The sequence below is a fragment of the Humulus lupulus genome, chromosome 1 (assembly GCF_963169125.1).
Source record: "Humulus lupulus chromosome 1, drHumLupu1.1, whole genome shotgun sequence".
Lineage (NCBI taxonomy): Eukaryota > Viridiplantae > Streptophyta > Magnoliopsida > Rosales > Cannabaceae > Humulus > Humulus lupulus.
The window spans coordinates 97,454,528-97,526,616 of NC_084793.1; the positions used below are offsets into that span (position 1 = coordinate 97,454,528).

General features: G+C 39.7%; 1 long non-coding RNA gene across 1 annotated transcript; it reads right to left on the reverse strand.

Moving 5' to 3' along the window:
• Positions 1–38,518: 38,518 nt before the first annotated feature.
• Positions 38,519–55,610, reverse strand: LOC133814776 (uncharacterized). Its single transcript, XR_009884804.1, has 3 exons — positions 55,461–55,610; positions 55,268–55,307; positions 38,519–38,921 (listed from the first exon to the last, which is right to left on the reverse strand). It is a non-coding gene; the product is annotated as an uncharacterized LOC133814776 (long non-coding RNA).
• Between the last annotated feature and the right edge of the window lie 16,479 nt (positions 55,611–72,089).

Here is a 72,089-nt window from a genome sequence, read left to right on the forward strand (position 1 = left end):
GCTTCTAGAAACTTTTATTTTTGAATTATCCACTTAAAATGTTTAAATCCTCAAATAAACAAGATTGTGACAAATGTCATGCTCTTAATGTTCTTGGAAGATTCTAGAGCTTTCTTGTACTTTCTTTTATTTAAACTATAATAAAATCCTTAAATAAACATGCACACGACAAGTGTCATGATCTTAGTAATTCTATCTAAACCTTATAGTATAATAAATGATATCTTTATAATCAGCTATATTGATCTAACCTTATGTTATAATTAATATTCTTAAACTATGGGTTAAACTTATAAAATCCATAAGTGTTGCTATGAGTGTTCAACTAAGTTCTGGCTTGAACCAAAATCCACAGTAACTATCATACTATAACTACTACTAGCTACTGCTACTACTACTAGCTACTGCTACTACTACTACTACTAATACTACTACTACTACTACTACTACTACTATCTAACTAGCTAAGTAAAATTCTGTGACTCTACAAGTGCTTTATTGATGAAAAGAAAAAATTAAATACAAGTTGGGTTAAAATGAAAAATCATCATCCCTATATTACTGATAATAAGGTCATAGATGTTCACCATTCCAAGCTCTCAGGACCAAACCTCCATTCAACCTCGCTAATTTATATACTCCAGGTTGAATGATGGACTCGATCTGGTAGGGTCCCTCCCAATTACGCCCAAGCACCCCAGCATATGGGTCTCATGTGGCCTGAAACACTCGTCTGAGCTCCAACTCTCCCAATCCAAATTTCCTATCTCGGACCCTTTTGTTGAAATATCTTGTAGCCCTCTGCTGATATACGGAATTTCTTAGCTAGGCTTCATCTCGTCTTTCTTCTATTGGCAACATGGCCTCACATCCATAAGCCAAGGAGAAAAGGGTATGCCCTGTAGAAGTCCGTGTTGTCGTTCTGTATGCCCATAGGACTTGGGGTAGTTCCTCTGGCCATCTTCCTTTAGCTTCTTCTAGCCTTTTCTTGATAGAACTTTTTAAAGTTGTATTTACAGCTTCGACCAAGCCATTTTCCTGTGGATGAGCCACTGAGGAAAAGCTTTTAACTATTCCATTCTTTTTGCAAAACTGTGTGAACAAGTCACTGTCGAAATGGGTCCCGTTATCTGATATGATCTTCTTGGGCATCCCGCACCTGCAGATTATATTCTTCACCATGAAATCTAGAAATTTTTTTGAGGTGATTGTGGCTAGAGGTTCAGCTTCGATCCACGTTGTGAAATAATCAACAATTACTACTGCATATTTTACTCCTTCCTTCCCGATTGGCAAGGAGCCTATGAGGTCGATTCCCCATACCGTGAACGGCCATGGAGAGCTCATCACACCGCTTAACATATTCAAACGAGTTTGCTTTAACTGTAGGCTAGAAGTATCCTTGCCTAATCACTTTTTTCGACAGACTATGCCTACCGGTGTGGTCTCCACAAAATCCCTCATGGATTTCTTTTAAGATCTTCTTTGCCTCGGGGGGAGTTACACACCTAAGTAATGGCATGGAATACACCATTCTGTACAATCTTCCCTCCAAGATGGTGTATCTTAGTATTTTGTACATAAGTTTCCTAGCCTTATTTCGGTCTATTGGGAGACTTTCCGTTTTGAGGTAATCAATTATGAGGGTCATCCAAGTGGGTTACGAGTCAATCATGTTGACATCTTCTTCCTCGGGCTCGGTTATACTCAAGATCGATAAGTACTAGACCAGCACCACGTTGAGTGTGTCAGCCTATTTGGTCATGGCGAGCCTAGCCAATGCATCCACATTTGAATTTTGCTCTCGTGGAACTTATTCTATGCCATATAACTCAAATTCCCCAAATGGCGCCATAGCCTTCTCCAAATAGGCTGCCATTTTGATGCCACAAGCTTGATACTCACCTACGACCTGATTAATGACCAATTGGGAGTCACTATAGCAGTGGCTGTCCTTCGCCTTGAGCTCAGTGGCTATCCGGAGCTCTCCTAATAGTGCTTCGTACTAAGCCTCATTATTTGACACTTCGAAGCCAAATCGTAAGGCTGAGTGAAAACAATTTCTCGTCGGAGTGATAAAAATGATTCCTTCCCCTGACCTATTCTTATTGGGGGACCCGTCGACGTAAACTCTCCACAACTCGCGGGCTGGGGTTATGACTTCCTCGTTGGAGATTCCCGTACATTCAACAAAGAAATCTGCTAAGGCCTGCCCTCTGATCGTCATTCTTGGATGATAGGTGATCACAAACTGTCCAAATTCAATGACCCATTTTAACAATCTCCCAGAGGCTTCAGGCTTGCATAATACTTGCCTTGACAGCTGATCAGTTAATACATGTATATGATGTGCTTGGAAATAGGGTTGAAGCTTTCGAGAAGCATGTATTAGGCACAAAGCCAGCTTTTCCATTAATGGGGTATCTCGATTCTGCCCCCAGTAACCTTTTCCTAACATAGTAAATGGGTTTTTGCACTTTCTTATCCTCTCGAAAAAGTACTACTGTAACGCCCTACTTTTTTAGAGTCATTCCCATGAGATTTATAAATGTACCATTAGCTCGCTAATCGAGATTTTAGGTTAAAAAGCATGATTAAATTGAATTAAAGACTCGTTTAACGAATATTAAGAAAAAGGAGTTGGTCATATATTAAAATTTATAAAATTGTTACATTGGGATCCCAAAATACCGTTTTAAAATACATTTACAATCCAAAGATATGGTACAATCGACCTAAGCAACAAAAGCGAAAATTTACCATGTGTTCTTTTAAACAACCCCAGTCGTGGCGGCCAAGTAGGCCAAACAAGTACACACCACTCCATGCCCTCCAACTCATGGTTGTTCGACCCATTTTCCTTGCTCTTACCTACACTAGAGAGCACCCATGAGTTGAAGCCCAGCAAGAGAACTTCAAGAACAATGTTGATGGTGAGAACTTGTCAACTAAGTTGAGTTGGAACAAATTATCAAGTGAAGATAGTCAATAAAAAAGCTGTAGAAATTTAAGTAATAACTCAAGAATAATGACAGAACAACAATGGAGAAATCTATCTTACATTCACTCTCAAGCACTTGCTACAGTAAATTTTCCACCCCGCCCCCCCCCCCCCCCATGTGGGAGAGGGGTCCTTCTTATAGTAGGCTCTGATGGCCTGGGATACATGGTGGTCCAGGAGACCAAGTGGTACACAAGTACTCTGTCAGGAGAGTGGTGTCGGCTCTAGTACACCGTTAGGGTCCATGGGAGCATCTCAACTTTTGTACCCGGACCTGACTCCACTACTTGTCTCGTACGAGTGTTAGAGATGTGGTGGTGGTGTAGCCACTCCTTGTACTATTCCCAACCGCCACTACTTGTCGGGTACCGGTGTCAAGCCTGTCCCATGATCCTTGCACGCATGTACGTACCCCTTTAGAGGTACCTCGTTCGTACTCTTTTTGTCTCTTGTCGACCACCTTGAACACTGGCATCATGCACGAGTGGCCCTTGGGATGAGGCCCTTGGGCGATGCCCTTGGGGGCGAGGCCACACTATGCATGCGTGACCCTTGGGCGAGGCCCCTTGAGGGCGAGGCCACACTATGCATGCGTGACCCCTGGGTGAGGCCCCTTGGGGGCGAGGCCACACTATGCATGCGTGACCCTTGGGTAAGGTCCCTTGGGGGCGAGGCCACACTATGCATGCGTGACCCTTGGGTGAGGTCCCTTGGGGGCGAGGCCATTAGACATGTGTGGCCCTTGGGGGCGAGGCCACTAAGCACACGTGACCCTTGGGCGAGGCCACACTATGCATGCGTGACCCTTGGGTGATGTCCCTTGGGGGCGAGGCCACTAGGCACGCGTGGCCCTTGGGCGAGGCGCTTGGGGGCAAGGCCACACTATGCAGGTGTGACCCTTGGGTGAGGTCCCTTGGGGGTGAGGCCACTAAGCACGCGTGGCCCTTGGGACGAGGCCATCCTATGCTTGCATGTTACTTGGGTATGGCCCTTGAGGGCGAGGTCACCCCACGCGTGGATCCTGGTGGCGTCGTGCGGTGCGCGCGCGCGGATCCTAGTGGCATCACCCGGTGTGCGCACGCGGATCTTGGTGGCGTCGCGCAGTGCGCGCGCGCGGATCCTGGTGGCGTCGCGCGGTGCGCGCGCCCGGAGCAAGGGCGTCGCGAGGTGCTCGCGCGCGGAGCAGGGGCGTCGCGTGGTGCGTGCGCGCGGAGCAGGGGTGTCGCGCGGTCAGCGCACGCGGGTCCTTGGCTGCACGTGAGGGACTTTTGGCACTTGTTTTGGGTCTCCTACAAGTACCCAATTTTTAGCACTCACACTTCCCCCCCATTCTAGGAGAGTACCTTTAGGTGCTCTTGTAGACTATTCTCATCAATTCTTGTAAATAGGCCCTCATGCAAGGCTCATTATGTACACCTCACTTCCTTAGCTTAGTGGTATCTAGACCCATACTCCCTTCTAGAGGTAAGGGGTTCAATCCCCCATCACCTCACTTTTTCCATAGTTTTTTTTTTTTTTTTTAAGTATGGGCTAATTTCTTGGGGTATCTATTTGGAGACTAACACATCCTTTTGGTCTATTTTTGCAGGCCTATATTGTGGCTCTACGGTTTGCCGACTCGTCTAGCAACCTCTCCGCGTCTACTGCTAAGAGGGACTGCCTTATAGCCCGGGTCCAGGAGCTCGAGAAAGAGCTTGAGAAAACCCAGTCTGAGCTAAAGAAGGTTCGAACCGAACTTGCCTCCTCGTTGAGGAGGAAGCTAAAGGTGGTTGCCAAGGCCAAGGAACTGAAGGACCAAGTTGCCAGCCTGAAGAGCGAACTCCAGGCGACCAAGGATATCGTGACGGTGTCGGAGGAGAGGGTTACTTATTTAGAGGCCGAAGTCGAGTCTATCAGGGTCGAACTCCAGACTGCAAGGGCCGAAGTCGAGGTTATCAGGACCCTTTGTAGGAAAGAAATGATTCCTTGGAGGCGGAGAAGACTGTCATTGAGTACAGGTCCATAGACCGCGCCTTTTACAACGTATGGAGGCAGGATCCCAATTTTGATTTCTCTTCTTTTGGTGAGCATGCTGTCGCTCGGGCCTTTGTAATATGACTGTCACTACTATTTTCCTCTGGTAACTCTTGTACTATCTCCAAGACCTTCTTTTTCAATGTATATATTCGTGTATTGCTATTTGTCTCTTATTCTACTGCATTCGAGGCCCTTTTGAGCCTGTATGATGGGGTTTGGTTGGTTCCCCTCTTTTATTTACCAGGCTGGAGGTCCTTGGGAGCCCATGCGAAAGGGTTCACTGGGACCTCTTTTGGTGCCTCTTAATTACTCTTATAAGGATATTTTGACCCCTTGGGTCCTAGCTATCCTTTTATATATTCTTGTGCGCGCTTATTATTTTTTGCGAGAAGCGTCCCTCTCGTCATTATGCATAGTACTATTTTTGCAAGGGTCTCTTTTAGGACCCTTTTTGGCTAAGACGGCTTGGTGGCCGCTCTAGACTTATTAGTGTTGTCACTATATATTTTTCTTTCGTAAGACCTTTTGGCCTCCTTGATGTTCACAAGGGTAGCTATTCCTTGTAAACCCAAGGGATGCCTTGCAAGGTCCTCTCCCTGCTTTTTGTATTTAAGGACTTCGCCTAAGGCCCCGATATAAGGGGTCCTTCTAGGACCTCCCATTAAAGTAGGGCCATGGTCCCTTTTGGGTCCTCCTGATGGAGGGCCCTTTTTAGGATCCTTTTTAGGATCCTGGTGCAAGGGGTCCTTCTTTGGATTCTCCTGCTTGTTGCTTGCTTTGTCTTCACGGGCCACTTCCTTCTGATGGAGGGCCCTTTTTAGGATCCTCCTGATAGGGGGTCGTTTTTAGGTTCTTCCTAATTTAGGGCCCTTTTTAAGATCCCCTGTTAGAGGGTCCTTTTTAGGAGCCTCTTTTTTAGGAGTCTTCTTTTTAGGAGGGGGAGGGGTCCTTTTTAGAATCCTCTGTTAGAGGGCCCTTTTTAGGTTCCCCTCGCTAGCTGCATTTTATTGCCTCCTGTCCTGCCCCCCAAGTGTTTGGTGAAATTTATTTCGGCAGACACTTTGGCTGATGCCCGCGTAGCGAAGAAAAATAACACATGAAGTTGCAAACAGTTTCATTCATAACACGCGGTTTACAGCCGACTTTGTAAATAAAAAGGGGGTTACATCTAACTAGGAGGTTACCTTGGTAGCCTCTTTGATTCTTACTTGCTTAAGCTAAAACAACGAAGAACAAACTAAACATAGGTTCTTTTGGCCCTTAGAGCTGAAGCCTTGCTGGTAGTACTTCTTGAGAGGCTCCGTAACCCGTGGGTCCAATCTTGTGCGGATCTAACTTGTGTGGGTCGCTCCTTCATACACAGCCATTTTCATTGGTATAGATGGTTTGGTGGCTGCGCGGGGGGACATGTTATGGCATTCCCTCGCTTCCTTCTGCTCCTCTTTCACGCATGCTACTCCCCCAGGGGTTGGGAATTTCATAGCTAGGTGATACACAGAAGTTATTGCCTTCAATTCTCTCAGAGAGGGTCTCCCTAATACTACATTGAAGGCGGAGGTGCACTCAACCACGACAAAGTTAGCCATTACGGTGGTTTGCTTGGGTTGCTCCCCCATGGTGAGGGCTAATTCAATTGTCCCTAGGGGTTGCATCAAATCTCTCGTAAACCCATACAAAGTCGTAGTGCAAGGTTTTAGGTGACGGAGGCTTAACCCCATCTTATCCAGTGCTGGTCGATACAAAATGTCCAGAGAGCTCCTGTTATCCACCATGACCCGACGTACCCTCATGTTAGCAAGCTGGGCGGTTAGCACCAGGGGGTCATTATGAGGGAAATGCACCCCTTGTGCATCTTCTTCAGTGAAAGTTATTGAGTCATTCTCGCCTTTGAAGCTCTTCAGGGGGCGCTGCTCCAAACTTAAAACGCAAGGTGGTGGACTTCGTCTGGCCTCCTTGGCGTACTTGTCTCGCCCCTTCCTTGAATTGCCTCCGACTCCTGGTCCTCCAAAGATGGTCCTGACCTCTCCCTGCACTTCTGGGGCCACCCCTCGTGCCCGCAGAGGGGACTCTCCTTATTCTGGCCTCTGGTTCTCCTTGCGCACATATCTGCCCAAATGTCCCAGGTGGATGAGCTCCTCGATTTCCACCTTCAAATGGCTGCACTCTGCGGTGGTGTGGCCAATATCCTTGTGATATTGGCAATACTTGCCCGGGTCTCTTTTAGACCGATCCTTTTTTATTGGCAGGGGCCTTTTAAAAGGGACCCGGTTTTCGTTCGTAACGAAAATATCCTCTCTCGCATGGGTGAGGTCTATGTAAAAGGTGTAGGGGCTCTGTATGCGCTCGCCAGAGCGTTGGTGCTTCTGGGGACGATCGTCCCTTGTTCCCTCATATAGACCCTTCTTCTTGGCACTGCTTTGGTTTTCCTGGGCAGAAGGTTTCGAGGGCGATGGGCCTTTTCCAGCTTTAAGGTTTTCATGACCATCCTCCACGCGAATGTACTTTTGTGCCCGCTCGTAGAAATCATCCAAGTCTGTGACCTCTCTCTTGAGCATGTTATCCCATAACTTGCTCCCTGGGCGTACTCCAGCGGTGATGGCCATTTTCAGCTCTCGGCGGGTCAGGCTCCCTACCTTAGCCGCCTCCATATTGAACCGGTGGATATAGCTCTTCAAACTCTCATTTTCTCCTTGTTTCACATTGGCGAGGCTGGTGCCTGGCATTGTGTAATCTCGCACGGCGTGGTGTTGCTGGAGGAATTCATCATAAAGTTTCTGCCAAGATCGGATGGACCCCGGTCTAAGCCTCCTGAACTATTTGTAGGCAGGTCCTCTTAAGGTGACAGCGAAGCAATGACATCGCGCCCCGCAGCCAATTCCCCTCAGCTTCATGAGGTCATTAAATGTGTCTAGATGATATTTTGGATCCGTGTTTCCTTCGTAGGGGGTCATGTGGGGCTCTTTAAAGTTGGCAGGGAGCCTGATGGCCTAGATCTCCCTGATGAAGGGTGACTCATGGTCGAATTCTTCCTCAAATACCTGGCCACCTGATGCGGTGACGATCTTGCTTCGCAGGCTCCTCATCTCTGTGTCCAGGTCCTGCCTCCTCTTGCTTAGAGTGTCCCTCAAAGCGGACGAGCTAAGATCCGCCTTTCCCTTGCCCTCCCGAGGCGCCATAGGGGGCGTGGTCCCTTTACCCGCCCTCTTTTTATTAAGCTCCTCCCGTAAATCCGAAGGTGCTCTTTTAGAGGTGACCTCGTCCTCATTGCGAGGGGCAGCGTTAGTCCTTTGCGCTGGTTTCTGTGCCTGCTTAGGTGGTTCAGGGTGCCCGTGTTGCTTCGCTCGGGGGGTGTTACTTGTAGAGTGTCGGGTTCTCCCATCATCTACTGGTACGGTGGTCTCCACCCCATCCTGGCCTTTCTCCTTCCTCTTAGGCAAGGTCACGCTCGATTTACCCTACAACAGGCCATTCAGGACCTCTTGCATGTTCTCCAAGGTGGTTTCCAACCTTTGGTTCTTACGGTGGAGCTCACGTATTTCCTCTTCATAAAACCGAGATTTCGAACTCGAGCTCACGGAATGGACCCAGGGATGCTTATCATGCCTACGGGTAGAGGGGCCCGGGTCCTACCGGCCGGAGTTCGGTACCTGCGGTGGTTTTGGGAGAGGGAACTCATTAGCATTTCCCAGTGGTGCTCTCGGAGGACTTTCTCCAGGTGGAGCGGCTAGTGACGAGGCCACTCTATCACCTCCGTGAACCTCAGGGTCCTTTGGGGGCTCCACGTGTCTGGGTGGAGGTGCGTCCTTCATGGAGGCCTTCAGCTGTACTCCGTTCAGGTGAACCTCTACCTCTCGTGGCTCCCTGAGTCACTTTGAACATCTTGGCATTTCTTCTTGCCGGAAACAACGGTGGAACAGTAGCTTGAAACTAACGTTCCCACAGACGGCGCCAAACTGTTGACGGTGAGAACTCTTCAACTAAGTTGAGTTGGAACAAATTAACAAGTGAAGATAGTCAATAAAAAAGTTGTAGAAATTTAAGTAATAACTCAAGAATAATGACAGAACAACAATGGATAAATCTATCTTTCATTCACTCTCAAGCACTTGCTACAGTAAATTTTCCACCCCCCCCCCCCCCCATGTGGGAGAGGGGTCCTTCTTATAGTAGGCTCTGATGGCCTGGGATACATGGTGGTCCAGGAGACCAAGTGGTACACAAGTACTCTGTCATGAGAGTGGTATCAGGCGTAGTGGTGTCGACTCTAGTACACCGTTAGGGTCCATGGGAGCACCTCAGCTTTTGTACCCGGACCTGACTTCACTACTTGTCTCGTATGGGTGTCAGAGATGTGGTGGTGGTGTAGCCACTCCTTGTACTATTCCCAACCGCCACTACTTGTCGGGTACCGGTGTCAGGCCTGTCCCATGATCCTTGCAGGCATGTACGTACCCCTTTAGAGGTACCTCGTTCGTACTCTTTTTGTCTCTTGTGGGCCACCTTGAACACTGGCATCATGCACGCGTGGCCCTTGGGATGAGGCCCTTGGGCGAGGCCCTTAGACGTGCGTGGTCCTTGGGGGCGAGGCCACACTATGCATGCGTGACCCTTGGGGGCGAGGCCACACGAACCAACCTCTCAAAAATCCACACAAATCAGAGCCTAGACCCAGAATTCACTCCATAATTCATACCAAAACAACATAACTAGTAAAGATACGCCACAAACTCATCAAAATGTAGAAATCATATCCTAAAGTTCAACCATATAGAACCTCTAAACCACAACAGCTACTCAGTGAAATTAGCAATAATTACCAGAAGAAACATAGAAACAACCTTACCTCAACTGATGACCCAGCCCTGAGCTAAACCTCAACTACCTCTAGCTTTAATCCCCCTTTGAATTCCTAGCCTTCTCTCTTGAATTTTTGCAACAAAACTTCCTTAGCCCTTTGAGAGAGAGAGAACCGTGAGGGAGAGAGACAATTGAGAGGTTGTGGTGTCTTTCCCCTATTTTTTGGTCAGTTCTAGAGTATAGGTTAGCTTAAGTTTATCCCCAGCTGTAAAATACCCAAAATGCCCCTATGTCTATCTCTAATCCTTCAGTACCACCAAGGGCAATCCTGTCATTTGCCACCTCCCACTAATTCCTCATGTATTCCTATAAATTACCATTTAATCCCAACATATCCAAATAATTATTACGTAATTACTCGTTACCCGGTAAACCCCAGGCACATGCCAAGTTCTCAAAATACCCCTAGGCTCTCACCCCGAGTTGGGTATCTAACCCCGTTGTGACTATTTCGCTAATCTACTCCCTAGGATTGTCTCAGACCACACATCTCAAATATATCCCTATAACACCGTGGTCTCACTCAAAACACATGCATATTTACATTTATGCTCTCAGCAGGCCAAAATTACCAGCATGCCCCTATTCACAAAAATGGGCCTGCATGCACATTCAATACACATAAACAGACATGTCTAATTCAAACTACGACATAATTCATTTATAACACCTCGTCACGCATAAAATCCATTATTCACTCAATAATCCCAATTAGGCCCTCCAGGCATTGTAGTCAAGGCACTCAGCCTTAATATCAAATTCGGGACGTTGCAACTGCACTGATGGCATGCTTGGTTGTGGCGAGGTATAGGTAAAAAACTTCTCTTGTGATTGGTTTGGAAAAGATTGGTGGCTCAACGAGGTGTTTCTGATGGTTTTGAAATGCGAGTTCAAACTCGTCTGATCACTCAAATTTCTTGCCCCCTCTTAAAAGATTAGAAAATGGAAGGCACTAATCTGTAGACTTCGAGATGAACCTACATAATGCTGCCATTCATCCAGTTAGGCTCTGGAGATCTTTATGTTTTTGAGGTGAGGACATGTCAATTAATGCCTTGATCTTGTCAAGATTAGCCTCTATACCTCGAGCATTCATTATGAATCCGAGAAACCTTCCGGAGGACACTCCGAATGAGCATTTCTGTGGGTTAAGTCTCGTATTGTATTTTTGGAGCACAGCGAAGCACTCAATGAGATCATCCATATGGTTACAATTATGCTTGGATTTGACTAGCATATCATCCACATAAGCTTCCATGTTATTCCCTATCTGCTGAGCAAACATTCTATTCACCAGTCTTTGGTATGTGGCTTCTACGTTCTTGAGCCCAAAAGGCATTACATTGTAGCAATAAAAACCTATATCGGTCATGAAGCTCATATGTTCTGGTTTAGGCGCATGCATGGATATCTGTTATATCCAGAGTAAGCATCCATGAATGACATGATGTTGTGTCCTGCAGTGGCATCTATGATCTGATCGATCTGACATGATGTTGTGTCATGCAGTGGCATGCCTTGTTAAGGTCTGAATAATCAATGCAAGTTCACCACTTGCCATTGGGCTTCGGAACTAGTAAAGGATTGGCTATCCAGTCTGGGTAGAAAGCATCTCGGATAAACCAATTTTCCTTCAGTCTTTCGACCACTTCTTTTAGGGCTTTCTTCCTATCATCGTCTAGGAGCATTATTTTTTGTTGCTTCGGAGGGAAGATTTTATCTATGTTGAGTGCATGGCTTATAATCTTTGGGCTGATCCCAACCATATCCGAGTGTGACCGTTCAAACACATATTGATGTTCTCTCTGGAAGCAAAATAATTGCTATTCCGCATCCTTGGAGAGCTCCTCTATTGGTCCAAGATCGGCCCTATCTTCTTTTACTCTAAGGTCAATTTCTTTTTCGATTTCGAAGACAGATCCACTCATTTCATGGATAACAACAAGTGTCTATGCACTTTTTTGGTTCTTCCCTCTCATGGAAATGCTATAGCATTCCTGTGCGGCGAGCTGGTCTCCCTTCAGCGTCCCGATGCCACTAGACATTGGGAACTCGATGGCCAAATGCCTAACGGACGACACTGCCCCCAGCCCAATCAGAGCTAGTCTCCTGAGCAATACGTTGTAGGTAGATGATGTGTCCACCACTATGAACTCTATCATCTTGGTCACCGACACTGGATAGTTTGCCAAGATTACCAGGAGCTTAATGGATCCTATGCTGGCTATCCCTTATCCTGAAAATCCATACAACATCATTGCACAGGCTTTCAAATCTTGAAGATTGAGTCTCATATTTTCTAGAGTGGCCTTATAAAGGATGTTAACTGAGCTCTCATTGTCTATCAGGACTCTGCGCACCCTTCTGTTGGCAAGCTTGAGTGTGATGACTAGAGGGTCGTTGTGGGGAAACTGAACGTGTGATGGATCCTCTTCTGTAAAAGTAATGAGTTGGGCTTTGGAGCTCACGGTTCAGGTTCGTAGGGAAATCATTCTCCTGTCTTGAGCTCATTCACATATCTTTTCTGGGCATTTCTACCCAATCCAGCAAGGTGTGGTCCTCCTGAAATGGTTACCACATCCTCCCCATCTAATGGGGGAGGTCGATCATCCTCCCTTGCTCGCGAGGTGGTATTCTGCTGGGCGACCTGCATAGGAGCTGCCCTCTGTCCAGCCGACGCTTGAGTCAGATTTTGGTTTTTTATATATTGTCCAAAATACCCTCTCGATATCAGACTTTCGATCTCATCATTTAGTTGTCGGCATTCATCGGTGGTATGCCTGATGTCCCTGTGGAATCTGCAGTTCTTATTGCTGTCTCTTTTTTATTTTTTATTCCTTATTAGGTCAGGTCGCCTAAATGGGAACTGATTTTCATTTGCAACAAAAATGTACTCCCGAGTTTCAGTAAGCTCGGTGTAAACCGTGTAAATGGAGAAATACTTTTCTCCTTTCATCTTTTTCCCCCCGTTCGCCTCTGAGTTATTCCCTTCATTTTTCTTTCTCTTTGAAGGGTTGTCTCCTGAGGGTGAAGACGTTTAGGGGGTAACCAAGGTTGAGCTGAGTTAACATTCATCATTGTAGTTATAACATGCTGAGGGGTCAGTTTTAATGCTGACCTCGCCTCCTCTACATTAATGAATCTCTGAGCCCTTTTGTTGAACTCAGTTATTGTTCTTATCAGTTTCCTTTGCATATCATCCCAAAGGGGACTTCCTGGGAAATTTCCAGCTGGTACTTCCATAAGGTGACCACTGTCATCGACATTACGGGCTCGTACCACCTCAATGTTAAACCTCGCCAGGTAACTCTTTAACGATTCTTTCGCTAATTGTTCCCAAGACGAGATCAAATGCCTTTAGAACTTGTCGAACCAATTTTTTGCTGGTCCTATCAGAGTTGTTGGAAATAACATGCATCTGAGCTCATAACCAACGTTGCTAGCACGTATGATTGTGTTAAATGTGCTCAGACGATTGTACGCATCTGAGTTCCCATCAAAATGAGCTACATGAGGTATCTTGAACCCATAAGGGAATGGTGTATTTCATATTTGTGGAGCAAAAGGCTCGAGCTTCTCATCAAAGTCGTCAACCTTGTCCTTATTCCTTTAATCTTGAAGGAGTCTGAATGCTCTTTCGAGCTGGTTAATTCTTTCCTAGACTACGTCCACCGAAGGTTGAGCTTGCGCTTGGGGTGGCTGGTTATTGTTATTGAAAACTCCAGCTCCCTGCCCCAGTACAAGGTTATATTGTTTCCCATATACTGGCTACATGGGCTCTTTTCAGTTGTTCAGATGTGCCAACAAATCAGGGATCGAGGGGTTAGCCTACCCCTGATTTTGATTTAGGTGATGTCGAAGAACAAGATCATTCTCATAATTCCCAGTATTCCTGAGTTCGGTATTATATACGCTCACCGATCTAGTAAGGTCCAAACATGTGCCCATGAAACTAACATTTCTTTCTGGTTGAGAGGCTCGATGGTTGCAAGGTGGATCTTTCATTGGCCCCCTCGCTCCGGTTGGTTGTGACCTTGACATGTGACTTCCTGCTAATTGGGATACCCTATGTCCTCGGGTTGCCTCTTGCTTGGCCCCATGTCCAAGTCGAGCTTTGCGGTTCCTGTCTCGGCTACCACTCCGAGAAGGTCTTTGTGGTGCACGCCTCCCTGTCTGGTTCCTTTTAGGAGCCGGCTAGGGTGCCTCTCGAACTGAAGATGGGTGCCTTATTGGAGATGGAGGATGCCTTATAGGCAACGATGGGGGCCTTCCATTGTTAGGCTAGAATGGTCCAGAATTGGCCCGGCCTAGCTCCAGATTATTCCTAACACGCTCGAGGTTAGTGTTCTAAGCTACAGAGGGAGCTCGGTTATTCCCCGTTTTTGTATCTACACTCACCGTCAAATTACCAACAGTAGTAGTTTGATTATTCCTCTATGGGAAATCATTGCCAGTGTTTGCCTTGGGCCATGGTTGGGTCTGCTGGGCCCTTTGTTTGGCCATTCTTACAGTCGTACTCCCGCGGGGATGCCCTTTGGTCCTCTGAGGAGGTGCCTGGGCCTCCACGGCCTGCCAGGCCAATTCTTCATTACGACGTGTGTCTTCGGCCAATTGTGGCGCATCTGGCGATTCTCTAATTCCACAATGGGCACATACCGCTCAGGATTTTAATAGAGGTCCTCTTCGGGCCTGGGGGTTGGAGTAGGTGGCCCCCTAGATTCAGACAATGCACTCCCCTCGTCTGGACCGTGGTCCATCATGGGCTGCATCCCAAGCCTTCACGAATAGTTCTCAATTTGAGGAGTTTGTTCCTCAGGAATTTGGGGAAATGGTCGTCCACCAGTTCCTGGATTGTTCCTGGTGGCCTTTGGTGCTATATAAGAGGTTTTGATTAAACAATGCGAGGATTTCCTTAATGCTCTCAATGAAAGCACAAAACTGTTGACGCCATTTTTCATCAACTTAATTACGAAGAGCAGTAAACAATATTTCAGAAAATATAGAAGAACACTAGTGCTTTTTACATGGTTCAGCAGTTAAAATCTGCCTAGTCCATGAATCAATGTTATTGATCTTAATACTCTCTCAAAGTTTTCTCAGAAAATAATATGGCAGAGTATTCTCAGTACAAATTTGTGCCTGAATACAAATGAAAAATCCCAGGCTATTTATAGACCTGGTTATGAGAATATCTTCTACTGATTCAGGGAAGTTACAATCAATTATTCAAATTTGAAATAAATGTAAATAAATACATTAATTATAAACTATCCCATGATAACTGGGATTTAATATCGGGCAACTACAAATTCCTAAGGAATAGGGATTTCCTAACAGTTGTTATGTGCAAAATGTGTTGCTGATCTTGAATGCAAGGTTAACGCGTTTTTGAGACTGATCCAAACTTTGATCTCATCATTCCAATTAACCTCCTCCTCACCTAGCGGTTTTGTCGAACTCCTTCTTTGGAAACCAATGCCTTCGAGCTTGCAACCAAGGCTCAAACAATACACTCATGCTTCGGAGAAGATTCTTGCTTTCGAGCCTGCAACATTTGCTCAATCGCCTATAACAACAGATCAAGAATTATGCCAATTTATACAAGTGTTTAGACAATACTTGTTATTTATGAGCTTATGCCTTGCTAGCCTACATTTTGAGGCTCATTTATTCATTCTCAAAATTTAAGTGTAACTCATGGATGCAAGGAACAAACCAATAATTACTCTCCTAGATAAAATAAAATATTGGTTTATGTGTAGATTCACCAAGAGAAGAGAGAGTGTGGGCAAGTGGAAGCATCCTCTGTACGCCAATATTGTAAAGATAATTGAGAAGCAAAATCAGATTGGTCGTTATTGCATAGTGACACGTGCAAATGCTACAAAATTCCAAGTTAAAACCAACACTTGATCTAGTTATTTCACTATTGATTTGGAAAAATATAGCTGCACATGTAGGAGATTTTAACTAACAGGGATTTTATGTGGACATGGTTTGACTACCATTTGGCTTTGCAACCATGATATATAGGAGTATATTCATAAGTGGTATCACAAAGCAGCATTCCAAGCCACTTATGAAGGAACAGTGGAGCCTATGTCGAGCCCAGAAAATTGGCCAAAAACATGTCTTAATCCAGTCCTTCCTCCTGGTGAGAACAATCTACCAAGTCGGCCAAGGAAGAAACAAAAAGAAAGATGCTGATGAGCCACCCCCTCCAACAACAACTAAGACAAAAAGAAAAATAGGTCAAGTTGTCCATTGTAGAAATTGCAAGCAACCACGACACTTCAGAACAACATGCAAAAATGCAGCAGCCCCTGAGGTATTGCATTAGTAAATTTAGTGCCAAAATTAATTGACAACACTTGTTGGCTGCAATTGACACTTAACATAATTCATTTTTCTTTTTTAGGTGTAGATGAAAAAAGAAGGTCACCCACCAAGCAAGAAGCCTACTCAAGAAACATTAAAGAAGAGGAAAAGAAAAGAGAAACAACAAGCAAGGGAAGGTGCAAATGCACCAAGTGCTGCAGAGCCTAGTGTTTAGGATTACTGTAATCTTTTGATGTGATTATTTATAGATGTGAATGCTTAGACATTTTTTTTTGGGAAAAAAAGGGTTCAGTGGTATATGTTGGATATGTATTATAGTTTGATGTAAAGGCTAAGACTTTTTTTTTAGAACAAAGGGCAATGATATCACCCAACAATTCACCTTGCAGTCGCAGTAGTAAGTGGGATATGTCGTATCCATAGAGAGGTCAAACACAACTAAAGATTAGATTAGTAAAGTTAAAGATAAAAATAAAAATAGAAAAATAAATGATTTGAAGATATGATATTTTGTGAAATTAAATTGATATATTGAAGAAATTTATCAGATAAAGAGCATGGCAAGGTATAGATGCAGTGATGTAAATCCTACTCTAACATTTATATTAATTCAAAACACAGTTGCAATTCTACACCATTAATTACAATTGGAAGATATATATGTTAAAAGCAACAATTAATTGACCTAGATTAAATTGAATCTTACTTCTAATTCCATAGCATATCATATTGAATATCAAAGAGCGAAAAATTACCTACAATGGTAGAATGTTGTAAAAGACATACAATATAACTAATATACTAAAATAAATTAACAATCTAAGTTACATAAGAAAAGCATGACTGAACCTATGTAAAAAATGCTAAATAATTTTAGAAAATAAATTAGAAGATGAGAAACGAAATAATTGATGAGATATGGAGATGAAGCATAAGAAGAATCAATATCAATATTAGAAATGAGAAGTACAAAATCTACACTCTAACCTCGCCAATATTTCTAAAATAGTTCACTCATTTTTGTCACATAAAACATGTAAAACTAAACTAGAAATAAGAAAAACAACAAAATAATAAAGTGTATTGTTCTCTCCAAAAATCTGATGTCTTTACACTGGATTTGGTTATCTATTTATAGAAAAAAATTTGCTCCAAAGTTGGTATTTCCGTGCATTAGGAAGTGGAGAAAGTGGTACAAAATCTGATGCAAAATGGGACAAGTGGGACATGTGGCATGCGTTAATTGGCTCTAGAAAAATAGTTGTTAGTGGAGTGGGTGATGAGGAGGCCACGTGTCAGCCTGTGAAAGGAGCTCGGCAAGTGGCTGGCAGGTGCTGCAGACGTGAGACCCATGTGCGTCAGGCGTGGCAGGCGCATCAGGTGGTTGCAGGGAATGTGGGCCCCGCGTGGTAGGCGGCAGGTGCGGCTTGGCTTGATGAGAAGTGTGGCATCTGGCTTGCGCTCAATTTTTGGCTTCTTTTGGGCTCTTCAATTGGGCTTTTTCATCTTTTTAGTAATACCATTTCTCAAATCTAAAAAATAACACAAAACCAAAATAAATCAAATATTTTTAACTAAACTTATCTTATCGTTAAAACTATATAAATAATTAATTTAAATTAATTTTATGTACACAATTGAGGCCTTAAAATGTATAAATCTGACCACTAATCACAACCCCCAACCAGCTTATTGCTAGTCTCTAGCAATTCAAGCGAAATAATAAATGTCAACATGATATATTTTAGGTCAAAAATTATTAAAGAACCTAAGTATTAACACAAAATACTAGTAAAAATTCAATAAGAGTTATCAAAATTACTTTAAATAAATCTAGAGTTCTGAGTGTGTGCACCAAACTTGTATCTTCTTACCGCAAACCATATTACATAAAGCATTTGAAAATTATGCCAAGTAAAAGTCAACTCCATCAACCTCTCATGTAATTGAAAATTTTTAAGGCCAAGGGTTTCACTCAGGGAGTTGGAAATAAAGAAGTGAGCATTCATCAAATGGATATATTTTTTAGGACAAACTTTTAAATAGTCATCGAAATAAAGATAGGAAATAAACTATTTAGACAACCACCATAAAGAGTACAGCAAAACCATTTTTCTGGGATTTCTAAGTTAAATAGATAATCTTTACATTTATTCTAAGAGCCATAAACAAATAAAACATGTAATTAATACACACATTTATTTTCTTGAACACAAGAGATATAATGATAGAACTATTTCTCTTGTGCTCTTCCTTTTATATTATTTTTTTGTCTTTTTATTTTATTTTTGTGAAGAATATAATAAGGCTCTCTAATAAGATTTTTCTAATAGAAAATATCATCCCTAAAACATTTTCAATTCATACAACAATACCTTGTCCAAATAATTATAACAATTTCTAAGAATCAATGAAAATTCAAAAGTTATTTTCTCGAGTCTCACCTCCCACATAAAAGAATGAAATACTTAAACATGGTAAATTTCTAAGAAAATATGTACTAAAAACCATCTTGCCACAACATTTAGCATGTGCATTATATAACTCTAAAGAAACTCTTAGTAATAAAGATAACAAAAATTGATGTAAAAGTAACATTTTGCAAGAATAAATAATTAATTTTAAAAAAAATTGACCATGAAAATATTAATTTGACAAAAATCAACATGAAGATGTATAAATATGATCACCACCCCCAACCAAAATCATACAATGTCCTCATTATTTAAAAACATATACATGAGAAGCATGAAATGAGAACACCTAGAGAGTAAGCTAATGCAAAATGATATGTGTTTACCGAGTTTTTCGGCAACTAGAATTACAAAAGATAAGAGAGCTTAAAAAGAAAGGATTTAGAGAATGCAAGCAAGATTTTTACGTGGTTGGGGCGTTAATGAGCCTTAGTCCACGAGTCAGTTGTATTAGAGCTTAGAGAGCTTTTGACAATGAAGTTTTCTACAAGTTTTAGCAGAGTAATTGCTTACAAGAGAAAATTTTTATCCCCTTCCCAGTGCACCATTGTTCATATTTATAGGCAAATGAGTGCACTGGGCTTGGGCCAAATAAATCCGGGTCCAATAAGGGTATAAATAGTATTTTCTCTCTAATGGAGGCTTAGTATAAAAGATTATAATATATAAAGTACATTAACAAAGGCCCATTGGGCCAGCCCAAGCGTATCCACACTTTAAGACTCCCGACAGAATGTTGCTCCAGTCTGGGTGTCGTGGGCCTCGAGGGAGATTCGGGGGATAGGATCTGTCAGAGCAGAGGCAGCACTGTTTCCTAGGAACGGTGTATGTTCCATGCGTAACTTATTGTTCATAGTTGAGGAGACCAACTTCTGTGTTTCTCGGGGACCAGTCAGCTTCAGGGAAGACCAAACTTTCCCTATCTGGACATCTGGTCTGGGTTCATTTACCAATTTCTCAGTTCATTCTCGACAAGGTCTATTCCCAGACTAGTGAGCTTGCCACCTCTATTGGCATCCTAGAGGATATGGGTAGATCTAGACAGGGATGTCTGGTTGGAGTTCATTTACTAATTTCCCGGTTCGTTGATGATTGGGCCATCAGGACTTTCTTCTTCCATGTTCATTGGGCTCAGAATGGACCTGGATCTCTTTGAGGAAGCCCATGTACCCATCGGGTCATGCCACGTGTCCCGGGGAAAAATAGGGATAACAATATGATATTGACTCTTAGAAAAAGAAAACTAAATGACAAGACAAACTATCATAATAAAATAACAAAATTGAAAAACAAAACAAATAACAAAAATAAAACATACCAGAAATAAAGAAAGCAAGGAACGATAGAACCTGATTAGTCTTGGCAAACTAGAGAAAAGCTCCTTAGGTTGGTTCACCTACTCAATATTCTTGACTATCCAGTATCAAAAATGAATTTTCTTTTATCATGTGTTTCAAAAATGGAAGCATTAGTAACATTATTAGGATAAAGAAAATGTTCATTTTCAGTATCGTAGAGGAAATAGTGCAGTTGATTCTTTGAGAAAAGTTTGCAAATTTCCTCCACAATAAGGTTTATCACATCAGTATGATAACACTTGTTTTCATTCAGAGTTGTTGAAAGAATTTCAACATGAGAAATATTTTTACTTTGAATAGTAATGGCACATCCTCATCAAATTTGTATGAAATAGGATTAGAGGTTGGTGCCATTGTTTCCTCATCTGATTGGAATTGGCTGAAATAATGTGAATTAACTTTGTCAGTCAATTATGAAAATTGAGTGTGAATTTCTCTAAGTTCCTCCATAATGTGTTCAGTAATGTTTCTTATGTGTTCATTAAAGTTTCTTTGTTCCTCCATGAATGTGCATAAAGTTTCCTCTAAGGGATCCGTATTAGTCCAGACATTATGTGGAGGTTCATGGTAAGAGTTAGAAAAATTGTGCTCAACATTCCTACTAGATGGTGCCAATTCCCAACCAATTGGTGCACTGTTGTTGTACTTAGACTTCCAACTTGAAGCAACGAGGTTTCTCTAGCTAAGATTACTGTTCTTGTAGTAAGAATAGTATTGAAGGGCTTCCTCCCTTTCTCTAAGAGTTGAGTAATCTTGAGCAAAAAGGTCGACTCTTTCACAGTCAACATATGGTTCATCATACTCTACCCTTATAACCTCGTTACTTTCTTGATCATACCTAGCTTTCAAGTCTTCCAATTCTCTAGTCAAGAATTCTACTTCAGATTTAAGGTACTCTATGTCCCTAAGTTGGTGGGCACCTCTAAAATTGCTAGTACTCTCAGTAGCACTAGATTTTGGTTTGTTTTGAAGTGAAGAGAGATATATTGGATAATAGTACTCAAAACGACGATAATCTTCTTCATTCATTCGTTATTTTTTATTTTATTTATTTATTTATTTTTAATTTTTTGTAAGTATTATAAGCGCAAGTGTTTAATAGTGTAACGAGTATACACCAAAAATGTTCTCAGGCCAGTTGAGAAGACTGCCAAGGTACCACTTTAGGCCTAAGAGCTTTTCTAGAACTCCCAGAGGTTCTTAGAAAATGTTGGAGGGTAACGATAACACATACCCTATTTTAACAACCATTTTTTCTAAGACAGAACAAGTTTGGTTTTTACTGATTTCCAAAATTACACAAATGATCTCAATAATTTATTTTTAAAACTTTATGCTTTAAAATTTTTTGATTAAAAGTTTTATGCTTTTTCGAAAAAAATACCTAAATCTAGAAAATAAAATTCTAAACCTAAAAGCGAGAGAAAAAAAAATAACAAAAATAAATAAATGAATAGATTAAAGAAAACCCACAAAATAAAAAAAAAATTAAGGCAATTAATAAAAAGTTATAGAGAAACGTAATTTTTTTTAGCTTTTTCTTTTTTGTAAGGATATTAATATATGTAAATAAGAGAAAAAAATGAAAAGAATCCTACAGTTTTGTTTGTTTTTTTATGAAGGTTTATATAAAAATAAATTTAAAAGATAGAAATATGGGAAAAAATGAAGACTAAATAAATAAATAAATAAAAATTTAACCACTTAATTCTTGTAGTGTAATGTCTCTCTGGCATCGACGTCAAAAATTGATATCGCCCAATAATTCACCTTGCAGTCGCAGTAGTAAATGGGTTATATCGTATTTACAGAGAAACAAAACACAACTAAAGAGTATATTAGTAAAGTTAAAGATAAAAATAGAAAATTGATAGAAATGAAGAGATGAATTTTTGTGAAATTAAATTGATAGATTGAAGAAATTGATCAGATAAAGAGCATGACAAGGTAAAAATACTATGTTGTAAATCATATCATAACATTAATTGCAACTCGATGATATATATATATATATGTTAAAATCACAAATCAATTGATCTAGATTAAATTGAATCTTACTTCTAATTCCATAGCATATTATTTATATATCAAATAGCGACAAAATACCTACAGTGGCAGAATGCAGTAAAAGACATACAATATAATAAATATACTAAAATAAATTAACAATCTAAGTTACATAAGAAAAGCATGAGTGAACTTATGTAAAAGATGCTAAATAATTTTAGAAAATAAATTAGAAGATGAGAAACAAAATAATTAATGAGATATGGAGATGACCCAGTAGCAATCCAGTAGCATCAACACAAAAAGGATATACATGATTCATCAAATTTCACCATATCAATTTTACAACAGCATTTCATATTTCATATCACAAGGTATATCATCATATATAGCATTTATCTTCATGTAAACCAATCATACCATTCATAGCATAAATAAACAATAAGTATATCTAACTTCCTTACCTCAAGTCCGAGCAAAGAAAATATTGACAAAATTCACAACGAGCCTATAACCATAATCAAATATCATTTTATAGCATCACATAAGACTTTCTTGTGCTCAACTCATATACCCACTACTACAAAAAAGGCATTTTAGGACTCGTGGGGCGCGAGTCCTCTATTTGAGAGCCTTAAAAACTGGGGTTTTTTAGGACTCACATTGCGAGTTCTGAAAAGTTTTATTTTTTATTTTTAAAAAAATAATTGGTGGGTTTTGAATACGGCAGTGGGGCTCAGGCGACAGCAGCGACGCCACCATTCAAAGGTGGTGGTTCGGAAAACAAACTAATGGGTTGTAAATCCCAAGAAGCAAGGAGTATGGTGGTGGTGGTGGTTCAGCTTGTGGTGGCTCGAGGTAGCCAGAATATGCTCGGAAAGTTTGGGAGAAACCCATGAACGACCAAACTTTGAGTGCCCCATGTAAGGCCTTAGGCCGAGCATGAGGTGTCCATCTTCAGGGGTCAGGGGTTTCGAGGGACGGTGCTTCCGATGGTGTGGCGCGTAGTGGTGGCCAGAGATGGGACGACAGTCGTTCGGCCCTGGCAGTGACAACATAAGGAGAGAGAGGAAGAGAGAGAAGGAAATTCTGGAGAGAGAGAGAGGGAACCGAGGAGAGAGAGAAAAAAAGGGGCTGAGTGATTTTTTTTATAATAAATAATAATAAAACTTTTGTTAAAAAAAATCAAACTTTTAGGACACAGTTTTTAGGACTCGCTCCAGTCCTAAAAAGTCCAGGAGCTGTTTTTAGGACTCACATTTAGGTGAGTGTCCTAAAATGGTGTTTTTGTAGTAGTGACCCCATGTGCACACAAGGTGAAATCTACACATATTTTCCAAACATGCTCATTTTACATATAAAATCATCAAAAGAATAATGTAACTTTTACCTATTATACATGCATGGTTTTCAAGTAAAAATCATAGGTTTCAATATTAAACATATTTTTTAACGTAAAAGTGCATTTGCATACGACATTCGTACGTGGGAACGTTGTTAAAAAGTGATGTTAAAAACAATAATTTTGTCGATGTCATTTTTCGTCAACTTAAATCGTAGAGTAATTAAACAACGTATACTATGAAGCAAATGAATAATGAAGAAATACAAGAGGGTTCTTACGTGGTTCAGCAGTTAACTCTGCCTAGTCCACGAGTCTGTATTATTGAGGCTTAAAGATTTCTGGAAATTCTTCAAAGATGAATTACCCAGAGCTTATTTTCCAGCCAAAAGAAATCGATCCTTTACAAGTTGTCATTCCTCCTCTATTTATAGGGGAGGTTACAGAGTTCATTCCCACATATTTCGAGAAGATATTCTATATATCAATTTTTATTTAATGACATTAAATGCAATATCTTCTACATATGTGGAAACGTCCCATAAGAATCAAGAACGGATAACAGACTAAATAATATCCCTTAAATGTTGGATACAACAATAAATATGTTCATACGCAACGGGCTATCCCAGATGACTCATCGGGTCTTCGAGATCAGCGATCGACCTTGTGGCTATCAAGACTTATGATACTGCTACGAGCTTGCCACCCTACTTCAGGACATGCTCAGAGTAGATTGACATTATCGAAGCTATCACACTCGTGCCTGCACTTCCCGAGCTCAGACTGTTTAATCCAAAGACAATCGATAACGGATGTATCCCGACATCATGTCATTTCGAACTCAGAAAGCATCCCGAGGTTACACATCTTTGAGGTCGTCATTTTACTTCAAAGATCTTACAGATGGACCATACAATGCATTTCATACATTTCGAGCTCACACTTGACGAGTCCAGTTTTCGAGGTCATAACCTCTGGTCTCGAAATCTGGGTGTAACAGTTTGCCCCCTCAAAAGTATCAGTTCGAATCCTATGAGAAGGAAACTTTTGAACTACTCCTATTGGAAACTATACCATCAGAAACACTTGAGTGTGGACACGTGCCAAACGGGTATTGATCACTCAAAGTACTTGAGTACCTTGGAAACATGCCCATGTCTATCCGCCTGCCATTCTTTATGGTACTATCAGCTCACAGGTCATTGGCCGTTTGATCTGATACGGAATCTGGCCAATGGCCTAGATTAATCTGGCCTTTTACACTCTCATGGGTTTATAAATAGGACTCTATTCGTCGTCCCCATTTTATCTTCACGTTCAAGCCTTTGCGGAGAGAAAAGAAGAAAAAACCAGAGAATATTGCCCAATTCTTGCATGTTCTCCAAGCCACGAAAACAGAGCAACGTTCACCTCTTCGACTCCGTAAGATCGTTCTTGCAACCACTTATTCAATCATCGATCTCTCTTTTTCCATCGATCGCATTGTGTAAGTTTCTGTTCATAACTTTGTATGCCAGTATATTTTTCATGCATGTTTATATTGTTGTACTATTAGTTCCCTTGCTAGTTTTGCACATTAGAATTCTTCAGTACATACTAGTCTTAAGGTCTGACATCATGGCTTCCAAACCCAGTTCATGCGTAGAAGACCAAGATATGGTTCTTTTACTGAATTTTTTGAATTTTGAATGGCATATCTTGTACACCAAGATATCGGGTATAAAATTAGGGTTTTGTAAAATGCACGTTTCCCAAACATTCCACTCTTTGGGTAACCGCCAACTTTTTCCCTGAAATATCGGGATCTTCAAAAATAAATCCACCTTCCTTTCTTTCGGTGGAATACAGCTCCGAGACTGGCCTCGTCCTTTGGATCGAGTTTGCCTTGTAGCCTCGATCATTCGAGCTTAGGTCATCCCGTTTTTTCATTTTGCTTGTTCGCTTGGCCCTCACCCTTTTGCTCTCTTGCTAGATGTCACAGAAATCGGGAAAGTGGTGGGGGTCAAAGCTCGCGATTCCTTATTCATCAGTAAATCCGATCCTAGAGTCCCTTTTTACTCGAAACCAATGCTTGATTCGAGAGCACTAACTAAGGTGTGAGCAAGAAGACATCCGAGATCATTTTCAACGTCAGATAGACGAGGTCGAAGAAAGAAAAAGGAAAAGACTAAGGGTCGCCATCTACCCAGATCCGGATCCTGAGCCTAGACTGATTCCCCTCGAATCTACGCTCAAAGTGATAGTTGCCTTTAGGCCAGGTGATCTCCAATTCTTACTGATGGGGGAACCTTCTACCTCCCAACCAACCTCCATCCCCACCTTGAAGAGGGAATTTTTCGAGGTCGAGCATTATTGGAGCTCGATCTCTTCATTAGGGCAGATCTCTGACATTCTGGCCCTCCACAATATCGGACTGTCGGGCTCGTTGAGGTGTTGAGCTCCGGGTTCACATGAGCGAAGTTGCCACGCCCTGGGAGATGGGAATCCTGACAGCAAGCTAAGATACGCAGCTTGGAGCCAGGAACATATGAAGGTAGGGGTTGTATTGCCCTTGAAGTCTTTTTTCAAAAACTTCACGGACTTCGTTGGGCTTGCCCCTTTCCAGCTCAACACCAACTTGTACAGGGTTCTGTCCGCCTTGAGGTCGCTTTACCACGAGCTAAAGTGGGAAGGACCTTCGCCAAAAGTGATCCTGTATCTCTTTTGTCTGAAAAGAAATCCCTCCCGAGCTCGGGGAGGGGATGGCTTCTATTACCTCTTGAGTTATCCCAAGGAGAAGAAGATCTTCGAGGATATTCCCAACCATCCTCCAGATTTCAAGAAGGCTTTCTTCTGGAAAGATGGTCTAGCTCCCTCCAGATACTATTCGTTCAGACGAATTCGTAAGTCCCCAACTAATTTCTTCTTTTTGTGCTCGAGTTTTGTTTAAGCTCGCACTTAGTCACGATATGTTCAATTTTTCAGCTAACTATCGTTGTCCCATTCCCACCAAAGAGATGAAAGAGCACAAGGAGGCTCTGCTCCAACTCCCCTATGGTAGGTGGTCCCTCTCTTATCTCCTGCATGAAGACAACCTCTGAGCACGATCTCTTGGAGAAGGATTAGTCCACATTCGACTGGTCCAACAAAAAATATGCCCAGTGGGAGCTTGTGCCTCTCCCAACCGGCAACCTCCCTCCGAGGAAAAATGCTAAGCCTCCATCTCCAGTTCGACGTCGCAGGAGCCCATAATCGGGGAACAAGGTCAATGACAAAGCCTCGAGCTCAAGCTCGAGTGACAGAGGTATAGTCATCCTTAGCTCGGATTTGTGGTCCCCTTCACTACTTAAGCATAAACCTAATAGATTAGTATTGTGCAAGGACGATAGGGACCATTTTTATGTTTGGTCCTGGGTAGATGAGAGAGTACATAGGTTTGATAGCTGGCTCGGGAAGTATGACACCATGTATAGTATGAACGAGGTATGGAACGGAATAGCCATTCAATACGGGACAAACGACTATAGAGACCTTTCGAGGTTGACTTCCACTTATAGGGAAGGTACTCCCCATGCCTCCTCTGAAGATGGGAGAATTACGTGGTCGCCGAGCACGAGCTTGGGGGAGAGTTCCAATTAGGTTTCCCACTACTTGTCTTTTTATTCTTTACCTGTCTGTATCATGCTAACTTTTTTGTCTTGGAATATCTCATAATGCGATGTGAATGTGCAGGTGATATGGATTCTGACCTCGACTATGTGCTTGCTAGTGGCGAGGGAGCCCAAAGGAGTAAGCGCCCGAGGGGGTCGCAGAAATCAGACTGACCTGCCAAGGTCCTTAAGGGGACCGAGAAGACACCTCCCCACCAGCTCCAACTATTTCGAGCTCAGCTGTGGATCCGACTCCTCAGGTCGAGGCATCCTCTACGGTCGTTCCTCCTGTGCCTCCTCCGACCCTGGTCCACTCCGCGCTTGGTCCACTTCCGAAAAAGCCTTCGGCCTCCAAAACGCATCTGCTGTCGATTTCTACTCACGCCGATGAGTATGTAATCGACAATGCAGCCAAATCCCATGGGTCTACACTTGGCTCAGACATTCTGTCTCGAGTGGGCCAGAGTTTTGGTAGCTTCGACGCCTCTCAATGGAAGTTCTTGAACAATGCTCGAGACTGCAACACTCTTTATGAGAAGAGTATCGAGCGCACTGCTGCAGTAACCTTCCTCATCTCGTCGCTAGTTGTATTTATACTTAGTTCATGTTCTAATTTGATTTCTTTGTGTGTCAAACTCTTGTTGTCTCTGCTCAACTTAATTATAAGTTGAACAATGAGGTCCATTCAAGCATGTCTTATGCTCAGGATTTGAAGGATCTCCAACTCAAGCTTAGTGATGAGCTCAAGGCCACAAAGGCAAAGATGGAGGCTAAAGCTGAACAACTAAAGGCTAAGATATCCGAGCTCGAGAAGGTGAATTCCCGGCTCGCGGTGCTTGAGAAGATCAATGCCAAGCTTGAGGAGGAGAAGGCTGTCACTTTCGAGATTATGGAAGGCGAAAAGGCTCGTCTCCTTGCAGAGTTTAAGGAGAAGAAGGATCGGGCGGTCGACCTGGCCATGTACAGGATCTGGGCCAGTAATGTCGATCTCGATACCAGCTTCTTAGGCTCTTTTGAGGCAAAACTAGTGGCCAAGTGGCAAGCTCGGCTCGATGAAGAGGAGGCTGCTCGGGAGGAGACCGAGAAGGCTAAGGAGGATGCTCCTCCCTCCTAAGTCTCTACCTGGGGCTGTGTCCCTTCAAAATTTTTGTAATAGTTTTTTATTTTCTGCTTTTTATGCCCCTGGGGCTAAGACAATTTATAGCTCGTGAAAGAGATATTTTCTTATGATATTTATGATACCGTATTTGACTTTACTTTAATATATTTGCTTTACATTTCTTAGGTTGAAATATTTCACGCAATTTATATTAAAGTGTCTTTATGTCTGTTTATTCATACAAACACGCGGTGGATTTTTAGGTTTGAGCTTCAATGCATTCATGCATAGTTTGCACGATATATCCATATCCGATCTCGTTATTTGTCAAGGCCAAAAATTACTTTTACCATGCACTCGAAAGTACTTCTATGGCATGTAACGTAAGTGATTTAGTTATATCTTGCCTTTTTAGCTACTTTTCCTCGTCCTTGGGTAGCTCCCCAAGGTTATGAGGTTGAAACTACCCTTTCGCAGGATATTCCAGCCTCAATCTCGACATAGCTTGAAGTCGGTTGTGTTCCAACTTACTGTCGATTAGTTTTAGCTGGTTCGTCCCAAACCCATTCAAGTCGTGTTTGGTTTGTAATCCATACACTTATATTCTCGTATTTGGTTACATCCAAACATTTTTATTCTTCCATAATTTGTTTATATCCAAGCATTTTATTTTTAATAGTTTGGTTGTCTCCAAACTATCTTATCTCGGGTATTTGGTTATATCCAAGTACTTTATTTTTAATAATTTGGTTATATCCAAAACGTCTTAGCTCGCGTATTTGGTTATATCCAAATACTTTATTTTTAATAATTTGGTTGTCTCCAAAACATCTTAGCTCGCATATTTGGTTATATCCAAATACTTTATTTTTAATAATTTGGTTGTCTCCAAACTATCTTATCTCGCGTATTTGGTTATATCCAAATACTTTAATTTTAATAATTTGGTTGTCTCCAAAGTATCTTAGCTCGCGTATTTGGTTAAATCTAAACAATTGTATGCTTTTGATATATGCTATTTCATTTTTTCAAGCAGAGGGTATATGTACCACTAATGCCCCCTTAATATCCTATGAGTGTGACCATAGGTTATTAAATTAAGAGAGTTTGCAAAAAATACAGCATATTGAAATGAAATCGAACTTTATTTGAATAATGTATTAATAGGAACATAGTACAGATAAACAAGTATGGTTACAGGTGACATCATTCCTACACTACTGATAGTAAGGTCGTAGATTTTCGCCATTCCATGCTCGTGGTACCAAACTCCCATTCAGTCTAGCCAACTTGTAGACACCAGGTCGGATGGCTGATTCGATATGATAAGGTCTTTCCCAATTAGGCCCGAGCACGCCAGCAGCAGGATCCCGTGTTGCCAAGAACACACGCCTCAACACCAAATCTCCCACACCGAATTTTCTATCTCGTACTCTTTTATTGAAATACCAGGTAGCTCACTGTTGGTATGCAACATTTTTTAGTTGTGCTTCGTCCCTTCTTTCTTTAATCAGGTCCAGACTTACTTCGAGTTGGGATTGGTTCGAGGCTTGGTCATAAGAGTGGGCACAAATTGTTGGTATTTCGACCTCAATTGGGAGCATAGCCTCGCATCCATATGCCAGAGAAAAGGGGGTATGTCCTGTTGAAGTACAAGTTGTGGTTCGATATGCCCATAAAACTTGGGGCAATTCTTCAAGCCATCTCCTTTTTACTTCTTTCAACTTTTTCTTCAGAGAACTCTTTAGGGTTTTGTTTACAGCTTCGACCTGGCCATTCGATTGGGGATGGGCCAAAGAGGAGAAGCTCTTTATTATCCCATTTTTCTCGCAAAAGTTGGTAAACAGGTCGCTATCGAATTGATTGTCGTTATCGGACACAATCTTCATTGGCATCCCATATCGGCATATAATGTTCTTTACCACGAAGTCCAAGACTTTTTTCGAGGTAATTTTCGCTAGAGGCTCAGCCTCGGTCCACTTCGTAAAGTAATCTACTGCGAGAACTGCGTATTTGACTCCGCCTTTGCCAGTTGGTAGCGAGCCTATGAGGTCTATTCCCCAGACTGCAAATGGCCATGGGGAGGTCATCATAGTTAGCTCGGAAGGTGGAGCTCGAGGGCTTGTGGCGAATCGTTGACACTTGTCGCATTTCTTGACGTAATCAAACGAATCTGCTTTGATGGTAGGCCAGAAGTATCCTTGGCGTATGATTTTCTTAGATAGGCTATGCCCCCCAGTGTGGTCTCCACAGAATCCTTCGTGAATTTCTTCCATGATCTTCTTAGCCTCGGGTGGAGTCACACATCAGAGTAATGGCATAGAGTATCCTCTTCTATATAGCCTTCCCTCGAAAATGGTATACTTGGGGATCTGATACATCAACTTTCGAGCCTTGGTCCGCTCCTCTGGGAGAATGTCGATCTCAAGGTACTTAATTATTGGGGTCATCCAGGTCGGCTCGAAGTTTATCATGCATACATCTTCCTGTTCAGGCTCGGTTATACTGGGTGTTGATAAATGTTCCATTGGCACGACATTCAGTTCATCAACCTCGGTGGACGTGGCGAGCCTGGCTAAAGTGTCTGCATTCAAATTTTGCTCTCGGGGAACCTATTCTATCGTGTAAAATTCGAATTGCTCGAGGGCTTCCTTCGCTTTTTCTAAATATGCAGCCATTCTCGTTCTGTGAGCCTGGTATTCCCCTAAGATTTGGTTGACCACCAACTGGGAGTCACTATAGCAATGTATCGCCTTAGCCTTGAGTTCCTTGGCTATTCGAAGTCCTGCCAGTAAAGCTTTGTATTCAGCCTCATTGTTTGACGCTTCGAAGTCAAATCTCAAAGCCAAGTGAAATTGACTTCCTGCTGGGGTGATCAGTATTATTCCTACCCCCGACCCGTTTTCATTGGTAAACCCGTCAACATAAAGTTTCCACAGCTCGCGGGCTAGGGTTTTAACTTCATCGTTGGTCACTCTGGTGCATTCCACTATGAAGTCTGCCAGGGCCTGTCCTCTTATGGTTGTCCTCGGATGGTAGGTAATCTCGAATTGTCCAAGTTCGACGACCCATTTTAATAATCAGCCCGAGGCTTCTAGCTTGGACAAGACTTGTCTTAGTGGTTGATCAGTCAACACATGAATGGGATGCACCTGGAAATAGGGTCAGAGCTTTCGAGATGAGTGAATTAGGCTGAGTGCCAGCTTCTCCATTAAGGGGTATGTCAACTCTGCCCCCAGTAACCTTTTGCTGACATAGTATACAGGATTTTATACCTTCTGTTCTTCTCGGATGACCACGACGCTAATGGCGTGCTCGGTCGTAGCAAGATATAGGTACATAACTTCCCCTGTGATGGGTTTTGACAAGATGGGGGGGTTCCACGAGGTGCTTCTTGAGTTCCTGAAAAGCTAACTCGCATTCTTTTGTCCACTCGAATTTTTTGCCTCCCCTCAAAAGGTCAAAAAATGGAAGACAACGGTCTGTAAATTTTGAGATAAACCTACTTAGTGCCGCCATTTGCCCAGTCAAACTTTGGACATCCTTATGCTTTCGAGGTGAGGGCATATCAATTACAGCCTGGATCTTGTCTGGATTAGCTTCTATTCCCCGGGCCTTTACAATGAAGCCTAGGAATTCTCCTAACGATACTCCAAAAGAGCACTGCTGGGGGTTAAGTTTCATGTCATATCTCTGTAACACGGCAAAGCATTCTTCTAGGTCGTCCACATGGTAAATGTTATGTTTAGATTTAACCAACATATCATCAACATAAACTTCCATGTTATTACCTATCTGCTCGGAGAACATCATATTTACGAGCCATTGGTAAGTGGCTCCAGCATTCTTCAGTCCGAATGGCATGACATTGTAGCAATACAGTCCTTTGTCTATCACAAAACTCGTATGCTCTTGGTCTGGGCATGCATGGAGATCTGGTTATATCCATAATAAGCATCCATGAATGACATAAGTCCATGCCCTGTTGTGGCATGTACGAGCTGGTCGATTCGACGTAGGGGGAAGCAATCCTTTGGACAGGCCTTATTGAGGTCGGAGTAATCAATACAGGTCTGCCATGTCTCGTTAGGTTTCGGGACTAGTACTGGGTTGGCGACCCAATCGGGGTAGAAGGCATCTTGAATGAATTGGTTTGCCTTCAACCTATCAACCTCTTCTTTTAGGGCCTTCTTCCTCTCGTCATCTAGGAGTCTTCACTTTTGCTGCTTCAGGGGAAAGCTTTTGTCAATATTCAGAGCGTGGCTTACCACATTCAGATTTATCCCTACCATATCCGAATGTGACCATGCAAAAACATCCTGGTTCTTTTTCAAAAAAAAATTAATTGCTATTTTGTTTCTTTTGGAAGGTTTTTCCCTACCTTCACTGTCTTCGAGGGGTCTACTTCTTCGAGCCTGACCTCTTCAAGCTCTTCTAATGGCTCGAGGTCAGTTCTTTCCTCTATTCTTGGATCAATTTCTTCGTCTATCTTGAAGACTGTTCCGTCTTTATTCTGAACTATGACAAGTGTTTGTGCGCTTGTCTGTTTCTTTCCTCTAATGGAAATGCTATAGCATTCCCTCCCTGCTAGTTGATCTCCCCTCAGTGTCCCGATGCAACTAGAAGTTGGGAACTTGATGGCCCAGTGCCTCACAGACAAAACTGCCCCTAGCTCTACTAGGGCAGATCTCCCGAGCAGCACATTGTAGGCCGATGGTAGATCCACTACTACGAATTCCATCATCATGGTTGTTGAGACCGAGAAGTCTCCCAAGGTCACATGGAGTTCGATGGATCCCATACACGCAATCCCTTCTCTTGAAAAGTCGTACAATGTCGTTGCACAAGCCTTTAGGTCACGAAGCGTGAGTCTCAACTTTTCTAAGGTGGCCTTATAGAGGATATTCACTGAGCTCCCATTATCAACCAGGACTCGATGAACCCTCTTATTCGCTAGCTGAAGAGTGATGACCAGCGAGTTGTTGTGAGGAAACTACACATGAGATGTGTCATCCTCAGTAAAAGTTATAGGTTAAGATTCAACCCTCTGGTGTTTCGGAGCCCTAGGTTCCGGTTCATAAGAGGACCCGTCACTAGTTTTCAGCTCATTCACATATCTTTGTTGGGCATTCCTGCCTGATCCTGCGAGATGAGGTCCCCCCGAGATGGTTACAACATCTTCACCATCAATCGGAGGGGGTCTCTCATCCTCCCTGGCTCGAGAGTTATTGTTTTGGGCAGGTGGTGGTGCAGCTGGCCTCTGACTGGTAGAAGCTTGATTGGGATTTCGGTTTCTTACATATTGCCTAAAATATCCTCTTGGGATCAGGCTTTCTATCTCGTCTTTTAGTTGCCTGCATTCATCGATTGTATGTCCGATATCCCTATGGAATTTGTAGTATTTACTAGAATCTCTCTTTGCTTTCTGATTCCTCATGGGGTCCGGACGCCTGAAACGAACCTAGTTTTCATTATCCAGGTAGATATTCTCCTGAGACTCATTCAGCTTGGTATACACTTTGTACACTGAGAAATATCTTTCCCTTTTTTTCTTTTTTCCCCTTTCCGCCTCGGGGTTACTCCCTTTAGCCTTCTTTCTTTTGGAAGGGTTGTCTGCAGAGGGCTTCGAGGTTGATGGGTCCGCCGAGGTCGAGGCAGAGTTTATGTTTGTCATTGTAGTTATGGGCTGGGAGTCCATTTCAGTGCTGATCTTGCCTCCTCTACATTGACAAACCTCTGAGCTCGGCGATTGAACTCGGTTAAGGACCTCACAGGCTTTCTCTGCATATCTTCCCAGAGAGGGCTTCCAGGCATTACCCCAACTCGGACAGCCATCAGATGACCGTTGTCATCTACGTACCGAGCTCGGGCAACTTCCAAATTGAACCTTATAAGGTAACTTTTTAATGTTTCGTTCGGCTGTTGTCGGACATTGGTCAAGGCAGACGCCTCGGTCCTTATTTCGATCATGGCTCTAAATTGCTTCTTGAAATCTCTAGATAATTGATCCCAAGAAGCAATTGAATGCCTCTTATATTTTTTGAACCAGTTTTTTGTTGGTCCTGTGAGCGAAGCTGGAAACAGCATGCATCTGAGCTTGTAGCCCACATTACTCGCTGTCATAATGGTAGTAAACGTACTTAAGTGACTGTATGGATCGGAATTCCCATCAAACGGTGGGACATGAGGAATCTGAAATCCTTGAGGAAACGGGGTGCTGGAAATATGGGGGGCAAAGGGTTCGAGTTCCTCGTCAAACTCTTCGTCCTGATCCCGACCTCGTTCATTTTGTAAGAGCCTGAACGCTCTTTCTAGTTGATCAATCCTTTCTTAGACTGGATCCACGAGGGGTCTGACCTAAAATTGGTTATCATTGATCACAATTCCAGCTTCGTACCTCCGCATGGGATCCTTGCGCCCATTTAGGTGATCCCTCAGGTCTGGGTTCAAGAGGTTATCATTACCCTGATTCTGGTTCAGGTGTTCCCGTAAGTCTGGGCGATCCCTTCGATTCCTTGTATTTCTGCGTCCCCGGTCATACATACTGACCGATCTGGTGTCTCCTGAGCCTTCACTGGTATGGCTCGCTGCGCGGTTGTTTCGAGATGGGTTCCTTTCTGGTTGTCTCGTCTCAATAGTGTGAGACCGAGACATTTGGCTTCTTGTAGGCTGGGTGCCTCTACATTCTCTAGAAGTCTCCTCATTCCCATATTTCTGCCCAGATCGCCTTTCCCTATCACCCTAAGTCAGTTGCGTGTTTCTCCGAGGCAGTGAGGGATATCTTATCGGCGATGGTGGGTGCCTTATGGGTGATGGTGGCTGCCATCCATTACAGGGCCTAGAAGGTTCCTAGTTTGCCTGTGCTGGTTCAGGAACGTTCTAGGTGTTACTAGGATTTTGGGTCCGAGTCGCCGCCTGGGCTCGGCTATTCCCAGTCTCGGCTGGTACCTCAGCAGTTGAGTTGGTAGGAGCTCTAGCCTGGGTACTTCTCCGGGGCCTTGAGGGAGCAGGTTGTTCTGCTGGTGGCGGAGGTTGCTCCATTTTTCATGTGGCAGCGTTTTTGCGAGGTCGCCCACGAGGCCTGCGTGGTGGAACATGAACATCTCGTGGAGGTGGAGCTTGGGCCTCAGGCAAAGGTAGGGGCTGAGCCGCCTGTGCCTCAGTAGCCAATCTGGCCAGCTCCTCGTTACGCTTCTTAGCCTCCGCAAACTGCTTTCGCAGTTGGCAATTTTCAAGCTCCACAATAGGACATATCGCTCAGGGTTGTAGTATATGTCCTCGTCGTCCCTGGGGTCCGATGGTGTAGGTGGTCCTCGAGAGTCAGAGGATCCACTTTTCTCATCTGGGTCCGAATCCATCATCGACTGCTTCCCAGGGCGCCGGGGATAGTCAACTTCCTCTAAGATTTCCTCCTCGGGAATATTGGGATCATTCGCGGCCATAGTTGATTCGGGGAAGCTTCTTCGACTGAATTGATCACATACGTACTACTTAATGCTCTCAATGAAAGCACCAAACTATTGACGCCGTTTTTCGTCAACTTAAATCGTAGAGAAATTAAACAACGTATACTATGAAGAAAATGAATAATGAAGAAATACAAGAGGGTTTTACGAGGTTCAACAGTTAACTCGGCCTAGTCCACGAGTCTGTGTTATTAAGGCTTAAAGATTTCTGGAAATTCTTCAGAGATAAATTATCCAGAGCTTATTCTCCAGCCAAAAGAAATTGATCCTTTACAAGTGGTCATTCCTCCTCTATTTATAGGGGAGGTTACAGAGTTCATTCCCACATATTTCGGGAAGATATTCTATATATCAATTTTTATTAAATGAAATTAAATGCAAAATCTCCTACATATGTGGAAACGTCCCATAAGAATCGGGAACGAATAACAGACTAAATAATATCCCTTAAATGTTGGGATTGTGAAACAATAAATATGTTCATACGCAACGGACTATCCCAGATGACTCATCGGGTCTTCGAGATCAACGATCAACCCTGTGGTTATCAAGACTTATGATACTGCTACGAGCTTGCCACCCTACTTCAGGACATGCTCGGAGTAGATTGACTTATCGAAGCTATCAAACTTGAGCATGCACTTCCCGAGCTCGGACTGTTTAAGCCGAAGACAATCGATAACGGATGTATCCCAACGTCATGTCATTTCGAACTCAGAAAGAATCCCGAGGTTACACATCTTCGAGGTCGTCATTTTACTTCGGAGATCTTACAGCTGGACCATACAATGCATTTCAAACATTTCGAGCTCACACTTGACGAGTCCAGTTTTCGAGGTCATAACCTCTTGTCTCGAAATCTAGGTGTAACAAATTTCTACGCGCTTATTTCTATCATTTTTTAAATAAGGATTTAGCAACATAATTTCTCTCCATTATTTATTTCTTTTAAATCCCTAAGTTGATTAATCCTCTTAAGACATTATTTTCATTTCATAAAAATAATTTATTTAGTCATTTAAAAATAATAATAACATATCCATTTATTATTTTTAAATTGCATAGAAAATAACAAATGCTTGAACTATCTAAGGTACTTATAAATATCATGCTTCCTTTAGAAAATAACAATTTTATTTAAATTAATAAAATTATAAAGTTGATGTGAGAAAAAAATATTTAATTTGCTTGTATTATGTAAGTCTTAATTTTATGTAGTAAAAATTCATCTGTAACAATCAAATAAATATATTTTAATTTATTAAACTAAACTTTCAGCCACCATTTAATTTATTTAAAAATCACAAGTGAATTCAATCTCAACATTTTTCTTAATTAAATGAAGGAAAATTATACTCATTAAAATGTGAACATTCAAGGTTACATTTATAATATCATTTATAATATTTATATAGTTTAGGGTGTTATATTATTTCAACAAACACACAAACTTTCTTTTATTTAAAAGACTCTTCATAATTTTTACCAAAAATTCCAGCAAACAATTAAACCTTCAAACATCACCATCTTGGAATTAAAACTCATATTTTCTTTGAAAATATATATAAAAAAAAATTGTAGGTATTTATTTGAGTAAAAATATCATTTTAATGTAAATTAAAATTCCATTTTAATTTCTTAAAAAACATCATAGCACTTGCAAAATCATTTAAGCATGCAAATCATTATTTTCATCATATTGTAAACCATTTATACACAAAAATCAGCAAGCATAACAAGTCATGAAATTCATCTTTTACATCATGTTTCACAAAAATTTACACAATAATCATTTACGTTTAATTAACAAAAATTTAAACATAATCCTAGCATGCACCTATAATCACATTGTAAATCTAAGAAAATCCCTAACATCACATAGACATTCAAATCATAGGCATGCTTCAAGATCAATCATACACACATATAGGCTGAAACCCTCATGAATCAAACATAAAAATAAAACCAAAATTCTCATAAACATATTCATTAACTTTCATGGATTCAATAACAAAAAAATCCAAATTAATTATCATGCCAAAATTTACATGGGATCCTAGAACATGGATCTAACATAAAAATTAAAATAACAAAAATTACAAAGAGGATCCCTATGCATACATAGGCCGAAACCTTTAATGAACATGGACATAGAATACCAAAATTACCATACTCAAGTGTTTCAAAAACCACCTAGATCAACACATAGCAAAAATTCAAATAGGAACGAAATCACCAGCAATCTATTAGATATCAACACAAAACCAAAACAAAACTAATGATCAACTACCTCTTTTGATAGAGTTTCAAAACTCAATTTGGCCACCACCCTTGATCACCTCCCTAGGGATTCCGAACATCACAAGAAAAGAAAACCACAAATTATAAGAAGATGATTCATGACTAAGGATTAAAAGTAAAAAAAAAAACATAAGCACATAACTAGGGGTTTTTCGAAACCCTACCCTTCTTCTTCTTCTCTTCTCCTTCTTTCTCTTCTCTCTCTCTCTCTCTCTAGAATTCGTGGCTCTCCTCTCTCTCTCTCTCCTTCTCTTGAATTCGGCAGCCCCAAAGAAAAATGGCTCCTCTATTTTCTTCTTTCCCCCTTTATCTAACCTAAGGCAATTACTAGCCTAATGAAAAAAAAAAGGGTAAGTTTCCTATTTGTGTTTATTTTCATTTATTTTGTTTTTTATTTGATTTTTTCTTAATTATTGAAAAATAAGAGTGTATAAAGATGACAAAATCTTTTCCTATTTTATCTAATGATCATCCAATCAAATTATTCTAAGACCAAACCAATTACGAAAGAAAATCCTTCATTTCCCACTCTCCTACACGCCACTTCTCCTTTTCTCTTCTTTATTTTTATTTTTTTTAACTAAATAAATAAAATAAATCTAATAAAAGAAAACAAAAAAAGTGTGTAGAAAATTCCATACAAGTGCACCATGCAACCATGCACATGCACACTGTAACGCCCTGGATAGCCAAGACCGTTACACTGTGTTTAGAAAAGTGCAAGACTTGTTAATCAAGTCATTTAGTTAGAAACGTATCACTGAAACTATAATCGAACTAGGGTTAAAAGATTTTGGTTACAAAAATTACATTTCATACAATCCAACATTTTATATATGGGATCCCAAAAGTAATAGCGTTTAAAAGACAATTTACAAAATTTCAGCATAAAAGTACAGCTACTAGCCACTCTATGGAAAAAACAGACATTTAGGCTTTCCCTTCCTGTATTACTCCTCGACCGTGGCGGCCGATCAGCCGACTATGTACATTCAGCCCCAAAGCTCTCCAACTCAGGACTGCCTTTACCTGCACCACGTAGCACCCGTGAGCCAAGGCCCAGCAAGAAACCAGATAATAGAGTACAGTCATCAATTTAAACAATCAGATAACTCATATAGTATAATCATATGCTCAACAATCCAAAATATTCACATAATCAGGCATTCATCATACCAAGGTCATCGATTAACATTAATAACCAATTCACATATATTAACCAAGGTTGACGCCCTTAGGTTGTACCCTCTATTTATATCCCACTAACTTCGGCCCGCTTAAACCGAGCTCAGTGAATATTAAGCTGTCGTCAGCTACCAGTGGTCGAGCCGCGCCATGTGCACAAATATTGATTCTGGCACTCTTAGGTCATTTATCATATGTCTGATGGCATAATATCATCTATGACATCATACAGATATAAGGAGCTCTTAGTCCAAACATAATCATAAAACCGGGTGCATTTTTCTTACCTTTGGGTTTCAATAACTTGATTAGTGAAATCGACCCTCAAGCACGATCCCGTCCTTGCCCTAGCGTGCACCTAGTCACAGCCATAAATTAACATCATCACCAAACTTCAATTCCAAAACCTAGCCTCGGCACTAATCGCGAGCCCTCGGGAAGCCCTAATTCCACCAAACGGGGTGGTGGAACTAAACCCCGAGCCCCCGGGCAAAAACCCTAAGAAATAACCCAAAAACCCTCTTTTGGAAATAGGGTAGCGCTACAGCGCCCTAAAGTGGGCGCTATGGCACTACAACCAGAGCCAAAAATGCCCCAAGCACCCAAGCCTAGCGCTGTAGCGCCCAAGGACTAGCGCTACAGCGCTACTTCTAGAGCCAAAATGCCCAGAATTGTCTCATTCGAATTTCCTCGAACCAAAACCCCCTAAAACCTTTCCAAACCTCAACCATACTTCAAAACAAGCCTACCATCATCTATAACTCACCCCATATGACTCAACCATACAAAACTCAACCACATGCACCCCAAAATAAAGAAACTACCATGATTGAGCTTGAAGCTCAAAATCTCAACAAAACAATCAGAATAGTCCATAATTCAAGTAACCAAGTCCAAAGTTTCTTACCTTCAATGGGGAAATTCAACCTTAGGCTATCCTCCACACTTCCTCAGCTTTCACTCCTCAAAACCCCAGGCTTAATTCCCTAGAATTCCCATCAAAACTCAGCTCATAAATCCATTTTAACAAAACTCAAAAAAAAAACAAAAAAAAAACTCAGTAACAACCTTAAAACCTTACCTCAAATGGATGAATAACTTCTACTAATTCCTCAAGAAAAATTAAGGACCCAAGTGTTGAGCCTTAGCCTAAGCCTTCTCTGAATTTTAGCTCCAAACTCCTTCAAGAAATGGGGAAGAAGACATAAACCGTGGAGAGAAGAAAATACCTCTGTTTTTTTTTCCTTCTTTCCTTTTCTTTCAGCTTTCTTTTCTTTTTCTTTTTCTTTTTGCTTCATTCAATTTCTACTACCCTCTAAAATTTCCACTAAGGATAAAAAGCAGATTGATACTTATCTCAGTTTTTTTAAACCAAATGACCAATTTGCCCTCCCATTAAAATCTAAACCTTAAAACATTCTAAGGGCATTTTGGTCATTGGCTCCCAATTCCCGCTAATTCCTCGAGTGTCTCTAATAATTACCGCTTACCTCCCGACACCTATCTAATTACCAATTATATTCCCCAATATCAAATAGCCTCCAATATATTTCCTAAATTCCCAGAAATACTCCCGGACTCCCCCGAGCCGAGAATAAATCCTTGCCATGAATTTTTCGCTAAAATGCTCACCAAGATCGCCTCAAGTCACAAGCTGCAGATATATCCACATAATAATGTGGTCTCAACAATTTATTACAAATATTTACATTTATGCCCTCAACAGGCCAAAATTACAATTATGACCTTATAACCTAATCAGAGCCTACAAGCATACTAGTACACATAGTCATGCATCACATATATCCAAATAATCATATAAGCATGCTTATCACATAATCATGCACTTAATCATTTAAATCACACATAATCCAGTTATGCCCTTCTGGCACACTAATCAAGGCCCTTAAGCCTTATTAGTAATTTTGGGTCGTTACACACACACTCAATCACTAGGGTGCATCACTACCTACCATGTACCTTGGTGCATTCAACCAAAACTCAATTACTCTCAAATTAAAAAAATAAATAAATAAATAATTAACATTTAAATTCACAAAATTCTACCAAACAGTTCTAACAATTAATTTAAACAAATAAATTAATTAAATCACAACACTTAACAATTAATTAAAATAAAGCACAAAATTTAATAAATAAATAAAATTGGTGCGCTACAATATACCCTCCTTAAAAGGAATTTCGTCCCAAAATTATTTCTTGCCAAATAATTCAGGGTATCTTTCTCTCATGTCCTCCTCCAACTCCCATGTTGCTTCTCATTCCGTACTATTCTTCCACAGGACCTTAACTAGTGGAATCCTTTTGGATCTCAGTTCTCAGTTCCTTGATCTCAGTTCCTAGTTGTTCATCAAAACTCAGGTCCTGCTTTAGCTGTAATGGCTCGTAACTCAAAACATGAGAGGGATCTGACACATACTTATGCAACATCGAGATGTGAAAGACATTATGCGTTTCGGCCAGTGCTGGGGGCAGTGCTAAATGATACACAACTTGCCCTACTCTGTCCAAAATCTAAAACGGGCCTATATATCTAGGGCTTAACTTCCCTTTCTTTCCAAAACGCATAACACCCTTCATCGGTGAGACTCTTAAGAAAAAAAACTCCCCCACTGAAAACTCAATGTCCCTTCTCTTAAGGTTCGCGTAACTCTTTTGCCTACTCTGCACGATAAGCAACCTTTGGCGAATCTTCTGGATCACCTCACTAGCTTCCCTAACTGCCTCAGGGCCTAAAATATAGTTCTCCTCAACTTCATCCCACTGTAAAGGAGATCTACACTTGCACCCATAAAGCATCTAATAGGGAGCCATCCCAATAGTGGATTGGTAACTGTTATTATAGGAGAACTCCATTAGGGGTAAGTATCGGTTCCAAGGCTCTGAAATGTCAAAGGCACAACATCTCAACATGCCTCTAGAATCTGTATAGTTCTCTCAAACTGCCCATCAGTCTGAGGATGAAATGCAGTGCTAAAATTTAGCCTTGATCCCATAGCTCTCTATAGTCCCTTTCAAAAGTTTGATGTGAACACTAACCCTCAATCATTAATTATCGACTTTGGAACCCCATCAAGTCTCACTATCTCACTCACATATAAGTCTGCATACTGGTCTGCCGATTAGATGGTCTTAATTGGTAGAAAATGGGAGGATTTAGTGAGTCTAACCACTATTACCCAAACAATCATGCTGCTTTGTGGTCCTGGGTAACCCTACAACAAAATCCATTGCTATATCTGTAGAGCAGTTGAAGTAACCCTGCTAGCCTTTGGTGTTCCGCCATGTCAAACATCTGGCAACAAACTTAGCAATATCCCTCTTCATTCCATGCCACCAATATAGTGCCTTAAGGTATTGGTACATCTTCGTGGACCCTAGGTGTAAGGAATAGGGTGTTGTATGCGCCTCTTTCATAATACTTTCCTTAATCTCAACATTGTCAGGAACACAAATCCTATCCTTGTATCGCAGCAATCCACCGTTGGACATTGTGAAGTCACTGCTACCAATTTCTTGTACCAAAGCCTCTTGCTTCATTAGGGCTTAATCCATTTTTTGTCCTTCTTGAATTTGTTCCAGTAGGGAGGAATGTAACGTGAGGTTTGATAGGCTTCCTGTCATAAGTTTGATGCCAGCATTTATAATCTCCTTCTGAAGAGGCATCTCTATTGTATTCAGTGCTAAGAGACTATCGAGTCCCCGCCTACTCAATGCATCAGCAACCATATTAGCCTTGTCTGGGTGGTATAAAATTTCATAATCGTAGTCTTTCACTAATTCCAACCACCTGCGCTGCCTCATATTTAGTTCTTTCTATGTGAAGAAGTATTTCAGACTTTTGTGGTCAATGTAGATTTCGCACTTGTCCCCTTATAGGTGATGTCCCCTTATAGATTTCGCTGCCAACTCCAGATCATGAGTGGGATATCGTTGCTCATAATCCTTGAGCTGTCTGGAAGCATAAGCTACCACCTTCCCATTTTGCATCAACACACTCCCTAATTCATTCTTTGACGCGTCACAATACACCACAAATTTCCCACCCTCTGTGGGAACACAAAGGATAGGTGCGGAGATCAACTTATCCTTCATGGTTTGAATTATTTCTTCACATTTCTCGGTCCATGCAAACTTTTGATGTTTGTGGGTTAAGTTTGTCAAGGGTGTGGCAATCTTTGAGAAACCCTCGACAAACTTCCAATAATAACCCGCCAATCCTAAGAAGCTTCGAACCCCTAAGGCATTCTTTGGTTGGGGCCAGTCTCTAATGGCCCCGATATTTGATGGATCTACTGCTATCCCATTCTTGGACACCATATGCCCTAAGAAAGTTACTTGTTCCAGCCAAAACTCATACTTAGAGAACTTAGCGTATACCTGATGTTCTCGTAGTCTTTTCAGAGCCAACCTCAAATGCTCCTCATGCTCCTCCTTGGTCTTCAAGTAGATAAGGATATCGTCTATGAAAACTACCATAAACTTGTCCAAATAGTCCATAAATACCCTGTTCACCATGTCCATGAATGTTGTTGGGGCGTTAGTGAGTCAAAAAGACATCACTAGGAACTCATAGTGTCCGTAGCGAGTTTTGAAAGTCGTCTTCAGAATGTCTCCAACTTTTACTTTCAACTGATGGTACCCGGATCGCCGATCAATCTTTGAGAATACTGCTTCCCCTTACAGTTGATCAAAAAGGTCATTTATCCTAGGCAACGGATATTTGTTCTTGATGGTGACCTTATTGAGTTCTCGGTAATTGATGCACATTCTCATGCTCCTGTCCTTATTTTTCACAAATAGGAGTGGTGTTCCCCATGGCGTATGACTAGATCTTATGAACCCCTTGTCCAACAAATCTTGTAGTTGGTTCTTAAGTTCCTTCAACTTTGCAGGTGCCATTTGATGGGGAGCTTTAGAGATTGGTGTTGTTTCTGGTGCAAGTTCAATCACAAATTCAATTTCTCTGTCCGGGGGAAATCCTAGTAACTCCTCGGGAAACACTTCCGGAAACTCACAAACGATATGCACATTTTCTGGTTTTAATTCTAACTCCTTGGATTTATCTACCACACTAGATAGATATGACGAACAACCATGTTGCATCATAATTCATGCCTCCAGTGCCGATATTATGGGCGTACGAAAACCTGCTAATTCTCCTTTAAAAGAAAAGAGTTCCCCTTCTTTTGGTCTGAACTTCACAGTCTTTTTCCGGCAGTCAATCGTTGCTCCATGTTTGGATAACTAATCCATGCCAAGTATGGCATCATAATATGCTATACTTAGTTCTATAAGGTCTGTCGGGCACTCCCTGCCCTCTATTGTTATAGGTGCTGACTGCAACCACCTAGTTGACATCATCATGTCTCCTAACAGTAACATTGTACTAAAACTATGCTCAAATACTTTACAAGACATACCCAACTTATTAATCATATTCATGGAAACATAGGAGTGAGTCGCTTCAGAATCAATAAGGACTCTACACATCATACCAGATATAGGGAGCTGACTTGTGACTACGGTGTTGTTGATGGCAGCTTCATTCTGAGTTAAGGCAAAAACCTGTGCGGGCACCAGATTGTTGTTATTATTATGCCCCACTTTCCATTGTGGTCAATCCTCTCTTAGATGTCTTGCCTGACCGCACTTGAAACATTTTTTGGTACCGGCTTGGCTTGGGTGATTCCCACGGTTCCGATCAATATAGCGACTATTACGGTTGTTAGGGTGGTTCTGAGTGCTGTGACTATTGTTATTCTGCCTTTCATTAGCTTTCCTCTTATTGCCCTTATTCAAACCCTTGTTTCGGTGGGCCTCTCTTCTAGCAGAATTGTTCTTCCATATCCGATCCTCCAAGTATTCTGCCTCAAGTGCCTTATCTAGTACTTCGGCATAACTGACCAATTCAATACTGGTCATCTTAATGTCCCTAGCAATCATAGGCTTGAGTCCCCTCATGAACCTTTAGATTCGTAGAGCATCAACTGGTACAACTTCAGGAGCGAATTTTGCCAACCTATCAAACTTCTGTCCATAATCGATGATAGATAAATTTCCCTGAACCAAAGTCACGAACTCATCTAAAATCCTGCACAAAATCTGCCCAAGTCATGGTATTCAGGTCTCGAGTCTGTTTAATCACATCCCACCATATTCCCGCATCCAACTTAAGCAAGTGGGCTGCACATGAGATTCACTGGCGATCATTTAACTCCATATGATCAAAGATGGCCTCGACCGACCTTAACCAATCCTCCACCACCATGGGATCAACTTTCCCTTCAAAGGTTGGTGGGGCTTGTTTTCTGAAACGTTCATACACTTGCTCAAACTCATAAGTCACAGGTAGTGGTGCAGGTGGTGGTGTTGGCGACTGAGGCTACGCCACTGGTATTTGAGGTACTTAGGGCATTTGGGGCACTTGGGATGCTTGCCTAGCTTATGCCAATTCCTCATCTCTCAGTCTTAGTTGTTCTCTCAACCTTGCTACCTCTGCAGCTAGATCCACAAATGGTGTTGCTGGAGCTACAGGTTGGACTGGTGGCATTGTTAGGAAAATATGTATTTGCCTCAATGGAAATAGGTAAGATAATTACAACTCTAAACTAAATATTACAAATAAATATTATTGATTAAAAAGTGTTACAACTCTATGACAAAAATTACATGTAAATATAGAGAAAGAGGTAGAAGATGATAGAAATAGAAAATATAACTCTAAGACAAAAAGATACAAATAAACTAGAAGTAGTAGAATGAAAGATATAGATGAGATTACAACTCTAAAACAAAAGATACATATAAAGAGTAAACATAGAATAATAGAAGAAATGAAAAGCAATAGAATAAAAGAACAAGATTAAGAACAATGAACTAAGAACTCTCACTCACACAACCAAAGTGAAGAGTGTTGGGGATCACCAACTTGAACAAGGTTTGAAACATTTGTCCAAAAGCTTATTTCCCCCTAACTCAAGCACTAAGGGATCTCTCACAGATATTGGAAATGCTTTCTGGAATAAACAAGCCTCAAGGTGTTTCTAGCCAAGTGCTCTAATGGATAGAAAAATTGTGTCTTACAAGTGAGCTATAGGCTCCTATTTATAGAGTTTAGAGACACCCTTTGAATTTAAAATTCCACCAACCCCCATGGCTGTTACCAATGTTTAATTGGATTAATATGGAATTAAAAAAGAGATTTGAGAGTTATTTGGGTTTTTTGAGCCGTTCAACAAAGATTGAAAAAACTGAAAAAATTGGTCAGTTTTTGGCCTATGGTCGCAGCCAGAGACATTAGTGGCCGCGGCCACTAGTCTCTATCCCACAGGCCACAGCCACTAACATTCAGTGGTCGCGGCCACCGACCAATTTCAACACTAAAAATGTGCTGTTTTTCCAAACAGTTCCAAACCCTCCCAAATGATTTTGTAACTCCGAAAACACATTATTGGGGTTAAAATCATATCTCTAACAACCATTTCACATATGGCTTTATGAAATTCATCTCAATATTGTATAACAACAAATTTACACAATAAAGGGTAATATTTGGAAGTTACAAATTTGTAATACCAAATATGTTACATTATTTGGATATATTTCATATATCTAAATATTGTATCTCTCTATTATATGTTACAATATGTGACACTCTTTGTCACATTTATTTAATCTAAAACATTATATTATAATATAATATAATATTACATTATATTATAAAATAATATAATAGGCATTCCTATGTCAAGATTTTTCATGGCCTTAGACCTTGTGGAGACACCTTTTCCTTGGCTTCCTCCTCTTCCTTTGCCTCTTCGTCCTCTTGTTAATATTATGAGCTTCTAAGGCACCAAAAGAAAGTCATAAGAGAGGACAATTTGCAAAATGGTTTGATAAATATTAGTGAAAATCATACATTCCAAATCCACACCATTTGGAGTTTTCAAAAGGAAAATATTAAACCGTAGCATTCAAAGTGTGTTCAAAATTATTTCAAAATTCAAACAACTCATAAAGTATTCAATAACCAAAAACATAAATCCTTAGGGTTTTAAAAAAAAAACCCATCTTATTCATTAACGTTTCATGGAACGATCAACGTGATGGACTCTAGTCCTCAACTATGGACTCGTCTTCTGAGCTGTAATCAAAGACGTCCTCTGGGATGTGGAAGTATTCCGAAGCACTCGCCAGCACCCTCATCCTAGTAGTCACTTGTGGTATAGCATGATCTACTTCCTGACATGCCAAGGCTCCTTCCAAATCATGTACCATCTCCAAAAGCTCCTCCATCTCTCTGTTATCCATCTTTCCCATAACTATCTCCTGACGACTAAATTTTTAGTTGTTCATAAGATAGTATATCACATACTCTATGGTGCTAAATTCCAGGTCGTCCTGAACGACATTGTACCATGCTACGTCTAACTGGAGAAGGGCCTCGGAGTACATCGACAATGCTTCCCTTTACACCCAATATTGCTCTCTAGGCCATAGCTATGCTCCTCTTTTATTCATGATTCCTTGCATACGATCGCAAACCACCATCATTGTTTTCAACACCGCAATTCTCCAATCGTAAGGGTCCTCCTCAAGCTGGACCTTGGGTATTGCCCAAATTTCCTTAAGTGGTTGTTTCTTAGGGTATTTATAACAAGAGGCATCTTACTATACTGCAGTAACAACACTATAAAATTAAATAAAATAGAACAAGTAATAGCATATAGAACAAACACTTACAACGCGGTGAGGTGAGATTTTCCCGTCTTTAGCGTGTATGGGGAAGGTCCTTGGAAACATGAACGATCATCTCTTATACCATTTGTAAAATGCCCTAGACTAAGACTTTATAAAACTTTTACATGCTCATAAACTTATAGAAGAAATTCACTTATTATATGAAAAATCCCAATCTGGCATTGTTAAAACATCCAAGTTAGGCCCAATAGTTTAAAATAAAATAATAGTTATCATGCAATGTTTTAAAAATAAATAAAGTTTAAGTCCCACTGATATGTTTGGAAATCAAAATAAAAACATAACATTGTCCTTTAAATTTTGGCATTTTAAGCTAATCGTTTGTTCGCCCATAGGATACCCCCACGCCATACACACCCTGACGTCGGAACTCCCCACATCACCACACGTGCCAATGAGAAACCCTATTTGCTACCTGGAAGGAAAAGTAAGGGGTGAGCTAAAAGCTCTGTAAGGAAGTACAAATAACAGACAAAGAAAACACAACAAAACATAATTTTATCGTAAGACTCCTACAACGTCATATACATACATCTTCATACATTGCACTTAACGTCATTATCATACATCGTTATCATGCATCATATATCATAAACATTATCATCACATCTTTGTAAACATGGCCCCCTATCTTTTCCATGTCACATCTTGAGGTAAACAAGAGGCTATGGTCCTTGAATATCCTCGGCGCGTCCGCCCTATGAGTTACGTCCTTATATCCTTAGTAACTCGGGTTACGTCTAGATCCTTAGTAACCCATTTGTTGTGTTGTGTTCAACACGCTAACAACCATTTACATATCATACAACATACAGAAATACATGAAATTCAGTAGCATCAACACAAAAAGGATATACATGATTCATCAAATTTCACCATATCAATTTAACAACAGCATTTCTGTAATGACCCAAATTTCCTAATAAGGTTTAGGACCTTGATTAGGAGGTCGAGAAGGTCGTAATTGATTTATTATGCCATTAAATGATTATATGCATGATTATGTGAATTATATTATTATATGATGATAAATGCATTCATATGGGTCCACTTTTATCAGGGCATTTTGGTACTTTGGCCCGTTGATGGCATATTTGTATATTTTCATGCATTTTGGTGAATTATGAATAAGACCACATTATAATGTGGATTTTTTCGAGCTATTCGACATGAGATGTTCTTTGAATGCAAGTTAGCGGTTTGGTCATAACGGTGTTAATTTCGGTGCTTGGGGTGAGTCTCGGGGTAATTTGAGGATTAGTACATTACAGGGAATTAAAGGGTAATGGGATATGATTTATTAGCATTTGAGAATATTGGGAATAATGAGAGTTGAAGGACGTTAATTAAGTTTAACGGGATTAGAGGAGAATGGACGATTTCTCCCTTGGAGGCTGTTAAGGAATTAAAGTAGGCTTGGGGGCATTTTGGTCATTTGACCTTGGGGATATATGTTGAGTTAGAAGGCTGTAGAAAGCTTAAGAAAAACAGAGCTTCTTCTTCTTCTCCCGATCTCTTTTCTTCCTCTTTTTCCTTTGAAAATTTTGAGCTTCATTTGAGGATTCAAGCTAGGGAATCAAGCCTTGAGGGTCTAGGATTGTGTTCCACCATTGAAGAGGGTTTAACTCTGAGCTTGAGGTAAGATTCTAGCCATGAAAACTCTGGTTATGCTTTGTTTTCCTCTTGATTTTCAGTTGGGATATATGTTTTGGATACTGAGAATTCAATGGAGTTTTTGGCAAAGATTGGTTAGGTTTTGATGCCTAGGACTTGTATGTTTGGTTTTTGGGTTCATTTATGAGTTTGAATGAGGTTTGGAAACTAGTTTTGAAGCTTGGAATTAGAGAACACGAAGGAAGAAAAACTAGGAATGAAATACCCTGGTTCTAGCGCTACAACGTTGTCCAGGGCATGGCAGCTCTGGTTGTAGCGCCTAGGCGCCAGGGGGGCAGCGCTGTAGTGCTACCCTATTTTTCTAGGGTCCTCTTTTGGGCCCTTTTGAGGGTTTTTAGCTCAGGGTTTCAATTCCTAAGGCTCGGGATCGAATCTACTAATCATTTTGGTATGATTCGAGGTCCTGGGAGTAAGGTTTAGGTCGAGAACCTTTTATTGCTCATTTTCATTGATGGGAGTTATATTTGGTTATGACTAGGTGACTGCTAAGGGATCAAAGGATCGATCGTTCTCAAGGGTCGTTCATTTGTTATTTCTTGCTTGAACCAAAGGTAAGAAAACTACACCCAGTATGTGACATGCATGGTTTTGATGTAGCATGTTGAGTGCTCTATTTGTATATCTGGAATGCATATCAAATGCTTGGAAATTTGCTTATCTGTGAATTGTACTGACTTATTAGTTAGAATCGGCAATGGTGTCAGTATTAATTGTGAAGCTGTGACTTATTAGTCAAGTTCGGCAATAGTACTGAGCACTGGTCGTATGGTATTGGCTTATGAGTCAAGAACGATACTATCCTGTTTAACGCAAGTCGAAAAGATTAGATCTAATAGACATAAGCATTATCATCATAAGCATGAAATTCTTGACCGACCTTAAGTTCGATGAAAACTAAAATTGCTTGTCTAGTCTAAAGGCTTGTTATTTAGAGCCAGAGCCAAAAGGCTAAGGTGACCTACACGTCACATGGATAGGAGGGTATGGGACCTACACGTCACAGAGATAGACTTATTAGTCATCTATACAGAGATAGACTTATCAGTCATCTACACAGAGATAGACTTATCAGTCATCTACACGGAGATAGGCTTATCAATCATCTAAACTGAGATAGACTTATCAGTCATCTATACAAAGATAGACTTATCAGTCATCTAACAGAGATAGACTTATCAGTCATCAAACAGAGATAGACTTATTAGTCATTTAACGGAGATAGACTTATCAGTCATCTATATAAGGATAGACTTATTAGTTATCTATACAGAGAGACTTATTAGTCATCTACATAAGGAGAGACTTATTAGTCATCTATACAAAGAGACTTATTAGTTATCTATACAGAGACTTATCATTCATCTACCTACGAGATAGACTTATCAGTTATCTAACCGAGATAGACTTATCAGTCATCTAACAGAGATAGACTTATTAGTCATCCAACCGAGATAGACTTATCAGTCATCTAACCAAGATAGACTTATCAGTCATCCATACAAAGATAGAATTATTAGTTATCTATACAGAGATAGACTTCTTAGTCAACTATACAGAGATAGACTTATCAGTCATCTACTTAGAGAGTGACTTATTAGTCAACTATTCAAAGAGACTTATTAGTCGTCTACCTCAGAGAGACTTATTAGTCATCTACCTCAGAGCAAGAGACTTACTAGTCATCTACTCAGAGCGCAGGACTTCGCAAACATTTATTTGGACTTTCTTGCATACATGAGTAGGGTTATTACTGTTAGGCATGCTTATTATGACTTAGTAACATGTTATTACTTGTTCATGAACATAATGAGTTTTCTAGTTGAGCTTCGGCTCACGGGTGCTATGTGGTGCAGGTAAAGGCAAAAGAAAGCTCGACCATCCTTGAGTTGGAGAACTTAGATGACGATGTGTACATATGCGGCTGCTCGACCACCACGGCCGATGTTTAAAGAGGAACTAGGGTTAAACCCTATTTTGCCACTTAGGTCGGCTGGTTGTAAATCTTTTGTTGTAATTAACCTTTAAAATTATATTTTTGCGATCCCAATGTATACAGTAAACATTTGTGAAACGTTGTATCTTAACCAAAAATTTTAATCCTAAATCGATAAACATACTTAGTTACACGATTATGGCCAAATGACTCGATTAGCGAGTTTAGCACTGTTTAAAATGCACACCGTAACGGTCTCTGGGTAGTAGGGCGTTACAATTTCATACTTCTTATCACAAGGTATATCACCATACATAGCATTTATCTTCACACAAACCAATCTTACCATTCATAGCATAAATAAACAAAAACTCTATCTAACTTCCTTACCACAGGTCCGAGTAATGCAAAACTTGACAAACTTCACAACGAGCCTATAACCATAATCAAATAGCATACTTTAGCATCCAATAAGACTTTCTTGTGCCAAACTCATATACCCCATGTGTGCATGGGCCATGAAGACATGGTGAAATCTACACATATTTTTACATATAAAACCATCAAAAGAATAATGCAACTTTTGCCTATTATACATGCATGGTTTTCAAGAAAAAAAATCATAGGATTGAATATTAGACATATTTTTTAACGTAAAAGTGCATTTGCATGCAACATGTGTATGTGGGAACGTTGTTAAAATACCATTATTTATTTCTTTTAAATCCCTAAGTTGATTAAACCTCTTAAGACATTATTTTTATTTCATAAAATAATTTATTTAGTCATTTAAAAATAATAATAACATATCCATTTATTATTTTTAAATTGCATAGAAAATAACAAAAGCTTGAACTATCTAAGGTACTTATAAATATCATGCTTCCTTTAGAAAATAACAATTTTATTTAAATTAATAAAATTATAAAGTTGATGTGAGAAAAAAATATAATTTGCTTGTATTATGTAAGACTTAATTTTATGTAGTAAAAATTCATATGTAATAATCAAATAAATATATTTTAATTTATTAAACTAAACTTTCAGCCACCATTTAATATATTTATAAATCATAAGTGAATTCAATCTCAATGTTTTTCTTAATTAAATGAAGGAAAATTATACTCATTAAAATGTGAACATTCAAGGTTACATTTAAAATAACTTTTTTAATATTTATATAGTTTAGAGTGTTATATTATTTCAACAAACACTAAAACTTTCTTTTATTTAAAAGACTCTTCATAATTTTTACCAAAAATTATAGCAAACAATTAAACCTTCAAACATCACCATCTTGGAATTAAAACTCATATTTTCTCTAAATATATATATAAAAAAAGTGTAGGTATTTATTTGACTAAAAATATCATTTTAATGTAAATTAAAATTCCCTTTTAATTTCTTAAAAAAATATTGATTAGTGGTGAAAAATGCATATTTATTGATCTTAATGGTCAAAATAAATTAAGTTTAATTAATATTTTCAAGGAATTAATATAATTTATTTTATAAATAAAAATATTTGATTATGATTTAATTTATTGTTATTTTGTAGGAATTAAAGTTGCATTTTGGCATAAAGAAAAAGAAAGAAGAAAGAAAGAATCAAAACTGAAAGAAAAAAAAAAGAGTTGAAAAGTGGCATTTTTTAAGGGAAATAGGCCTAAAATAAGGCCCAATCCAAAGGCCCAACCATGCCTATTTATCCACCTCCAGCTGACACGTGGCTAAGCCCCCAACGCACTAGCTGTCCGCGAGCTTCTCCAGCAGCCTCTGACTCGTGAGCGGCCCCGCCCCTCGACCCGACGACCCGTCTCTGACCTGCGCCTCACCCAGCTTCTCCAGCAGCCCAGCAGTGACCTGGCCCAACCTGAAAGCCCAACTCGCCTCAGCCCAGCTCTTGCCCTTCTCCTCTCCCAACCAGCCACGCCACGTGGTGCACTCCCACTGACTGCGGTTGGGTCAAAATTTCAGCATGCCACCAGCCTACTCTCCTATGCACTTTGGGCCTTGGACCTTCCTTTTTGAGCTTTAAAGCTCATATTTTGTGGTGTTTTAGAAAAAGGGCAAAATTATCATTCACCAAAATAGCTAGGTTAATATTAATAATAAGATTTGATTTTTCAAAATCATATTTTATTATTAATATTTCATATTTATTTTGTAAACCCCATTTGTTGTTTAATTTATTTTTAGTCATTTTCTCCCTCTATAAATAGGGACTCTTCTTTCACATTTGGTATGTAATTTTGAGGTAGCAAAACTCTAGCAAATTTTAGTCTCATTTCTCATATTTTCTCTCTAGAATTTCGTGAGAATGTCTAGCATAATAGAACCTTCTCAGGAAGTTAGGATGATCCTATATGCACTATGACTTTGTTTGGTATTTTTTTTATTCACCTTGTGCTTAAAGTTTATATATTTGAGTGATTTATTTTCTTTCATCTCTATTTGTTCATCTTGTTATCTTTATTTATGTTTACTAATAGTATATAGATTTTGTCAAGCACTTTCTATGTAGTATCAAATTAGTGAAAATAATATAGATAATATCTTTATCATTTTCTCCATCTCATTCATATATATTTACTTTTGCTAAATCTATATAGAATTAGTCATGCTCTTTCTATGTATTTTATAAATGGTAAAAGTAATATTTGTGTTAGGTTTTATGTCCAATCTTTTATTGTATTATTGCCAATAGTATAATGTCATTTTTAGATTTCTCATAAGAATTATCTCATCCTTCCATGGTAAAGAATAGTAATCACTTCAAAATATTTTTGTGAAATATAATTGTTCTTCAATGTTAAATCTTCCAAATGAATAGTTGGGATGTGACCTATCCATTTGTGTAATTTTTGTGAATCAAATATCCAAACAAATAAGTATGCATATTGGTGACTCTTGATGCTTCCTGCTTGTTACCTATTGTTACATTACACTTTAGTCTATCTTTATTTCTAATCTTTAAATCTCAAAAACAACAAAAATATCACTTGCTCTTTTTTCCTCATATTATTTATCTCTAAACTTTATTTATTGATTAACTTTATTTCTTTGTCTCCTTGTGGTATCGACCGCCCGATCTATACTACAACCACCGCTTAGTGGATGCATGTTTTGGGTGTTAAACAAACATCATAGCACTTGCAAAATCATTTAAGCATACAAGTCATTATTTTTATCATATTCTAAACCATTTATACACAAAAATCAGCAAGCATAACAAGTCATGAAATTCATCTTTTACATCATGTTTCACAAAAATTTACACAATCATCATTCATGTTTAATTAACACAAATTTAAACACAACCCTAGCATGCACCTATTATCATATTGTAAATCTAAGAAAATTCCTAACTTCACATAGACATTCAAATCATAGGCATGCTTCAAGATCAATCATACACACATATGAGACAATAACCTAGGCTGAAACCCTCATGAATTAAACATAAAAATAAAACCAAAATTCTCATAAACATTTTCATCAACTTTCATGGATTCAATAACAAAAAAATCCAAATTAATTATCATGCCAAAATTTACATGGGATCCTAGAACATGGATCTAATATAAAAATTAAAATAACACAAATTACAAAGAGGATCCCTATACATACATAGGCCGAAACCTATAATGAACTTGAACATAGAATACCAAAATTACCATACTCAAGTGTTTCAAAGACCACCTAGATCAACACATAGCAAAAATTCAAATAGGAACCAAATCACCAACAATCTATAAGATATCAACACAAAACCAAAACAAAATTAATGATCAACTACCTCATTTGATAGAGTTTCAAAACTCAATTTGGCCACCACCCTTGATCACCTCCCGCGGGATTTCGAACATCACAAGAAAAGAAAACCACAAATTATTTCCTTATAATTTCAAGAAGAAGAGGATTCATGACTAAGGATTAAAAGAAAAAAAACAAAAGATATGCACATACATAGGGGATTTTCGAAACCTTACCCTTTTTCCTCTTCTCTTCTCCTTTTTTCTCTTCTCTCTCTCTCTCTAGAATTCGTTGCTCTCCTCTCTCTCTCCTTCTCTTGAATTTGGTAGCCCCAAAGAAAAATGGCTCCTCTATTTTCTTCTTTCCCCCTTTTTCTAACCTAAGGCAATTACTAGCCTAATGAAAGAAAAAAAAAAGGTAAGTTTCCTATTTGTGTTTATTTTCATTTATTTTTTTTATAGATTTTTTCATAATTATAGAAAAATAAGAGTGTATAAAGATGACATCTTTTCCTATTTTATCTAATGGTCATTCAATCAAATTATTCTAAGACCAAACCAATTAGGAAAGAAAATCATTCATTTCCCACTCTCCTACACACCACTTCTCCTCTCCTCTTCTTTATTTTTATTTTTTTTAACTAAATAAATAAAAGAAATCTAATAAAAAGGAAGCAAAAAAAAAGTGTAGAAAATTTCATACAAGTGCACCATGCACATGCACACACTCAATCATTGGGGTGCATCACTACCTACCATGCACCTTTGTGATTTCAACCAAAACTTAACTATTCACAAATTAAAAAAAATAAACAATTAACAATTAAATTCACAAAATTCTACCAAACAATTCTAACAATTAATTTAAACAAATAAATAAAATAAATCACAACACTTAACAATTAATTAAAGTAAAGCACAAAATTTAATAAATAATTTGGTACGCTACAATATATATATATATAAATATACAAAATATATTTATATATAACTTATAAACACAAAAAAAAAAATTCAAGAACATAAACAATTACCTCTTGAAGCCTATCAAGTGTTCTCGAGTATTTTTGTATAATTTTCGATCTTCCTATCCAAAGCTTTGAGCACTCAAACCACGATCTTCCAGAGTGTTCTCTACATCTCAAGATGTGTGTGGGCACATAGAAAACATGGGTTTTGTAACACCCTGGATAGCCAAGACCGTTACAATGTGTATTTGAAATGGTGCAAGACTTACTAATCAAGTCATTTTATTGAGAAAAAAAAAAAGACGTGATCCTAAGGTTAGTCACCAGGTTAGGGTTAAAATATTTTGAGCTTAAACAGTTAATTTTTCATTGAAATGGAAGTTTAGTACATGGGATCCCAAAAATAGGGTTTAAGTGTAATTTACAAACTCTCTCAAAAGTTATATACAATCAGCATCCACTCTAATGGCAAAATAAAAGTTTTCGGCTTCCGTCCCTGTACTTCCCTCGGTTGTGATGGGCGAGCAGCTGACAATGTACACCTCGCCCCCAAAGCTCTCTAACTCATGGTTGATCCAGCTTACCCTTGCCTTTACCTGCACCACGTAGCACTTGTGAGCCAAGGCCCAACAAGAAAACCAAAACAACAATCACATGTAGCAACAATGGTATTCAAGTAATCATAAATCATCAATTCAATTAAATAACAGAATACAAGCATCAAACTAACCAACGATAAACATATAATCTCACGTTCATATTCTAGCTAGTTACGCAAATATTCAGGGTTGGTACCTTTAGACCGAGCCCTCTGTATATCTATCTGACCCCGGCTCGTTTAGGCCGAGTTGCGTTCAGTACGCATATCATCAACTCCGACACCCTTAGGCAGTCCATTTTCATATATCACAACAATTGTACAACCCACTAGTACACGTATTCAAATATTGGGAACCTAATTCCCATTCACAACCACAAGGGTGCAGTTTTCTTACCTTTAATTCTTAAAGAAGATAATGGAATGTTCCCGAGCACGATCCTTAGCCCCGAGCCTTGGCGATAAACCTAGTCACAGTGTCCAATGGGTAATTGTTAACATCCAATTCAAATAAATGCTTAAGAGGTAAAATCTAGCCTCTGGGACCTCAATTCTTACTAAACCGGGTAGTAGAAATTGTCCCGAGCGCCTAGGTTCAAACCCCTGAGCCTTACCAATTCTATAAACCATTCAAAGGAAAAAATCCCTAGGCGGGTCGCGACTTGGCTTAGTGGGTCGCGACTTGCCCCCAAGTCATATAGGAGAACCCCAAGCCAGAGGGGAGGCGAGCTGCGACTTGCCCCCTAGGGTCACGGCGCGCCCCCAAGTCAGAGGCCAACCCAAGCCCTTCGGGGGTACACGCGCCGCGGCACCCCAAAGCTGGGTCGCGGCGCCCTATTCGAACTCAGAAATTATGGGTTTTTCTCATGTTCCTCCCAGCCAATTTTCCAGAACTTCACCTTAACAAACCTTCCCAATCACACCTAATTATCCATTACTTTAAGGATTCTAATTACCCAATTAAACCCAAAATCACAACAATACATACTAAGATCTATACCCCAAATTAGTAGCAATTCATCATCCAAATAACTAGAATTCAAAGGTGAGGAACAAGAGTTTTACCTGAATTGATGATCCCAACTCCTTAGTAACCTTGACTATCTTTAATTTAGTTTCGCCTCAGCTTGAACCAATCCAAACCCAGACTAATCCTTGAATTCTCCTCTGTTTTCCAGCTTAAATTCCCAGCTTGAACCCCCTAGCTTTCCTTCTGTTTTTCCCCTAGCTTCAAAGCACATTGAGAGAGTGAGAAAAAGAGTGAAACCGTGAGAGAGAAAGAGGAGAGTTTGAGATGTTTCCTTGAGCTTCAGATGACTTCTAACACCTAAGTATATCTCTATTTCCTAAGCAAAAGACATGTTTGCCCTTCTTGGTTTACTAGTCCTCAAGTTGTCCCTAGGGGTAAAATGGTCTTTTTCCCCAGTTCTCGCTAATTCCTCAAATGTTCCTAAAATTTACCAATTAATCCCATCATTCCAAATAATTAACAATTATTTATTCAATATCTAATAATTCCCAAGATATCGACCAAATTTCCTTCTAACTACCACCAGGCTCCCCCGAACCAGGTATTAAACCCCGCTATGACTATTTTGCCAATCCGCTGACTAGGACCGTCTCAAACCATATGCTGCAAATATATCTACATAATAATGTGGTCTCAAAAATTTATCACATATAATCACATTTATGCCCTCAACGGGCCAAAATTACAATTATGCCCTTATAAGCTAAAAAGGGCTCACATGCATATCCAATACTCACAAATTTTCATGTCACATAATCATATAATCTTATCAATCATATTAATCATGCATGCCATATAATCATGCATTTAAACATTTAATCACACATATACCAATTATGCCCTCCTTGCACGCTAATTAAGGCCCTTAAGCCTTATTAGCAATTTTGGGTCGTTACAAGTTTTTATTTTAGGAATCACAAGTATTTCTCAACACATGACAACTTGGATTGTTGTCTGAGAATGGCTAGAATAAAGAAGAAGAAGAAAAGAGTTTTTATGTGACAAAAATTCTGAGAACTATTCTGAATTGTGTATTGTGTTGTATTGTTGTGTGTGTTCTCTTCATCTATATCATATATATAGAGATATATATTACCTTATTATTCCTAATAATAATAGTAATATCATAATGATGATAGAATTTGATTTAGCAAATATCTAACTTACCAAATTTGAAAAAACTATTTTCACATTATTAAATAATTAAATAAATAAAATAAAAACAACATTGATACAATATCAATGTAGTCATACATGATAACTCCATTTTAGTGTCATTTTAGGATGTGTTTTTGTGGTAATCTTGCATCTATATGTTTTTTTTTTTTGTGCAAGATTACGCTTTTGTTTGTCTTTGTTGTAGGTTAGTGCGTCGAACCATGAGTTAAAGTCTAAAAGAAGAGGAAATGGTGGAAAATTGAGCTTTTGGTGGTTGTTCGACTTAAATTGGCACTAAGAATGAATTGTAACGCCCTACTTCCTTAGAGTCGTTACTAAGTGATTTTAAAGCATGCTAATCACTCGCCAATCGAGGTTTCAGGTTAAAAGTGTAACTAAACTGTATTGAATGTCATTTAAAGGCATGATATATATAAAAATGTTATTATTCATGGAAAATACTAAAAGTTAAACGTTTGGGATCCCAAAATATTGTTTAGAAAGTATTTACAACTCAAAACACATTTAGGGTCGACTAGGCGACAAATTCAAGTCTATACATAACATTTTCCCAAAAATACCCCTGGTCGAGGCAACCAGGTAGGCCGAACATGTACCCATCGCTCCATTCTCTCCATACTCATGGTTTTTCGACCTTTCCATTGCCCTTACATGCACCATAGAGCACCCGTGAGCTGAAGCCCAGCAAGAAAACTCAACACAAAACAATTAACATATGCATATCTATCAATCAACATATAACAAAACAGCCAACAGACTAAACACATAGCAGCCATGCTGTCCCAGGCGCTTTACCAAGCCCTAGGTTTGCGGTCTTCACCGTGAGGATGACTTCAGCATCCTAAGAGGTTCTCGCACTAACAGCTTCCACTTCACGTGTTTAACATCATTCCCGGCCCCTTGTCGTACTCGGCTTTGCACTTCGAGTGTTAGTGTCGTTCCCGGCCCTTGCCATACTCGACTTTGCACTCCACGTGCTTAACATCGTTCCCCACCCCTTGTCGTACTCGGCTTCCTGCTGTTCTCAGCCTTCGTCATTCCCGACCTTCGCCGTTCATTCACAAATATGCAATATATAGCATAATATCAACAAATATGTAAACATATAATAAACATAAACAATAGGGCTACGCCCTGCAATTCAATCACAAAGGGCCATGCCCTACAATACAAAAAATATGGCCATGCCCTGATCTATGGGTACAACAGTTTTCTTACATGTGTCCCAAGCTTCCTGAGCACCGCAATCCCAAGCACAGTCCTCTAACCTGAGCCTCGCTGAAAACCTTGTCAAAACGCATTAACAATAGCCATCCATCAAGTTCTAATCCAATAAATAACTTCAGGATATAATGCTAGCCTCTGAGACCTTGGATTCTACCAATTTTGGAGGTAAAATCCTTCCTGAGCCTTAACATTAAGGTTCCCGAGCCAAAAACCTTCAAATAGCCAACATTACGAACTTGAGTCGCAACCCAGCCCCTTAAGGGCCGCGACGCGCTCAAGTTAGAGGCAAAAAGCCTCACTAGTTGAGGGATACAAGCAGCGACGCTCCCATCCTTGGGCCACGACGCGCCTGGGCAGACAGAGGCTTCCAGCCTCTTCGATACACACGGGCCGCGGTGCCTGAAGAACAAAGCCGCAGCTCGAGCCTCCAAACCCAGAAAACACCATTTTTTTTCCTTGCATTTTCCTTAAGCCTAATCCCTCTTAAATCAACCCAATTCAAGGAATATACCCAGAATCCTTATTCCCACAGTCTAAACACCCTAACCATCCCAAAAATAACCCCAAGACTTCTCCAAATAATCAAGAGTAATACACAATTCAGCTCACATGCAACTACCGATTCCCACGGAATTCAACAGAGTGAATTGAGTTTAAGAGTTTACCTCATAGATGAATTCAATCTTTAAGCCACTACCTAAGCATCACAAGCTTCAATCCTCACAATCTCTAGCCTAGAATCCTTGATCTTTGGTTAATTTTCTTCAAAATATTCCAAACTTCAATGAGAGAAGGAGAGAGCCGAGAGAGAGAAAAAGAGCTGGAATTCCTTCTGCTTATCCTTGCCTAATTCTAGTGGTTTCTCAAACCATCTAAGTGTTTATTTAGTTTGAGCAAAAAGTCTAAAATGCCCCTTAAGTCCTCAAATATCATCAAGGGTAATCCAGTTAATCGCTAAGTCCCGCTAATTCCTCGAGTGTTCCTATAAACCCTTGTTTAATCTCAACATGTCTAAATCATTACTAAATTACTACATGTTACTCAATAAATCCCGAACACATATTATATTCCCAAAATACCCCTAGGCTCCTCCCGAGCTGGGCATTTGACCTCGTTGTGACTTTCTAGCCAAACTGCTCCCTAGGACTGTCTTGGATCGTGCATCACAAATATGTCACCACTCACACATGGTATCAATCATAAAATGCACAAATATTGCATTTATGCCCTCAACGAGCTAAAATTACAAATATGCCCCTAATAACCAAAATGGGCCCACATGCATATTTAATCCACCTAAACATGAATATCTAATCACATAATCATAATATTCACATATTAACATAATAAATCAATTATTTCCCTCCAAGCACGCTAATCAAGGCCCTAAGCCTTATTAGAAAATTTGGGACGCTACATGAATAATAATAAGTTTTGATGAAGGAAGGATGTCAAAAGGTTCAAATTTGAAAAAAATAAATTAAATTAAAGTCGCGACATGGGTTTAAAGGTCGCGACTCTATCAAAGTCAGAGACTGAAGGGTTTCTAAAAGGAATAAGAATCACGACTTGGTCAATAGAGTCGCAGCGCTAGTAGAAGTCGCAGCGCTAGTAAATTTGATTCTGAGACTAGTTTTTCTGCACTTTCATATTTTTTATTTCTTCTTCAAGTCTTTCAATTTTATGTTTCTGAATAATTATTTTGTTGTTTTAGTCATGTTTGATATGAACTAAACACTTCTATCTAGGGTTTAATGTAGTCACTTGGATTTCTATTTAATCTTATTATGATGTTCTATTTATTCTTCTTCTTTATTCTAATCTATATAATGTTTTCTTAATGCTAGTAAATACCTGATCAATATTTGCTTGATTTACGATTTTGATTCAAAATTCGAAAGATGAGAATTGAATATGTTATCGTTATATAGACATAGGTTACATATTGGACGAAAGTACCTGTATGGCTTGTGTAGTAATTAGGTTTCTATGCTCAATGCCTGCTATATGTTTAAGTTTGTCACAGAGATGTAGAAAACCTACATATAGGTTGAGATCTTATATTTTGAAAAAGAATAGGAATTGATTTTTGTTAACCTGCTATTACAATAGGAAGAAAGAATTTTATAACTGATTAATAAAACTAATAGAATGAATTGATGAAGTTAATACCCTATGTTTTTTAATTATTGAATCAATCTTTATTTTTGCAAAGTTTATTTTAATTTTAAATCTTAGTTTAAAAAAATCACTCTATTTTCGAAAGCCAAATATAAATTTAAAAACACTTATTGGTAATTGGTTGGTAGTCCTTATGGGAACGATACATTATTTACTATCTATATTACTTGAATCGATTACGTATACTTGCGTATCATATTTTCACGATCAATGCATGCATGGCACAGTCATTGGACTGTGTCATGCATGGACTGTGATATCCTTTTTAGATATATTGCATTTTTCTTTTATTTAATTATTTAACTAAAATCAATCTACACAAAATAAGGTATTTATCTTTTTAAGGAAAGATGACAACCATATTTCAAATTTTAAATTTTAAATACAAAAATCAAAATTCAAATTAATGATCATCATCTTTTTAAAATTCAATAAATCAAAATTATTTTTAACTTACCAATTTTATTTTCTCCCACTCAAATAAAATAATTAATTTCAAAAATTAATTAATTAATTTATTTATATATATTTCTAAATTTACATATTAAAATTAATAAATATTTTTTTGAAAATTAATAATTAATTCCAAATTAATTATTCAACATCAATTATCATATAATTGTATACTTGACCCGAAGAATAAAATTCTTCTCAAATTCCCAAATTACAGTTATACCCTTGTATCAACTCTTACCTTGATATAGTGTTGATAGAGCCACCCTGGGACCTATGGACCTATAATATCAAGCTCCAATAAATATTACATTATTAATCAAAGCTCTTTGATTAAATAATCATATTTATTAATCTCATGATTACTCCACTATAAATATGAGATTGAACTCTTGATAATTACAGACATATATTTACTGAGTACTTTATTAAAGAATAAAGTGTTCATTGATATAATCATTGCATACAACATTAATCTTGTATTAATAGTTCATAATTAAAAGAGAATAAAATTATCATTTGACCCTTTTAGCTATATCTTGTTCCTAGAGTACCATTGACTTTACTAGTGAAGGTTGTGTCACAACAAGTTTGCGACGTGAGCGCTCATAACCTTTTCAGTTCCAAAAGCCAACCCAATAGGGAACCATTATTCAATCTATAAGAAGGTATATATTCCATATCTGTTAAACTAAGTCCCCAGCCATATACATTATTGAGTCCCCAAAACAATTATTTTTAGCCTGATCATTCTGACAAACCTTAACGCATGAATCAAATGATCATATGACATATATAGGATTTCATAGCAACCTTAAGATCAAGATCGTCGTGTATATGACCATCGTTTGATGTGTTTGATTAATACTATGAGACAGTGTTTAAACAAGTATTAACAAATCACATATGGTCCTGTTCTACATACTCTTAGCATGCAAAGTACCTCCACTAAAGTGTCCTACTACACTAGTATCCCAGATCTAGGTCACATGTATTCATAATACTAGTGGACCATACTAGCAGTAATTAATCCAAAGATTCCATAACTTTATTTTACAGCAAACTGTTTTAAGTTTATTATCTTAACATCGATCATCTCATACCAATATGAGATTACGACCGCATAGATAAACTTTTGAATTTTTTGATATTCACTTAATATTATCAATATAATATCGAACATGGTCTATATATATAATAATTCAATTCAATTATTTATTTAATTTAAAATATCTGTCAACTACAATTACTTTAAGGGCACTATTTCGAACAATATCCTACTTGCCCTAAAGCAAATTGAGGCATCTCTATCAATATGTCAATCACATTCTCTTGACTGATTTTGTCGAACAAAGTCTTTGTCACAATTTTGTAAGAAACTGTTTTGAAGTCATCTTCAAGATCATTACATCAATTATGTAAAATTGTCTTGTAATAAATGATACTTGATTTCATGTGCTTTACCCTCTCATGATTTCTAGTTCTTCTAGAATAGTTGTATCTCCATTGCTTTCGCAATGAGATACTTGTTGTTTTATAACAACCCAAATTTCCTAATAAGGCTTAGGGCCTTGATTAGGGGGCCAGGATGGAAAATTATGGAGTTATATGAATATATGATATATATATGTGTATCATTATGTGAATATGTGAATAACATCATAATATAACTTGATATGCATGTTTATGTGTATCATTATGTGAATATTAAATATGCATGTGAGCCCATTTCTGTTAAATTGGGCAATTTTCATATTTTGGCCATTTTGGGTATATTTTCCATATATGTGGTATGTGTGTGGTGCTTCTTTATTATTTGGTTATGCTGGGGTTGCTCAGCACGAGACGATCCTAGGAAGCAAGCTAGTGGGAAAGTCACAACGAGATCATTCTTGACTCGGAGTAAGTCAAGGGGTATTTTGGGTATTTAGCACATTACCGGGATATTGGGTAATGGGAATAAATATTTGATGATAAATTGGGAGTTAGTGAGATCAGGAGGAAATTCTGGGAATTTTGACTATTTTACCTCGGGGGCGTTTTCAGGACCCCGAACCTTAGGATTTGCTTGAGGTTACTTAAGCTCAAAGTAACCTATTAGAATTATAAAAAGAATGTTCTGAACGTTCTCTCTCCCTCCCGTTCCATTTTTGACACCCGATCACATTTTCGAAGGAAACTTGAGTTTTAGGACTCGGATTCAAGCAAGGATCGAGGCATAGCGATTCTAGGAAATATTAGAAGCTAATTAGTCGAAGGATTTAGTTGGGAAACGACTCAATTGGAGGTAATCCAAGTTTTAATTTCTAAATTTTTATAGTTTTTAAGCTTTGATTGGATTTTGTGTTTTAATGAGTTTTTGAATGAATTGAAGCTTGGGTTTTGTTGGTTTTGGATCATGGGGATGTTTGGGAACTTTTATTTTGAGAAATGGATATGTTTGGGTAGGGTTTTGGAAGGTTTTAAAATGAGAAAATGGAGGTTTTCTGGCTGGGTTGAGGTCTATCCGCGGCTCTGTTCTTGGGCGCCGCGGCTCAAGCTTGAAGAAGCATGTGAATGAGGCTGCTGGGCTATTTGAGTTGTGGCTCCATTGGGGAGAGTTGCGGCTCTAATGTAGTCAGAGAAGGGATTTTGGGCAAAACTTGAATGGAGTTGCGGCTCTAATGTTTGGGGTCACGGCTCAAAAGGGGAAAAGTGTCCAAAGTGGGTTTTTAGTCATGGGAAATTAAACCTAAGGACTCGAGATCGATCTTACTACCCGATTTGGTAGGATTCGACGTCCCGAAGGCTAGGACTTTGTCTGGAAGTATTTATTTACCTATTTTGATGGGATTTTATATTATGGCTGTGGCTAGGTTATCGCTAGGGGCTTGGAAACAGGATCGTGCTTGTGGCTCATTTATTGGTAACCTATGCTTGGACCAAAGGTAAGAAAACTTCACCCAATATGTGATGCATAAGATACATGTGATTAGGGCATGGCATGATTGTTGAATATGAGATTGATCAGAGCTTGAATCTCTGTACATGTGTGTTGACTTGTGAAATTGGCCAACAGTCGTATGTACAATATACGACACCTTTTGAACGGAATAAGTAATATAAATGACAGAATACAATTATCTTAAATAAACACACTAAAATTTTATAGTGGTTCAGCCCTGTTCAGATGAACAGCAATAACCTAATCCACTTAGCTTTCAGTATTGAGTCACTCGACAATTACAATAATGAACATAAGTTTTCACTCATTTCTCACTTGCCCAGAATTCCAGGCAAAAAAGCTCTCAGCAAAAAAAGACCCCCCCCCCCCCCACTTTAATGAAGTCCTGGAATCTTTATTTATAGTACCCAGGAATTGTTACACGACCAGTGATACTGGGATCGTGGGTTTGCACACGATTATTAGGTAGTGGAGGTACGTGTCCACCCTCCCATGATTGTGAGATCGTGGGTCTTCCTATTTCCTTCTGTGGATCGTGGTTGATAATGCATGACACAAACGTCTGCGAAATATTAAGTCTCTGTTGGTATGTCAGACCTAGGTGCTAGGCCTGACGACCAAAGCTTGGTTATTGGACCTGTGACCTTCTGGGTACTAGGGCATGTTGATCTTTAGGGTGCTAGGCCTGTTGATATCAGTATGAATGAGAGTTTGTACTTGGGAGTGTAGGCCGACCACCCCATGGAGGATAGGGTCAGGTCGACCACCCTATGGAGGATAAGGTCCTTGGGCATATTGGTCCGACCACCCCGGTGTAGGGCCAGGCCGACCACCCCTATGGGGTACAGGGCTTGCTTGGGCCGACCTCCCCTAGAGGGTATAGGGCTTGCTTGGGCTGACCACCCCTAGGGGGTATAGGGTTTGCTTGAGCCGACCACCCCTAGGGGGTATAGGGCCTGCGTGGGCCATCCACCCCTAGGGGGTACTGGCTTGGTCGATCTTCCTATAGGTCCTGGACCTATCCTTTTTGCTCGTCGGTCTTTTCTCAATACTTTGTTGTTTTTTCCTTATTTTTGATGTCACGTGTCACATTCCCATTCACCACATCATCCCTGTATTTTTTAGGGATAACATTGTCCCCCTAAGTTTATTGTAATGTACTCAACATTATGATAAACTTGATCCAGGCTCGAGAAACATACTGTAGTAGTACTTAGATAGTCAAGTCCCTCGGGACATTATATAGTACTTGTTACTATTGATACTTTGCTCGGTATGAATTTTTCAGGGATAATTAGCAATTCCTAAAAATAATTAGGTTTTTCAAGGAAAACTAATTTCCTAAAAATCTAATATATTTTTCAATGAAATTTGAAATCATAAAAATATAATATATTTTTCAAGGATATTAATTCCTAAAAATAATAAATATTTTTCAAGGAATTTGATTTCCTAAAAATATAAATATTTTTTAAGGAATTTTATTTCCTAAAAATATAGATATTTTTCAAGGAAATTTGAATTCCTAAAAATATCTTAAAATATCTTGTCTGCCTGAGAGGTTATAAATAGATCTTTCTTTCATCACTGCTCCCTGCGCCACTCTCACCTTTTCCTTTGCTCCATGCGCCAGTTTCAAAAAGGATCTAAGTCTAATTTTTCCAGGTCCTCATCAAACTCATATTTTTTGTAAGTATTCTCTTTTAATCATCACATCATTTAATTTAAATGTGTTTAGATTCATAAGAAACACTTTGCCTTTTTGAGGAATTTTTGTCTCAATCTTTTTTGTTGTATCTTGATCCAAAATAATGGACCTTCTTCAAAGATTTCTCTGTAAAATTTCTTAGCCAGGGCGATTTCCAGGGAAGCATGACCATAGGCCGACCACTTCATCAGTTTTGGCGATTTCTGGGACTCCATACCCTAGTGCCTGCGATTTCCAGGGATAGGCCTAGTTTGGGCCTAGCACCACCATGGCATGGGCCAAGTATCTCCTTGGCATGGGCCGAGTACCCCTTGGCATGGGTCGAGCATTCCATAGGTCGAGCACCTCCTACTTCTCCTTGTGCGATTTTCAAGCATAGGAAATGGGTTGGGTCGAGCACCTCTAGAGCTTAGTGGATCGAGTACTTCCTTCCCTTCAGTTAGGCAATTTCCAGACCTAGAATTAGGGCTAGGCCGACCACTCATAGATCATAGGCCGAGTACTCCTTTCCTTCCCTTAGGCAATTTTCAAGCTAGAATTAGGGCTAGGCTGACCACTTTAGGGGCTTATGGGCCGAGTAGTCCCTTTCCTTCCCTTAGGCAATTTCCAAGGATATAATTAGGGCTAGGCCAACCACCTTAGGGGCTCATGGGCCGAGGACCTCCTTGGCATGGGCCGATCATTTCCTTTCCTCCCCTTGGGCGATTTCCAGGGATAGAATTATGGCTGCGTCGACCACCCTAGGAGTCTCTATGTCGAGTACCCCTTGCCTTAAATGATTTTCAGGGATTCAGGGTGGTCGGCCTAAGCATAGGCTAACCACCTGGAATCCAGAAAAATATCCTGGAGAATTGAACAGTCCTTAGGCACCTTTCTGAAGCTTACTTCCTTGGAGTGGTCGACCTATGCTTAAGCTCACTGGGTCGACCCCCTGTCTTGCTCTTGATTCCCTCGTTTTGACTTTTTAGTTCATGAACCTACCCCCAGCTGTTGGCTTTATTATGCTCATTGAATAATTTTTATTTTTATTTTTCCTCTGCTGCAAATGTCCAGCTCTTCTTCATCTAACAAGTCAGTAGGTGAGCGTAATCCTCAAGAGTTTTTGGAAAGGTTGAAAAGGATTCTTCCTCATTTCGCTTTATACTTATTCAGTGAGGAAGATTTCTTAAAGAGGTATTGTCCAATGGCAAGAGTGAAACAGACAACTCGACAACCCTCTGAAGATGATACTCAGATTGTCAGGCATATCACTCAGGGATCCTCGCCGGGCTCTTCTCAGATTATCTTTCAGCACATTATGCCCCGTAACTCCCAAGGAACTCAAAGCACACCTCAGCGGAGTCATTCTTCTCAACGGGATAGGTCAGGCCAGCAAGAACCACTGCACCGACCTTCACACCAAGATACTAGTCGGGCTCCCCATCGATCTTCTTCTCGGGAAGATTGCACCGAGGGCTCACGTTGCCATGCTGCTCATCCTCCGGAGCGTTCTAATCACAGATTCCGTCCCAAAGTAGTTCGCCCTCCTTCCAAGAGCAAAACAGTCTCGCTAGCTGGGAAGCAGAAGAAGGATGACAAAAGGAGTTATACTCATAAGATTCTTCGACTACCTTTGCCAGTGAGATCATATGGAAACAGGTTGAGAAGCCTCACCCTGTTGATTATGAGGTTGTTTGGTTCAAGGGGGCTGCCTCTGACATGACTAAGGAGAAGGTAAAGAATTTGAGGAATACCTTTGACCTCTCCGGGGTTACCATCATTATCCCTGGTCCAGATGACAAAGCTGAGGATCCCCCTTTGGGTATGTGCGCTTGGACATGCTCCGCCATTAGGTCTGGGGCTCTGCTTCCTCTTCATCCGTACTTCCGAAGTGTAGCAAACTATTTTGGTATTAGTCCTTCTTAACTGGTTCCTATGCGATCTTGGCCTTGTCTGCACTGTACATCATCTATGACCACAGATAGTGGGCTACCCCAGTGCCTCATGAGATCCACTATCTATTTGACCTGAAGACAAACCCTTCTCAGCGCAACTCGGGATATTTCTACTTCCACCATTATATGAGCGAGGGTACTAACACCTTTTTGGAAGAGATATCTAGAAATATCAAGGAATTTAGATATGCCGATAACTATTTCTTTACCAAGGACGCAGAGGCCAACTTCTCCAAGTTTAAGCACGTTGGGCCCTTTTATAGACCACTCCCGACCCAGGGCATGATTGTTAGGGCCAATGCACTGATTGCCATGACCCCTGAGGAAAAGAATGTCAAGACCCTCGTTACACCAGAGAACCTTAGGAAGGTATGGTTGTTTCCTCCTACCCTATCAGATGTTCTGGATGACGATGGTTCCGAGCCCGTGATAACCATAGACTCCCCAAGACCCATTCATGTTAAGGAGATGTCCTCTTTGTCAATATTAGTCATACATAAAGGCGATGAGGTGGGTGCATCTGCTGCATATTCATCACTTGCTTCAGACGACTTTGATGAGGCTGCATTCGAACTCGAATCACATTCAGAAGGTTCGACACTTTATCACTTTTATTCTATGTTTCATCGGTACTTAATATCCTTCTAACATTTGATCTTTTTTTGTAGGCTCAGACATGTTTGGTTTTTTCCATACACAACAGAGGTCGACCCCCACTAAGGCCAGTCCTTCTATTCGAGCGGCGAAAAGGGCCAGGGTCAAGGCTGAGTCGATCATGGAAGTTCATCTTGAGGTGTCCCCTCTGACTCCTTTGGCATCTAGCCTGTTGTAGAGGTTGAGCCATCTTTGTCTACACCATTTCCTTCCACTGTCAATGATGCGGGTGCCTATTGCTCTGTGGCCTCCCCTTTATCTAAGCCACGTCAATCTGCTATACGGAACTTAAGCGCCCTCAAGGACCGAGCATCGCATCTGGAGCAAACAACAACAGCCTTGAATGGGATCAAGAATGAGGACCTGAACACCATTCTTACAAAGTCACTCTTAGTGATTCAGAGTGTGAGTCCTTTACTATTCCCTTCTCGTCTATTTAGCCTGTATTCTACCGTTTATCTAACACTTGTATGATTTTTGCAGGCATTGATGCTGGTCTTTCATGTTCTTGATCAGTCTATAGAGTGTACTTCTATGCTCTCTGTTAGGGTCATTTTAGGTTTGTTTTAGAGATCGTTTTAGGTTGTGTTTTTAGTTATTTAGGATTGTTTAGTGCATATTTATGCTTGTTTTCTTTTTGTTTCAGGTTTTAATGGTCACGTGCATAATATGGAGTGAAATGAGAAGAAACATGTTAAATATGATAAATAAGATGGATTTTGTGTTGATTGTGGAGTTTCAAGACATTATGTGTGGAAAATACTACATTGAAGATGCTCAACACATGTCGTTTATGCTCTATAACGCAAGTATGAGATTTTAAGACGTATTTTTACCATGATTTATTCACTTTCTGGAAATACTTCTAGAAATATAAGTTTTAGATATTTCTCTTAGCTTTCCATATCTTTTTGAATCATTTAATTTGGAGTTATATCGAAGGCGTTATGATCAAAATACGATGAGCTGACGATGCAGGCTGTTCGAAACGAGTTTCGTTCTATTCTGACTTTAGCGCTACAGCGCCATAATAAGAGTGCTACAGTGCTAGTGCACCAGATTTTGAAGCATTTTGGCACTATAAATAGCGCTACAGCGCTCCAGAAGTAGCGCTACAGCGCTGGTTACCTATTTTTCAGATTTTAAACCACTTTTTGAAGGGCAATTTGGTCTATTCACTTGGGAACATTGGAGGGCTATTTAAGGGACATTCAACTGCGAATTTGGGAGGATTGGAAGTTTTATAAACCCTAGATAAAAAAAGGCTGCTGTAATTAGTTTTCTTTTTCATCTAAATTCTTTAGGTTAATTTTATGAATAATTATTTGCAGTTTATTTTCATTATGGTGTTTTTGAACTAATTTCTTTTATCTAGGAATTAATGTAGTCACTGGGATTTCTATTTAATTTTATTATGATTTTCTATTGATCTTTCTTTTCTATTCTAATCTATATGATGTGTGTTTAATTCTAGTAAATACTTGATCACTATTTGCTTGATTTAATGGTTTTGATTCAAAATTCAAAAGATGAGGATTAAATATGCTATCATTATATAGACATAGGGTTCATATTGGACGAAAGTACCTATATGACTTGTGTAGTGATTAGGTTTCTATGTTTAATGCCTTTTATATGTTCAGGTTTATCACAGAAATGTAGAAGACTTGCATATAGATTGAGATCTTATGTCTTGAAAAAGAATAGGAATCGAATAAATTAACCTGCTATTAGAATAGAAAGAAGAGATTTAGAATTGATTATTGAAATTAATAGAATGAACAGTTGATGAAATTAATTCCTATGTTGTTTTTATTATTGATTTTTAAGTTGTAATTTATTGTTTTGGTTCTAATTCTTTAATTTTGGTTCATAGTTTATAGGATTTCTTTTATTTTTAATTGTTCACTTTAATTTTAATTAACCAAATAGAATTCGAAAATCAATTAGTGGTACTTGGGAGATAGTCTCTATGGGACGATATCCGTTC